General features: G+C 31.6%; 1 protein-coding gene across 1 annotated transcript; it reads left to right on the plus strand.

Moving 5' to 3' along the window:
* The first annotated feature begins 19,950 nt into the window (after positions 1-19,950).
* LOC128994487 (locomotion-related protein Hikaru genki) lies at positions 19,951-42,502 on the plus strand. Its single transcript, XM_054419073.1, has 10 exons — positions 19,951-20,204; positions 30,550-30,774; positions 31,492-31,592; positions 33,914-34,079; positions 35,034-35,207; positions 36,938-37,072; positions 37,498-37,647; positions 39,404-39,613; positions 40,182-40,361; positions 40,977-42,502. Exons 1-10 carry the CDS (start codon positions 20,126-20,128, stop codon positions 41,174-41,176), a joined length of 1,620 nt encoding a protein of 539 aa, XP_054275048.1. The 5' UTR covers positions 19,951-20,125; the 3' UTR covers positions 41,177-42,502.
* Positions 42,503-72,089: the final 29,587 nt, after the last annotated feature.

Genomic DNA, 72,089 nt, shown 5'->3' on the forward strand with positions numbered 1-72,089 from the left:
TAAACCAACAATTAATTTCGTTATTTTAAAATACACTCAATACAAATAAATCGCTACGATACGATAAAACTCGTCCATCCAGAGATATTCACTTGACTATCATATTCAATTATGTTTCAACCACATATTAGTTTTTACTACATTTCCTGTAAATTTGAAGTACCTTAGCAACCATAAATTCAGAACCCGTGGCAGATTATTGATGTGTGCTTTTTATTCGTTAACTTATTTTTTTTTGCTAAACAAGATGAGTGGTTCCCAATGGATTGACGTTTAGTATTTTTCTTTTCAAAATATAAACATGCATAGTGACTAGGAATAGGAATATCTTTGGAGAACATTTTTCGCTTCATCTCCTTATCTGAAAACAAGATCTGAAAAAAAACTCAAAAAATAACTTTCTCTCCCTATGTGAGATAATCTTCGACTCAGAATTTATTAGGATAGAAATTTTAGGAATAAATTGTATTACGTTGCAAGAATTATAAAATGCAGCTTAACATTTAAGGCGTATGATAATAATAATACATTTTTTCATTAAAATGGCCAAAAATTAAATCAATGATACTTAAGAATTAAAATTCGATGGAATTAAGGTTTTTTTATTACCATTTTATACTTTTTAACTAGTATGTTTGGGTTTCTGAAATGTTTCTTTGGGTTTGGATACACTACATATTTTCAGCTAACTAACAAGCTTGAGGCCATAATTAATAAACTAATTTAATAAAACATTTACATTTTAAAGAGCCAAATCACAAGGTATGTTTAATTAACTTATTCAACAAGTTGTGAAACTAATTTAATGAAACATTTACATTTTAAAGAGCCAAATCACAAGGTATGTTTAATTAACTTATTTAACAAGTTGTGAAACTAATTTAATGAAACATTTACGTTTTAAAGAGCCAAATCACAAGGTATGTTTAATTAACTTATTCAAAAAGTTGTAAAATAACTCTGTACCTTTCTATAAAAGAGCCAATCTTACGAGGAATTATTAACCCAGCCAAATGAGCTTCAGTCCGACCTTTGAGACTGCGGCTCGGCTCTTATTGGACGACCTTTGATAGAACCACAATGTTCTCTCTCTCCTACAGAGCTGCTGTAACTAAATATACTGTATCGACTTACAGTATTTAATATAGGTCAGATTATATTGTTGACTTTCTTACAATAAAAATGACTGAAACAGGTTACCATTTACCTTTTTAAAAGAGTAAGATGATTATTACTATGCTTTAACATGGAATAAGATAGTGGTGGGTTTGCATTTTCATTTCCCAGATATTTAACAATGGTTTTTATTTATCTAGTTGAAATAACACAGTTTTCCTTGGTAAAAGTTGTTTTACCTTATTTTATTAGCATTTCATTGAAAGTAATCTGATTTTCGTTGTAATAAGATACTAAAGAATGAAAATGCTATTTACCAATAAGAAATAATTATTGGTTTTATTATGTTTGTGATTATGTTTTCATAATTACAAAACACTACTAACTCTTTTTGGTGGGTTCCAAAACACACGCTTCAAATATAAAATAAAGAATAAGTTGTTAGACTCATTCTTAATTCGTTTATTATAACGTGACGTTAATATTTATATTTAGCTATACCGTTATTACAGGTATTTTTTTATAACATGTGACTTATAGTAACTTATTTTCAGTTTTCATTTCCTCAGTGATATTTTCACAACCTTTTTAATTTAATGACATGTTGTTTTTATTCTTCTGTTATGACAAAAGATGTATTATTGAATGAAGATGGAGCAAAAAAACTGAAGCCGTGTTGGGACTTTATTATTCTCATTCTTATGTTTTCAATGCAATAAAATTCTGCCATTAGTGTTTTGCAAATGTCAAGCTCACTTTTAACACGAAGTAACATTACGTGGAAAATAAACAATTGTTTCCTTACACTTTCTATGAAACATAAACCAGTTAATAATTTAGGCGTCCATCCCTACTCCCTGTAGAACATAACATTATTACAATCGAGCGTTGTCACTTGTTAATAAGATGCAACTCATAAATTTCGAATTAACAGGTTAAAAACTTTGTTTTGTTTTATTTAATAAATCAATTTACTATTCTACATAAAATTGTCCAAGGGATTAGGAAGGAATTATATGAGTAAACAGAAAAATATATAAGTGTGATTGAAGTTTTGTCCAAAATTGTTTATTTTTATAAATGTTACATACGGAAGCAAAAACAAATGCGATGATCTTACACGTGATCTTTTCTTCCGTTTGGGCTTTAAACATGAACACACTTTAAGAAAACAAATTCAAAGTATCGACAGTATTGCCCATAATTGTCTTAAAATTAAAATTTAAAACAAAATTATTGTTATGCTTGCAAATATAATTTATCCTCTGATAAAAAATAAAACTTAGATCAGTAGAGGGAAGGATATTTTATTATTGTCAGGAATTAAATTACACGAAATTAATCTTTCTAATTAACTTTACTAGTTCAATTAGGCACACTTGTTTTGATTTTTGTATGCTGACATTTGATTTAAATGATGCTCCTACAGTTTTCTCTTAAGTAGTTACCCTTAAATAATAAACCAAAAGATTATAAATCCTGATAGGGAGAGATCATTCATAATAATTTAACTAGCCATAACAAAATTTATTTTCTGGTGTCTCAGAGACAGGGTTTCATTATTATAAAAACACGGTCATCAACCAACATATATAAACCTATAAAACTAAAATATTTTCTACGAATAACAGAATCAACAGAAATACCTTTGTTTGTATTTAAACGTTGATAATATTATTACTTAACATAATAAATCCATAATGTAAACCAAAACAATTAAAGAGTAAACCAAAAGTCTCTACATCTAGTAAGGGATGCACATTTATTTGCTACAATCCTTTTTCTAATTTTTAGAGGCGTTGGCTTTAGTTGAACTGACTGTACTGCAGCGTTCTTCCTCTAAATTCTTTATTAGGCCTACATTAAGAGTCGAGCTCCCTGACGGATTTTGTATTACTTTTAACTCAACAGGTTCATAAATTATATGGAAAGCAGCTGTTTACCTAGACACACTTATTAATGAGAATCATTACAAAATAAATGACACCCATTTTCAAATAATGCCTTTTGCATTATTTGAAAATGGGTGTCATTTATTTTGTAATGAGGTTTAACTGGTGTAAAGTAAATGTACAGTGGCAAGCCAAGCTCGGTTTACTACCGTGGGACACGTAAATACTACCTAAAGTGACACTGAGCTCTATTGCATTTACTTACATACACACACACAAACACACACACACCCTTTGCTTTCGGTACATTGTAATTCAAACACAACCTTTGATGTTTCAAATAGTGGCAATTAATTACCCAGTATATTGCTCAACTGAGTTCTTGAGTTGTCGTTAAAACTGTTCTAACTTGACGAACTCATGAAATAGAGGCAACACATATAGTATATTAAAAGTCTAATAAAAATATGGTTTCAATGAGTCTTCTAATGCCAAAATTTTTAAATTATAAGACTTAAAAATCACTACAAATAAACTCACTACTAATATACATTAAGTTATAGTAATATAATAACAATAGCCACTTATATATTACTTTATTTGTATTCACATTCGATTTTATAGCACCAAAAACAAAGACTGCCTTACATAATACACAAATCGACTACTTTTAAGTTGTATGAATACTTCTCTTGTAAAAAAAAGTATGTAAAAACTTTTAAACTATTGACTTGATTAAGTCTGCTGCTACTCTCTTATTTTTCCTCCCAAAAAAGTGATAAAAAATTAATATTGTAATGAGATAAATGATTTTCCGACTTATTCTTGTACGGTATTAATATTTTTTTTTTATTTAGTAAATTTGTTTAATAACATTAAATATATATATATATATATAAGTGTACAAAATTAATAAAAAAAATCCTCTGATTCTAAACAGCAACAAAAGAAACTTCGTTTCCAAAAAAACTAGAACAGTTGTGCTTAACTCGCCGTCATAAAACCAAGGAGGTAAGCTTAAAAGCAAAACATTTTTAACAGCAAAAGCAAAAAAGTACAGTCTGGATGCACATGCGAAATCGACTACTCGCTTTATCGACATCAGGTCACTAGGAGTATGAATATTGGTTTATTTTAATATTATCATAAAATTCATAACCCCTACTTTATAAAATGTAGTAAAACCATTGTTTTTAATTTTGAAATAAACAGTATTTTAAGTAGGTATCTTAAAGTCCTTTATGTACATATTTACATCCTTATTCTTTAATAAAATTATGATACAAGTAAAAATCCTTAAAATAAATATCACAATTATTGTGATACTGTACTATCGATGTGACTACTTTTAGTAATGTTTCTCAGTAGATCTTACAACCTATATATTTTTTCTCGTCCCCCTATCACCAGTTTTAAAGTTAACTGTAAATACCACGTGGGAAATGTTTTTACATATATAAATAAATACATGTATTACCTTAAGATTATACATGTGTTAGAACTCACAGTTGTGACCATGAGTATTTATATTTATTCTTGAATACCATGTTAAAGTACGAGAGATTTTTTGTTGCATTAAATACATAAAATTAAATCTAGGTAAATTAAGTTGACTTTTTTACTTAATTACAAATCAACATAAGTTTCCACTAAGTATAAACCAATGCAATGGCTGCATTTTCAAACAAGTAGTGTGTGGTTTTAGAATTAATAAGAGTGCAAAGAACAAATGTATTTCCATTTCATTTACGCAAATATATATACGCATCACCAGCCGTGTTTTATCAAGCACACTGTTTCCATAGATCCAATATTTGAGACTAAAAGCATATTGGCTGGAATTGGACAATCGACGTACAAAACTTTATTTTTTTTACATACAAACCCTATCTAAGTCGTTACGTTTCCTATTAATGTGTCTATAATCAAAATACATTATGGTAAAATAAATTAATGTTTTCTTTATCTAAACATAAGTATACATATTGTGAATAATTTTTATATTACCTAATTTTTGTAACCTCAGTAAACAGACTGCTCATCTTCTGAAGTGTTTTTTTGTGGTATTTTTTTGTTTTGGGGTCTATTAAATGTTTACCTCGAACTATTAACTATAATTTACAATATTAGTTCTTGACTATAAAAAAACACCTCATAGACATACCTTTGATTATAATGCAAGGAGGCAAGGTATGCTTTAGAAATAGAATAATAGATTCAGTAAAAAAAAACTGTTATTAATAAATAAATGTCAAACGAAAATGGCTCCCTTTCTGGATCCAGTCCAAAGACTGCCTTGAACTTGGAAACAATGTAATTTTCTTAATAAAGTTGTATAATTTATTGTAGGCCTAATCATTACATCACCTAATATCACAGGATATCAATAAAACTACAAATTAATTTCTCTCTTAATACAAAACCGCCCAGGGACACATAAACTATCCTCGGTAAGGTAAAAATTGTTTTATTGAGTAGGGACTGATATTTCCTTCTTACATCGTAATTCTATTACTTTTATTAACTTTACTCTTAAAGATTTTTCCTTGTATATAATTTATGAAAGTAGACAATCTAACAGACTCAAATAGTAAATATTTATTTATTCATTACAATGGCCAAAAAACCAATACATACATATCTGACAAGACGTATTATCAGTTTAGAAAAGGGACGGTTTAAGAAAGCATTAAGCAGCCAATTTAAAGGCTGCTATAATATACTGCAAATATACTCTAATTAAAAAATAAATACAACAAGAAAACGATGTAATGTTGTTAAGGTTTATAAATCATACACATGTTGAATAAGCCAGTTGTAAAGTATGAACAAAAAAAACAGTACTTTATTAAATTGTATCATTCGTAATATAAACAACTATATCTGGAAAATAACGATGCTTAAAAGAGTATTTGGATTGACTGCTATAATTTAATATTGGAAATATTATTTAATACAACACCTTTCGACAAATTGGAATAAATTGAACATTTTGGACAATTAAAAATGTCCATAATCAAACTATCTACAGTAATTAGTTGACTATAATATCCTAAAACAGATGGTTAAGTAAAATGAACGAAAAGTTGTATATTCTTGCAAATAGCAAAAACATTTATTTTAATGTTTTTTGTTAAACTAAAGGAGTAATAAAATTATATCCTATACACATTTTTAAATTTAATATTTTTTATAGATAATGGAGTTTTAATAAAACGGCCACAGTTTGGTAGATGACATTTTTATCCTGTCTGTAATTTGCCAGTACGTCCTTTTTGAATTTTCAATAAAATCAAAATCGTACGTATAGCTACAAGTACTGTAGTAGTAGCAGTAGTAATAATTAATCAAATATGGATAGCATAACACAATACATATATCTAAAATAATGTAATTACAAATTAAAACAATAAGGATCAAAGTAAAATCTACAACTGAAAAGAGCATCTTGCATTATACATAACATCTCGAATCTTAACTTGAACTATTTGATATTAGAGACTAAATATTCTCAAACATGTTTAGCATACTATGTAAAACTTGACTCAAAGGAAGCATGCTAGCAGCGATGCATAGTTGGCAAGTGTTACATGACTGCGCTAGTGAACTTTATAACTAAGCGATTCCAGAAATTTCGAACGAAACGTTATTATTTCCTGTTTTTAAGGAAGAAATATTTTTAAATATCAAGAAAACTATTGATTGTATTTTAATTGTATTTTTTTGTATAATATAGTTTTATAATTAATACCATTTGAGATTGGAAGCAACCTATGTGCGTATTTTAATCCAAATATGAGTGTAGAATGGAGTTTGATGCCTTGTGTAGCTTTGTTTCTAGCTTAGACCAGATGTTTCATTAGTCAGGACCATTTATTGAAATACTAATAATCAAGGACAGCTGGGTCCAGTTTTGAACTATCAAAAAGCTACACACCTTTCTCACGATTGAACCTATTAACTATTATTGTATTTTAGTCTGAAGATACCACTGTAGTTTATCGACCAGGAGAGTAATATTCTGGGCTTTCAATTTGTTTAACTTGTTTTTCGTATATTATGAACAGTAACCGTTAAAGCGTATCCTTACAGTATCATTAATCGCACAAAAATTGTATTTATTGTTTGGAGGGTAACCAATTTAAATCAGTATCACCCTGTGGAGATCAATTAAGTTTCAAATATCGTTGAGTGAAATAACCAACAATTTAAAATCTTAAGCATTAAATGCATTTACATTTAAATTCATTTAGCCACAAACCACTTGTTAATCAAGATAATAGCAGTTCTGTAAACTGATTACTCAAATAGTCTTTACATGTTTATAAATTCAAGAGTCACTTGACAACAAGGAAGTACTACAAGTTTGATAATCGTCACGTTGTAGCACGCACGCTTTAAACACTCCCTCATTTCCCAACAACCCTTAGAGACTTGCACTCCCTTAATCTCCATTCGGGTAACAAGATCTCTGATGAGACTCCATTTATCTGGAGAGTCTCCTCACTTACCCTTGTGGCACGATAACTACGTTATAAAATATGCTATGAGATATGGCTGAAAATAGCCACTTTGGACCCCAGCTGCGTGTTTTGATCACTATACAATCCGTCGACAGATTATAATGAAGAAAATAATGCTAACTGATGTATACATTCGAGTATTAATAAAATAATGTTTCTATTTGTCATCATGTTAAGATGTAAATTTAATTAATAATATACTCTTTTGTCGACAACTTGACTAATGTATTTTATGAAAGTCTTTCTTCATAGTCTTTCTTCTCTGAAATCTCATGAGAATTTCGGCTTTAAATTGTAAGTGTTTTATTGTGTTGGCTGAGTAATACATAATGCACATGTAAATTAGTCACTCAGCTTTTGGTATGGTAGCAAAAGAAGAAGGGGACCTTTGTATGGTAACTATTAGGGTAGAACATTCATGAAATTCAGATTTTTGGAGTTATTTATTTAAAAATTCTAATAATAAACGTGGATGGGTAGCTTAAATCACGGGAAATAGTGACTTTTAGACCCTTCCTTATTTTCCGATCTCAATTTCGCATCGGTTGTTGAACTTTGCCTCAAGCTGAAATGAGCCACTTTTGGTCCTAAAGACGTAATTAGTTGAGCTTGATATGTTTTATCTGGAGGTAGCACTAATGTAAATTCTTTTTAGTCAAACCTAAATTGTTGGTTAGTTAATAGGGTCGAAGAGGTATTAGTGTGCTAGCCCAGAGTGTGTCATTACATTTTTCCAACATCTCTGCACTAATTGATATAGTTCAACGCATTTTATTGTTTACTAAAAAGTAGTAAAAGTATCATTATTGGCAAATCATGGGCATCATTATTGGCAAATCAATTGTTTGAAAAGTCAACGCATGCATTAAAAATTGGCTGGGTTTTACTTTAAACTTCGACATGCTCCGTTCCAGTACACTAAAAATGGTGCACAGAGGCAAGAAATACATTGAATAGAGCTACACTACATCCAAGTATTGTCTATAGCTCAGAGGGAATAATACTGTAACCTGCGGGTTACTATGTGATACGTAGGTCTACCTTCAAACAAACTAAACCTAAAAAAATAATAGAATAATACGTTTTTAAGTGATTTCATACTTAATAACAAAAGATTTTGGAGTTTCATATCGGCCTATGTAGGCTATTACTTGTATTACAAATAGCTGTTACCCACGGGCTACACCCAGTTTGACTTCATAAGTATTAATAAAACTATTGTTTGGTTAAGGCTGAAATAAACAAAACGGAATACAAACAAATAATCACACCTGATTTTAATAAGGTAATTAATTGAAAGAATAACTTACAAATAAGCTGAGGTATTTTTAACATTAGGTATATGGAAAGTCCCCTCTAGAATGTTATTACCTTAAAAGGCAATTTATGACACAATGGATAGTTTTGCGCTAGGATTCTCGTCATGACAAAAATTTTAAGTATATGGTTTATGGGAGGGGGGTGTGACTTGTAGTTTTCTCAAAAGTTCATGGGTACTTTGGAATTTATATGGATATTGTAGTATATTTACAATCAACAGCCAAAGGACCGTAACAAGATTAATACTATGCTAAAACTTACAAAATCATCTTCGGGTTATTGACTCAACAAGGTGTAACATAACTCTGTACACTTTCTATAAAACGAGCCAATCTTACGAGGAATTATTAACCCTGCCAAATAAGCTTCAGTCCGACCTTTGAGACTGCGGCTCGGCTCTTATTGGACGACCTTTGATAGAACCACAATGTTCTCTCTCCTACAAAGCTGCTGTAACTAAATACACTGTATCGACTTACAGCATTTAATATAGGTGATATTATCTTGCTGACTTTCTTATAGTAAAAACCAATGAAACAGGTTACATTTACCATTTCGAAGGCGAAAGAAAACTATTATTAGTTTTTAACGTTGAATAAGATAGTGGTTGGTTTTCATTTTTATTTCCTGTGTATTTTACAATGATTTACCAAATTTATCGGGGTGATTAGACCTTTAAATTTATGTATCCCACAACCTATGTTTACGTTAGAAAAGCACCCCTACCCCCCAAATTAGGCCCTTTTGGGGCATTTTTCAAAAATGAAGATGGTTTCATTGAACTTGGCTTGTCCATATTAGGGGGAAATGAAAACAAACAAATCTTAAAAGGCTTACCTTTGCACACAACAGATATGGAAAGTTTTCAAATGAACACCCTGTATTTTCTCTTATTGTATTAGCATTTCATTGTAAGTAGTCTGATTTTCGTTGTAATCAGATACTTAAGAATGAAAATGCTATTTACCATTAAGAAATAGTTAGGGGTTTTATTAAGTTTGTGATTATCTTTTCATAATTAAAAAAAAAACTACTAACTCTTTTGGGAGGGGTTTAAAACTCACGCTTAAAATATAAACTTAAGAATCAGTTGTTTGATACATTCTAAATTTCTTTATTATAACGTAAGGTTTATATTTATATTTAGCTATACCGTTAGTAGTTATCCATACCAAGTACTTTATAAACTTATTTTCAGTTTCAGCATTAATAATGAAACCAATATATATATATATTCAAAAATTTATTTGAAAAATAAATAAATATATATATTTCAAATTGAGTTATTTTATAGCGGTCAGTTATCATTGTCTAAGTTCTTCTTCTGCAAATAATATAATTTAATAAAAAACAGACCATACAAAAATAGATTGACGCCAGGATCACAGTAGACGATCATATTTCTTGCCATGAACATTGTAGTGTTGAAACTTTATTATTCTCCGAGTTCTGTTCTCAATGGCAGTGCAATTCTGCCTTTTGTGTTTCGCAAATGTCCCCATCTGTAAAATCACTATTTGTCAAAGACCTAGCATTACTTGGAAACTAAACATTTGTTTGTTTACACGTTCTTTAAATATCTTTGTTTTTAGTTATAGTTGTCAAAGAGATTTTAACGCATTTTAATCACATGTGATGCTTCATTTCACCAATTTAGTTAATATTTCATTGTTATTTCTGGATACAAACTATCAATGACTGACAGCAGAATCAAAACTGACGATGATATTTCTCGCCGATAACATTGTCGTGTTGCAACGTCATTGTTTCCCTTGTTCTATTCTCAATGGCAGGGCAATTCTGCCTTTTGTGTGTATCAAGGACACTGCCTTTTGTTGTGTTTTAAAAACAACAAAAATATTTTTACATTTTACGCCCAATTAATATGAGAGCCTTAATTTAATTCTGTGTTCTACTGGTAATTCAATTGACTAAATGGACTTTTAAAATTCCCTTTTACTGCGGTTACCTAACAATGTACATGTTCTCTCAATGATTTGAGAAAGCAAAGTGGCCAATTCGCTCATCAGTGAGACAATGTTAACATTGTTTCACTCTAATTACTTTGTCTCACTTTTTCCAGATTTGCAACGTGAAGGCACGAAATAGTGAGCGCGTAACATGCAGACAATGTCGTATGCGCGCGAAATACGTTGGCAGCACTGGCTAAATCAGCTGGTCAGCTGTTGTACCGTTGTATCATGATTTGTAATATTAAAAGTTCACTTCTCTGTATAAATATGTCACGTTTCTTTACCAATTTATTTGTTTTATGGTAACTGTAGGAAAAATATAATGTGCAACTCGAGTGCAAAGTGCAATAGCCTCACTCGAGAAACCATTCCTCACTTGCCAACGGCTAGTGAGTAAGTATTTCTCTCGAGTGAGTCAATTGCTCCCTTTGCTCACTAGTTGCACAAATAACTATTTCAGTATGAATTACATTTAATATTTACTATTTCTCACATAGTTTTATAATAAACCAGTTTTAATATTTTACTTTAAAATCACTTGGTTGCTGGGCTTATACAATTACAAACTTTGAATTCACAGTACTGTTTCTGTTTTATTTATATGAATTTTCATTCAACGAATAAAGAGAGGAAATGAAAACAAATAAACCTCAACAGCGGAACTTTGTTACAACCCCTTGTTGAGTCATGAACGTTAAGCCATGTTCAACAGTCAACAACTCGCTCATGTATATTCACGACAATAGTTACGAGTCACAATTAGTTGAACAATATTGCGGCTTTCATCTTGAAATATTGCTTCCCGCTGTGAATGGAACTGTATTTGTCGAATGTCTCTGAGAGTTTTTTCCGTGATGATTGGTAAATTTTATAGATTATGTGGTATAACAATGAAGGTAAAGACAATTAGGTAGTTAATGAAATAAAAAAACCTTTTTTTAGAGATTGACGGCCTCATTTCACATAACATGTGTCTGTTCACATGTGGTTCGAACATGTACTGAGATGTGCAAAATCCCCTTATAAATCAAAATAGGCTAAAAAATAAGCACAAAACATGAATTAAAATAAAAAAGAATTACATGAGCCATTACAAGATTAATTAATTACATTAATATGGGTGACGAAATAACAAGAAAGTAAAAACAGAAAATCTAAACAAATGGAAGAAATTCCAATCAAATATTTTATTTACAGCGTGGGGCGAAAATAAAAGAGTCTGCACATTACATATTTTTGGTCGAGTTTTCACCCACTAGACGACCTCTAGTATAAAAATAAAGATCTAGAAAATTAACTGGCTATAATAGTGTAAGCCCACCGGATTTGTAAAGGGATCATAAGTGACTCGTCTGACTACTTATAGCCTTGACCTTACCTTTAAATTTTGGACACAACTACAGGAGCTAATTGTGGTATTTAGTATCAACAACCGAAAAGATTAGCTTTTTTATATGGTCATGAAAATTAAATGCAATTATCATGTGCCTTAGATAACAAGATCGACGTATTTTAAACCTTTGTTATCAATTAAAAACTACATTGATTTGTCTTGTAAGTTTTACATACTTTATGATTATTTTAGTTGTTATCTGAATATCATTAATAGTTGTAATAGATCTCTTACAAAACTACGATTACAATAAAACGGAACTGTAATAATTTAGGAGGCAATCTGTGTAATTGCGAGTCATAGCAGTACTGCTGAACATAACACATTGACATGAATTCTCATTCTTAAGATATATTTCTCCAATAACTTATCTAACAAGATATACATTATAATATATTCAAACAAATTTTAGCAAATGACTAAATTACATAAACAAATACATGATGCAATTCAATACCACCTGAACAGCTTGTATAACGTTCGTTCCAAAAATGTACGGAAGAAAAGTCGTCCTAGAAAGAAGCAAATACTTCTTAAATATTTATTACTTTGACAAGAGTTTGAAATTTACCACTAAGAAAGTATGTCAGCAGTTTTATGACAGCAATGCAGGCAAGTGATAAACTATGAACCAACAAACTTCAAGTTCCTCTTTTTTGCAATTAAGAAAAATGTCGTAAAGTTTAGTAGTAAGTACTTTTATTTTAACTCAAACTCTTTCAGCAATCAGTCTGATTCATTATAAGCATTTTGTGATAATACTTTATGAAATGTACACCTACAATTAATTGCTGTCAACAATTTAGGCTTTTGATTACAAGCATATCTATATATATAATTCCGTAAGTCAAATCTTTGTAAAGAAATTGTGAGTGACTGGATGGCCATAGAAGGATGGGAGGGGTCTTATTTTAAAGGTCTTGACGTGAATTTTGAGGGAAAACTATTCATTTTTCTTATTTTTTTACCATAAATTCGCAACAGAATAAAACTTTTCCCATTAGAACAACATGGGGTTTAATTTGTTTACATCTTTTGAAATTAAAACAGCTGTGCCACAGATTTGTATTAGTTGTATTTCTGAAAATCTGTGTACTCATAGCCTTTGATATAGATACCAATACTAGAAAATCAGTGCTTATTTATAAATGACCAATGAAGGTTGATAAAAAATTTATGTATTTTGGTTTTTTAGGGGCTTTTGCCCCTACAAGCCCCTAGTATTTATGTATATAGCTGATATTACAGTAGAAATAACAGTATTTAAAAAGTACAATTTTAAAATTCTTTATTATTTTTAATTTTGCCCGTCTATATTCAGTTAGCAAATGTATAATATGTTTCACTCTTTAATAATATACAATCACCATATAACTTGTCAAAAAGAGATTCGGAATAAAAAAAAACCTGATCGTTGGATCGTTGGACTAATGTGGATTTCACAGTTTAGACACTCGCCGTAGATTAGCTCATGCAATAAGTAGTTACTATCGCATATTCGCAAATTATTATTAGATGAGAATTGCAGGTTATTGCTACAAAAAATACAGTACAAATTGGTTCTATAAAATTGGCAAAAGCCTTAACTACTCAAATAAAAATTAATACCTCATAATACAGTTTTTAAGTTTTCAAATATGTTTACAGAATTTTTTTAAAAGATATGCCTGTATATAAAATTGTATGTCTATTGTAGGATTGTTTTTTAGATTTTGCGTCCTCGTCACCTTCACAGCGACCATTTTTTATTAGTGAATCATTCAAAATTTAACTTAATCTATGCCCACAGATCAAGGACAAGAATTAAAATTGTATCATTTTAAAACTTGTATAGACAAAATTAAATTGTTACACCTTATAAGAACCACGCAGGCACAAGAGAATGTGCTACCTATATATTACCTTATGTACGAGTTTTGGTTGTGTTATGATAAGATAATGAAAATAAAGAGTACAAATACAATTTAACCATCCATAAATTGCCTGCTGTGTTAAATCGTACTAGAATATGTACACCTACTTATTAAAGCATTAAATGATTGTTAGGACAATTATAACTCATAATTTATAATGATAATTATTAAATAAGTAATTTGTAAAAAACCACAACAAAATGAGGTTCTGAGAGCTGCATAGCTTCATGTACCTCTATCAAAGGAAGCATGCGGGAATGCATAGCTTGAAATCCTCAGCACTTACACGAGAGGGGGTTAACAATGTTATTTTTTGGGGTGTTACGGGGAGGGGGAATTGTTGTTACAGCTAGTTAGGACAGGTTATGTGGTCTCAACTTGATCTCAAATATATATTTATGTTGGTTGCGACTTTATCACAAAGGTATAAGTTAAAGATTACAAAACAAAACACACTATTAGTAGGAATTAATTAGACACTACTTCTAGGATTCTAGATTCTAGTCATGCCCCAACTACTTGAGAAACATGTAATAGTACTTATTTAACCACACTACAAGTACAAAATAAAGCTTTAATAAACTTAACAATCGGTATCTGATTGTGACGAAAATATTGATATCGTCTTTTACGGTGTCACGTAATGTTTACAGTTCTTTTAAGCTTTAAAACTTTTTAAGTGAAACATTTTCGTGGTTTTGACATCAATGAATAACCTAAAGAACAATATGTTGAACGCGGATATCTCCTGTAGAAAATATAAGGCTCAGACAGACTGTTGATGGACTTATTTCCATACGTTTACCATGAATACATCTCCCGAAGAGCAGTTTATTTTTGCATACTATTTCTCCTGCTTTGAAAGTAAAATTTATTATATATCGATCTGGAGTCCTGTATCGTTTAAATTAACGAAAAGACGGAAAGAGAGAAGTCAATCTTTTATTGAACAAAGTTCTTGAGTAAATTTATGCTAAGATCTTAAAAATATTTTTTCATCATGTAAACATGATGGTGAATACTATAATCATGTTTTAGATTCTGTTCTCTAAATTTTAATAACACTAAATATATCAAAGACATCACAAATTTACCTGTGTTTTTTGGTGTTCAAAAGCCATAAGTTTTTTATGTAATATAAATATGACACTAAATCATTACAATATTTAAAAAGTACTAAAGCATCTATTTCACAATCAGGATGTTTATTTATTTATTTTAACAGCAATCTGTCAATTTACTAAGTACACAACTTGCTAGTATGGTTTGCAGACAAATATAACTAGGATTATAATGCATAGGCCTAAGATTACATTCTAAATATCCCCTAATTTATTGAATGTAATAAATCAAAGTTTTTATACTTACAGATTAATTACAAGTTAAAAATTAAGGATAATAATTAAGGAGTAAGCTTAAAATAAAATATTATTCAACGGTAAAACGCTGTGTCGATATACACAAAACAAATTAAAATTGAAGAAGCCCCTAAATTATAAAACTTTATAAAATAATCATAAAATCACTAAAACTTTGAAAACTGTTTTTTGTTAAGGATCTTCGAACTATGATGCTTACTATAGACCAAAAACACAATACTATATTTAACCTGAAACTTTAATTTGAATTTGTTTTGTTTTGTATTTTTTTTTAGTTATAATGGTAATCGTAGTAATTAATCGTAGTATATATTACCTAAGCAATTTAGTTACGATATAATTAACGTGTGCTCAAAGGCTAGTAATACGTTTACTGATTCAGTATTTAGAACTATCTAATTACAATGCATTTATTGCTGAACTGGTTAAGTGGCCAAACCATTAATCAGTTCTGTGATAATATGCAATGTTATGACAACGCGTTAAAATAATGCTTTTAAAGCGTGGAAATGGAATGTCAATGTTTGTGGGTCATTATTACCTTTGCCACTAATAACTAACTTAATATCAAAATACTTTGGCATCAGCAAACTGGCAGACAAAGCCAATTTTAATTTATCTAATTGAATTAAACTAAAATATTTCCATAAACAAGTAATTTTATTTGCATTCGATTGAATGAAAACTTAGGTTTGCTGCTTCAGGAAGGAGAAAAGTGTGTTTATTTGTCAATGATAATATTATGTGATGGAATTTAATAAACTAGCCCAATTTGAAAAAAATATATACCCACAAGCTAGCAAACTATAACTAGTTTTCTTTTTCTTAAGAATAACACAAACAATTTTAATATCCGGCTTTTTTGTAATCTCTTTGGCAATCTTTAATCGTACAAAAATGCTTCAATGTTCAAAACTTTTTGTTGTTAAGCTCTGCTCATTGGCTGTATTTCAAATAGGCCATTACATGTTTTAAGGTAAAAGTAGAAACAAAAACTCCATACAACCCGTTTAAATTTCCCGTTCTTGCTGGTTTGCAAACAGATTAAAGTATATCTAGCCCTATAACTCGTACGGAATTTCGAATAGTTGTTCCAAAATCACCCAATTTATGTAAAAATATATAAACAATAAAACTTGTGTCGTAGTTTTGGTCCCTGGTGACATAAAAATAACTAAACTAAATTGTCGTTGGGTCTAGGCCTAATGTAGCCTCTACAGTACTAGCGTCTTCTCTATGAGGACATTCCTTAACATTTTATGTATATTTTTTATTTGATACAGAGTTTTAGAAAGGTTCGTTTTACTTTGTATTTATGTATAAATTGTTTATACAGGATATCTGTTCATACAATTTATGTTAGTTTTAAAAATTTACAAATATTTGAAAATATTAATACTTTCAAATGAAAAGAAAGAAAGATCAAACATAAATTCAAACCAAACTTGGTATAAACTAAATACCTCACCTTTAATTTGAAAACATATCATTCATAATATTTTAACTAAAAACCCCCCTATATTCAGATTATAATTAAATTTTATGCAGCATAGAAAAATACCAATGATTTAAACATGGATAAAGCGAAAGAAATAAGGAAACAGAGCAAATTGCCACAATGTTAACACGGAGTTTGGAAGTAACACTCCAGAGCAAGTCGCGCTGAACATTGCCGAGCCTCAGTTATTGTCACCAACAAAGATGTCATTATTCTTTTCACGTCGCCTACAGCCATTTTCAATTTTCTGTTTGCCTTTTTGTTCCTCATAATTTTAACTCCGGTTTCTATTTTATAAAAATCTTTTCCGTTTTAAGTCTTTTTCTCACTTAGAAACAGGCAAATTATAAACGTCATGTATTGTTTGTAGCATCAATAAAACGAAAAGACGACTAGGTATCATAAAAATGCGAAACCCTTTAGTAAGTGAATTTTCGAGGAAAATTATGTTTATAAATTCACTTTACTATTACAATTGAGATTAATCTTGAGAAGAATATTATCCAAGAATATATTCCAGTTGTGTTTTGATAACCTTTTTGATTGTTTAAGTTTTTTACTTAAATGATAATTCTAAACACAAACAAATGCTTTGTAAATTAAAACATTCAACATAAGAACCATTTTGTAAATATGATCCTAATATTTTCTTAGACTATTAATACTAATTTTGTTAAAAAAAATCATAATTGTACAGGATTACGCCAATTCCCCTTTCCATTAACATTATCCAAAGCAATAGTTTATAAATAAACGTACTAGGGACTTTACTTATCTAATGCACTTTTAGCAACATCAAATTACTTTAATTTTCTCATTTACGTATAATTTTCTAAAAAAAAAAAATTGTGATTCAATATTGGGAATGCTGTTGCGTATCGTAAGATTCTTTTGTGGTTTTGAAGACGGTTGCTACGGTTATTTTACGAGGTAAAAGTATTATTTTTTAGACGAGAGCGAGATTGGCTTAACATTACTTTTTACATCACCAAAAAGTTACCAAGTTATCAAGTTACCAAAAACCTAAGCATATAAAGACATAATACCAAAATACTAAAAACTAAAACTTATGCAACGTACCAGAGTTCTTTTCATGTAAAAACTACACAGCTTCAGTTTCATAAAGATAACAATAAACAATTCATTAATAACGAATGCTGTAATTTAGAGTAGCTTTTAGGTAATACGATTCGTTTAATACAAAGCCATGATATTTATGGTCAACGTAGAGGTAATCATTTTACCGTTCAGCCAAGTCTGATTAATTTTCAGCTTTGTAACGATGCATTGATTTGCGGTGCAATTTGTAACTATAGAGCCCTTTCCAAGTATGATTTTACTGTTATATTGGTTGGATGTTTAACAAGAATCGCATTTTCCGTATTTATTTGTATTGGCGATTCTTTCATCCATGCTTTTTAATATATGCATATAAATCGATTTGGTTTGTCAACTTTTGAATAATTACTTTGTACATTTATAATATACTTTATACAATGCTCACCATTAAACTAATTGTTTAGAAGGAAACTAAACAGCTTTATATAAATTAAATTTACCATTAAGGTTTGTATTATCCAGAGCGTTCGTGTTAACAGAATGTAGATTACTTCTAGTATAAAATCAGCTGAGTCAATTAATAAAGTTAAATACTACATTTTAATTTAATGTTTAAAATACATTTTAAAAGATACCAAAAAATGATTGCAAAATAACACACAATGGTTTCTAAAATAATAAATTTTATTTTTTTCAACCACGTAAACAAAACAACAAATTATCTTTGTTGATTTAGCTGGTTATCGTTTGTTGCAAAAATTAAAGGGTATTTTAATTTTACAATTGCATAATGTTTTCCTATGCTTGTTTTTGGAAGATCTGTTTACTAGTATTTCTCTTATTTTTATTAACTACAAAATCATAATTTCAAAAATTAACCGATTTAATCTGTCACTGTTTTATATTTCATTGTGATTTATCTTTACTATATGAATTGAAATCTCATTACATTTGATTCAGTTGAATGAAACTAAGAGAATAACGAATTCTTTTTGAGAAAAATTTGTAGAACAGCAAATAAAACTAACAAAACGCTCATGATCAGAAAATCCGAGCTTCCAGATTCACTACAGGATACACACCATAAATATTTCAGATCCGATACGGCCCAATAAAACACGAAGGGCCGTGATAGAATGAAGATGAGATTGCAAATATCCATCTGCGATATTACTCCAGAACTCGATTCTTGACAATATTGCCCTCGCGTACCCATCAATTTTGTGACGTCTCTGGCGGGTTTCCAATCGGAAGCGACGCGCTACGTTAGTGTTAGCGGGCAGGTGACAAGTGTGGTGGGGGTGCTGCGAGGGGTTAGGGTCGAGTAGTCCTTGCGCAGGTCCACCGGCCAGTACACTCTGTGTCGTTCAGTTCTCTAATCAGTGCTGTTCAACACACTGTGTCGAGCGGGTGTTTTCACAGTTTTGGCGGGTGTTTCGAGTCTTTGGATACTAGGTTTTAAACGTGTCGTGTGGTTCTGAACCTTAATGACGACAAGTGTTACCGTATAGTGGATTAGGGATGAATGTAACAAAATGCAGTATGGCTAATTAAGTGGAGTGTATGCGTTCAATGGTAGCACCGTTTTTTGGATGAATATTGATTTCACAAACAGAAATGAAAATATTTTAATTTTTAAAAGGAATAATGTTTTACAACTGTCCAGTTTGAGAGAAATTACCTTAAATAAATTTCATAAATTTCCCTGTAAACTTACACATGTATAAGCGTACAAAAACATAAATGTTAACCTTTATCACAAACTACATAATTATATGAAATCATTCGTTTTATGTCAAAATCACAATTTATTAAAATAATTAACATTAAAATAACGAGTGTCTACATAGTTTACATATAATCACAAAACTCCTCCAATAGAAATTGGAATACACCAAGTGCTTCCATTGAAATTTACAACAATCCAAGAGACTGTCAACTGTTTTGTGTCACAAGGTACAAAAGTTGAAAAGAAACACGTGTCTCGACTTTGTTGACGTACCGGAAGTAATATCACACCGGATGTAACCCAGCATGTAACTCCCACCCCCCGCAGACCATGGCCACCGCATACATCACTTTTTTGTCCCTGAGTTGCCTTCTTTCAGGGACACTTCTGGCAAGAATCCACAGAAAAGGTAATTTTTCCTCTCGAGTATGAATAATGCCGTCGTTTATCATGTTTTATGAATAGCGTCGTCTTCAGCACCTTATATATGAGCCAGTCTTGGGACGTTTCCGAATAATTTTGAGTGCTAGATTTATTACACCCACCAACACCAATAGGTTGAGTTGGGGCTTGTTTGTAATGTAAAAACATACAAACAAAAAAACAGCATCGTTAATAATAATACATATAACTTATTACCTTGTAAAAGTATGAGATTTCAAAGTCCTTTTACGTAATGTTTGTTACAATGAATCGGTTTATATACTTTTTTGGTGTAGGCTATTATTTACTAACAATATATGTTATAACTCAAGATCAGTCATTGTACAAAAGCAAAATCTGAAATGTTGTGTAAGCCTATAAACTGACCATCCAATAAAAGGATTCCTTTATATCGTATAAAGAGTGCTCAAAAGACAACAACTTCCCCTTTGAACTGTTCCTTTGATAGTGTTGTTTCGCAGTATGATTCTGTTGGAGTATCTCGTTTATAGCTTAGTCAAACTGTGTTCACTTAAGTCCCTACTAATAATAAATATAAGAACTAGTTCCGTAAGACAACAAAATTTGAAACGTGATTTACAGAAGCATTATTATACTTTATGTATTTTCACAAAATAAAGCATTTGATAAAAAGATTGTAACTAAACAGTAACAGTAATATGTGTATGATCTCATGCTTACGCAATGATTGACTCAAGATTGATCAAATTCAAATAATCTTTGTATAATAATATAAAAGTGTGGATGTTACACCAGTAGAACTTCAGGAAAAGTATTTATTAAAACATAACGATCTTTATTGAATTAGTAGCTTTGTTTGACTCAACAAAACAAACAACTGCACTCACACACACTTACTACACTTGTTTTTGTTGGAGTTCATTGATCCAATAATCAATAGTAGACAGGCTACTTTTTGCTATAATACCTTCTATATACAACTCTGTCTTACCTTTGTTGTTTGGATTAAATTTAATTAATGTAAATCTCATTAAATATTTTGCAGTAGTTTAGTTTTAGTTGCATATTTTAATATGATTAGGAACATACAGTGCTTCTTTTAATTACAAAATATTGAATAGAAGTTCTCAAAAAGTGCAATTAGTGTTTTGTAATTAGTTGATCAGACTTAATTAATTAGTTCCGCTATAAAGTTGTTCAATACACGTGAATGGAAATTGCAATGGCTAGTTGTTTGTAGTGCAGACCAGTTACCAATTATATTGTTCTAATTAAACTACCAGACATGATTTCAGTAAAGCAATTTGTTCATATATTATTCCTGATTACACTAGGTGAAATTGTTTTATTCAATACTGATTGGTTTAGTTAAGATAAAGGTTTGTTAGCATGATTTAATATTTTAATTTGCTCATAGATTGTAATATTGCTCATTTTAATATTTGCATTAATCAAATGCAATCACGTAATGTAGCTTAGAAAATATTGACTTATTGATTATACAACGTTGAACATTACCACTATAATCCTTTTAATTTTAAAGTAGTTAAATAAACATGATGTTTAAATCTTGTGCGATCAATACTAGCGGAAAGTTTCCAGATTAAGACAGAAATGAGTTTTAGTTCTTAAAGAAAGAAAGCCTTCACTAAAGGTTTCTCAAGACTAATCTTACTGTGTTAGTCTGTTCATTGATTAATGTGTTATTAGTAAATATTAAACACTCATATTGATACAAAGGTCAAATGTTACGTTTAACACTTAGTTATCTTATTTTTAATTTAAGGTACAAATAAAACGTAATTAAATTTTATTTAACATATGCGTTAGTAAAAAAAAGAAAAAAACACATTAAGGGAATAAATGTGTCGTAGAAACGAGTTTTGTGGAAATAAAAATAACAATAAAACAACATAACACAAAGGACTCAGCGTGCAATAACAGGTTACGAAGAAAAATAACAGGTTGCAACGTGACCGGTGGAAGTGACAGGTTTGGGTTGTGCAACAACAGAAAACCCTCAAGCAACGAGTGTATGGACAACAATACAAACCTTATGGTTGTGACAGTTCTATTCTTTAACTGGAATAACGGAACAGTTTTATCTAAACAATATAGCTTGGTTTTACTAGAACCACACTCATAAACCATGTTAGTATACTTTAAGATAGTTAACCTAAAAGAGTGTTATGAATATTACTACGATTGCATTTTTTAAATTAACAAATTTATGATTTTTTTAGTACGAATATACAGTTCTAGGCGACTCTTTAGAGATGGATTGAATTTAAATATCAATAGTTTTGTATTCCTTTTGCAGCTAAAAGTAGCACTCTTACTTACATTTTATTAAAATAAACATTAAATAGAAAATATTTTGTATACAAAACTCATTCGATTCAATACCCTTGTTCAATTCATGAACATTAAAAATAGGTACACTTTAAAGACAGGTCAATTATCTATAGAGAAAAAAAAACTGTAGCGTTCTTTCCAATTTGCAGGCATTTATTCCTACGCTAATCACGATTCAATAACCAATGTCTCTAACATCAAACCTAAGTTCATAATAACTGTCAAAGTTAATTTTAATTTGTTTTATTCCGTTTTTTCAAAACCTCTTCAACTTCATAACTACAGAACCATTCGCCGGAAAGGAAAGTTTTTGCATTTCCAACTTTGTTTCGCAACTCCCAAAGAGCTCAGATAATGTTTCCTCCCTTGAACACTTCTTGGTCAACTTTCTTACTTCATTTCAAGACTCTTGTATACAATATTGTGTTTAATTTATTCACTCACTTTGGAATTCCTCTGAAAAATCTAATGTTTTCATTATTTTTGATTTGATTATAATTAAAGTTACATATGTACTTTACTTTCGTCAGTGTATTTTTTTAGGAAAGTAATCTAATTTCTAGAACTATCCAAACATTAAATTAATACCTCTTTTTAAATTTCATTATTTTTAATATTTTATAACACATTATAAATTATATATAATTGTTTGATTACAGGGTTGATTACTTTTTGTATTTTATTCGTAAATATTTGAAAACAAGTAACCTTTCCGTTATACGTTTGCCATCACGTATTATCGAGATTTAAAATTCATTGCTATTTAAAAATTCCTGTTAGTTATTTTAGTTTTGGCTAGGTAATCTGAATTTCTTCCTCGATTGGGTATTGTTACATTTAACTTATATACTTACTAATACTTTACTTACTTTACTTACTACTACTTTACTACTACTACTTTACTACTTTACTACTACTTTATTACTTTACTTTACTTATATTTAACTTTTTTGTTATTCATGTGGCAGCAAATATCCGAGACCTTTATCTACAGTAACCGATAATTCTATTTGGGGGAAAAAAATATTGAAAAATGATCGTAAAATGATAAACAAAACTTATCAACTGCATTGATTATTTTTCTTGTGCATACTACTAATATGTTAATATGTACTAGTGATACGTGAATTAATAAATACATATTTATTGAAACAACATACCCCTTGTTCGGTTTGTTTTGTGTATAGAGCGAATAATATCATAGAGCTTGGTTTTATTGCTGACTCATACTAGTTGGCTGTAATATAGCGTACGTTAAAATAGTGCTGTATTTTTTGTTGGTTAGTGTAGTTGAACTTGTTTGGTCAACAACACAATTCATTTTATCTTTAAAACCAAGTTAATAGTTTACACCCAATAACAAATAAATTATTTTAGATTTAAATGCAAGATTTATGATAGCCCATATAATAATAATGAAGAATGTCAAGGTTAAGTTTTAAATTTAGTTAACTATTTACTAAAAAAGTAGTAAGAATGTAGTAACAATATAGTTAAAAATATAATTCAATGTAGTTAACAATACTCAATTGTTAACTAGTTTGTATTTTACTCCTAGGCTAAATGTAAAAAAATATTACTAGGCCTATAACTTAAATTACCTGCATACGTATTCAAAATGAGCAACTAGGCCTTAAACTCTTAATACGTTATTGTGTATAATTTCAAACTAATTCATATATTAGCGAAAACAAACTTAAAAAGCCTATTCATGGTTTACCAATTAATCATGTATTTTGGATTGTGTAGATTGAGATTTAATATGCATTGTTGGTTCATAAATAGTAAAGCTCATGACATCACAGCAGATAAATAATCTACAGGGTGAATAAAAAGTCAAGACCCCCCCATCTAATATTTTTCAAAGTAAATATACAGAGATATCCTTTTGGGGGTCATACAATCTTAGCGACAAGTTTCTTTTTATGTTTTTAAAATTTTTGAGTGTCCCCCCAAAAGGGGAATTAGGGGGCAACTAAAAACTTTTCAATGTAAAACCCCATCAAGTGACACCTCATTTTGAAGTGTTTACAAAAACTTAAAGAATGGTGAAAACCAGAGTTTGCTATCTCTTCTCTATCCAAAATGGTAGCCAATATTACAATTACGAACCAATTTTACCATTGATTTTCCACAACATTTGACGGGCTACCATTTTGGACAGAAAAGAGATAGCAGCCTCTAGTTTTCACCATTATTTAAGTTTGTGTAAAAACTTTAAAATGAGGTGTCACTTGAAGGGGGTTTACATTTAAAATATTTGAGTTACCCCCCAAATCCCCCCTTTTGGGGGGACACTCAAAAATTGCAAAATCATAAAAAGAAACTTGTCGCTAAGATTGCATGACCCCCAAAAGGATATCTCTGTATATTTACTTGGAAAAATATTAGATGGGGGGGGGGTCTTGACTTTTTATTCACCCTGTATTACTACAATAAAAGATGTGAAAATATAAATGAGGTTTTATACAGGAATACGATAAAGAAATCCTCTTTACAAGAGAAAGACATGTTTTTCAAGCGTTGAATATAGTTAATGTTACAATAAATAGTGTATCCTTTTTTTACATATTTTTTCTATACAATATTGATATAAATAACTGTCAAATCTTTAATAATTGTATTACTATTATTTTTTTTTTATTCGCTAAAACAAAACAACATTGTGGAGATCCTTGTTTGAAAAGGATGCCTTTAAGCTGAAACCCGCGAGGTAATATCTTACATAATAAAAGAAATGGAAAGATGCGTTGGTGGCTTAGAGAGAATTTCGGGTTGAAGTGAATTAGAACCTCATATTTCTTAACAAAAGAATGAGAGAAACTAAATCCTTTCGCCTCCAGGTTACCTTTTCTGCGATATTTATTTTTAGGATCGATGATTTGCGAAGAAGATAAACCCGTTTAGATTATATACCAGAGGAGAATATTTCTACCAAATATATTTCTGTGGTTTGTTCAAAGATATATGTTTAAAAGGTGTGCAGGTAATATTTGATTATATTTAAATTTAATATCGATATAGTGTTGATACTATATTGACGGTACATTCATATAATATTTCCAAGAATAATAGATCAATTTATTTTCTGTCTAGGTTTGATATGAAACAGTATTCTCTGTCAAGTTATTGAAATTTGAAATATAGTGAGTGAACATTATTTTAAAGTATAATTGCTTATGGAAACAAGTGTTTATGGCATTGCAACAAGACAGCTGATATCATACCACAACTTTAAGGTATAATTAAGGTAAAAGTGTTTATAAATCAATAGTATCTTGCATTAATCGTAAGGAATGACAACTCTTTATTGATGGTACATTTCACAATGTAAAGACAACCTGAGAAGAAAGTTACAGTAATATAAAGTTTGGTTATAACAAAATGGGATAGAACAAACTCATTTTTTTCAATTAAAGAGGTAGGCGGCCTCTTTTAACATTGCATTTGCCCGTCCACATAGACTAACTGCCCGTGCGTAGATCGAATACAGCAAAGCAAGGTGTGACCCGATACAGTACGAAGAAGAACTGTCCTGATAAAATGTTTACACCACACTAAATTATTTCGAGGAACTTCCCACGCAAGGATTTAGTCCAGAAAACAGCTGTTTGCCACCAGCTTATTCAAATGGGGTTTCATTGCGTACTACTTACTGTATTGTAATGAGTTTTACCGGACACCAATCAGCTGATTATACTGTATTTAGGTTGCAATGAATGGTTATAAACAGAAACATCTACAGAAATCTAGAATCTAGAATTATAAACAGAAATCTAGTGATTTTTAGTCCTTTAGTTGGTGGTAATATGTAAGGATTTGTACAGATTTAGTAGTATGGCGTAAACTATCGTACATCACTCGTCCAAAATGTGTTTACCGGACTCGTATGGTAATCCCATACTCGACACCGGTAAACACCTATTTTCATGACTAGTAACGTAATATACTATTACGGTAGTGACCAGGATCCGAACCAACGACATCGCTGCCTTAAGGCCCGAAGTCCGTCACCTTACCGACTGAGCCACCGACTCACCTAAAACAATGCAACCTAAACAGTGACATGAACCAGGACTACAAACACGAACTCAAGTAAAACCCATCTTTTAATAACTAATTCAGATAAACCCCCTCATAGTTGGACAATTTATCTCTCTACTGAAGGTAATCAATTGTAAATCAAGAAGAGTGGACATAATTTTTATTTGTACTACCTATCTAAGGTGAATAACTATCAACAATCATTATAAAAATAAATCATCACCTAACTAAGAGTTGGTTCCTTGTATAAGCCAATGAAATCTTCAGTTTAAAGGTTGTTTTAGTCAAAGGTAGCTTCGTCTCTATCACCGTACCACAGTACTAATTTCTAAGATCTAATTTCGTTGTTATCCAGCTAGTTTTTTGGAAAAAATATGATTACTTTTAGTTTTTATACAACAAAATTAACAAGGTTAAAAAGTTAAATAATTAGGGCTTACCAATGCTATACTTTCCAATGTGGACATAGTTTATCACCATATATAGTTACATAACAATTTTACAGTAATCTTTGAAAACAACAAGCATTTTTATTTTATTTACAAATCGTATAGTAAAAAAGGTAATAAGAACCATAAAGTAGACCCTAGGTAAAATATTGTAAGAATCTAAAAAGCTAAAGTTTCCAATATCAAAGTGAAACCAATATTATGAGATTACTATTATCCATACCTTGATTAAAATTATGAGGAATATACATTCAACCGATCAAATATACCAGATTATACAAAAATAAATTTTGTATATGATTAGTTCTGCTCACGAATACTAGAAAAGACCTGGTATGGATCATAAACATAAACAAATGACGTTTTTGGCCCGAAAGTAAACAAAACCATGATGCTACTGTATTAGTATAGGGGATTGTTTGTTTAGGCGTATGTTTGTAAATTTTTATGATTCATACTGGTATTTTTCTAGTATTCGTGGTTCTGATTAAACTACTGTCATAATTTATTAGTTGATAGGAAGAAAATCGTTTATAAACTATATACAGTTACAAAATGCGCTTCTCTCAAAGTTAAGTCAAATCATAACTTTGAACTTGAATGAATATCGATGAATAGGAACTTTATGGAGCAGAAAGACAATGATCAGACATGGCTAAGAAACTATTGGGTTGGAATGGAAGTTTAGTTTAGAAGTTCTACGCTTCAATGGTTGACTACTTACCATTGTCCAACAAGCTCACTTCGCATTCGAAATAGAATCAAATTCCATTTAGAGATGAATGATTTTTCTCATTTAAAACTTTTAACATCTTTGGTTCAATGAAGTGTTTCAAATGTCAATCCAATGCTAATCAGTTATGCCCGAAGACTGGTTAAAATGAATTTATATGTTTTAATAATATCCCCATAGCTAAATATTATTACTAAGATGTAGCGAGTGGTTTTAATGTAAGGTAGTTATTATGTTGTGTACACTACCCGTAGTATTTCTGTTTCCCTAGGTTTGTAAATTTTTTTAAACAAGGAATTGCCTTTTTACCACCGTAGAAGATACGTGTTTTACTTTGTAAGCTACTTCAAGTAAAAAAAAAGTGTATAAAAGTATGTTCTACAAAAAAACATATCAACGTAATAATTGTTATATTAATAATATATTAAACAATTCAAACATTTGTAACTGCAGAAGACCAGTCCACTTTGGTAGGTTTATTTAATTTTATTAATTGAAAATATATATTTTCAAACGTAGTCACCCTGAAAAGGCTTGCACTTTTTGTAAATGAAGTATCCCTCTACGCCAACAACACCCCATCCTTTTGTGAACACCTTTAACCTTTTGTGAATGGCTAAATTTATTACTAAATTATTACTAAGATGTAGCGGGTGGTTTTTAATGTAAGGTAGTTATTATGTTGTGTACACTACCCATAGTATTTCTGTTTCCCTAGGTTTGTAAATTTTCTTAAACAAGGAATTGCCTTTTTACCACCGTAGAAGATACGTGTTTTACTTTGTAAGCTACTTCAAGTAAAAAAAGTGTATAAAAGTATGTTCTACAAAAAAACATATCAACGTAATAATTGTTACATTAATAATATATTAAACAAACAATTCAAACATTTGTAACTGCAGAAGACCACTCCACTTTGGTAGGTTTATTTAATTTTATTAATGGAAAATATATATTTTCAAACACAGTCACCCTGAAGAGGCTTGCACTTTTTGTAAATGAAGTATCCCTCTACGCCAACAACACCACATCCTTTTCTGAACACCTTTAACCTTTTGTGAATGGCTAAATTAATTAAAAGTGAATATGATTTAATGTCAGAAGTAGTAAGATTATCATCAAAATTTTGTTTACTAAAGGTATAAAATAAAACAAGAATATACACATAAAACACTTAAATAAATTCTTAGGGTCCAGATATCTATTGGGTCATATTAAGGTGAAATTCATGTATTCACAAATCTTTTTAAACTTGTACTTAATGTAAGGCAGTCATAAATTTGTAAATCAATTAGCTATATTAATTTCACTTCTTTGAGATAATCATAGCATTCTCGTATTTCGCCTTCATATTCATCAATGCATTCTTATATACATCAATATAATATTCCTTGACACAATTAGGAATTATTTACGTCCGCATAGGATTGTTATATAATTTTAACATATGTGAAGTTAAGTAAAAATTGTGTATTTATACTAATAAGTAGCTCGTTGGTATGATTGCTATTGCCCCTTGCTAAAAACTGTGTGAATTACCATAACCATTTTAATAGAAATTGATTGGATAATTGTAATAAAAGATACTTTTTTCACTTGACAAAAACAGATATAATTTCTTGTCTTTTAATCAGACGATCTTAATGGACAAGGAAATTACAAGGTCTGTACAACCATAAGGTTCGTAAATAACATATTCCGCTATTGAGGTACAAATTTTCTTTAATTTAGCAACAGAACATTAAACTCAAAAGAAAAATTACTAGAAAGTAGGGAAACTGAGCAAAGAACATGATGGTATAAAGAACGTAAGGCGAAAATGAGAAGACACTCATGTATTCTTGGAATGTTTACAGTTCAGCAGTGTTATGTACAGTTAATTGCCCATACGATTAACCTACGTGCTTTTTTTGTCACTCGTAACAACAGGTTTATTGCTTTTTTTATTTACTGAAAAGGTTCTTTGTAATTAGTTTTTATGAATGGAGTTTTCCTATCAATAGAATGTTTTCCTCTATACCAAAGACCAAAGTGTATGTTTATTTTATTTAAAATGTCTACACAACAGTCCCTGTTTCTGTTATATAGCAAATATCCATACGTAATTGGTGGAGATTGTACCTAGATCTCCAGGCTGGAAGTTTGCGCTCTTGGCCACCTATGCCAAGAGTGGCTGGGTCTTATAATCATTAAACATACTATAATTTTGCCATTAGAACGTATTTTTCTTACTATTGCAAGGAAATGATCACATATCTACACCTGTAAACAATACGAAAAATAGCCCATTTCCACTTTATTCGTTCCTGCTCGATAAAGCAGCAGATTTAACTGTTGTTGTTTCTATAAAACATTAATCCGTCAATGCATCTATGAATAGAGAAAAAGGCAAACACAACCTAAATTATATTTTATGTACAACTAAATAGTTAATATATGTGTAATGATAAGTCAATTATGGTGGTAGAAGGATCTTTTGTGTGTATTACAAGTACAAACAGTTATTGCCGCTCTCGAAATGGTCAACTGGATCTTTTTAGGGAATGACATAGTTTTCACTCATGATACACACATAGCTACTCTTATTTCGACTTTAAAATACTTAAGGGCCGGTTGCTGAGCTCCGGATCTATAAGTTCTGGACTTATAGTATACATATCTGACATCTGTACTTTATACCCTTTATCCCTACCACATACAATTTTCTTCATGCTACGGATGTTCTTCTCTCTTTTAATCCCCACTACATATATTTATCTCTGTTACAGTCCCCTCCGAGTGGAAGGGCAGTGGCTGTCCGCCCCCAGGTCTCACGCTCCACGGACGCCGAGTTACCGCCCGCGCCAGTGCCGCCCCCGACTATTCCACTGTGGGGGAAGTGCGCTTCTCCGCTGAGTTTCCCGCCCCCGTTCAGTTCGGGCCACTCAAGAGAGTATGCAAGATCAAGTGCATCGGTGGAGAGTGGGTTGGTCCCCTCTGTCAGCAGGACCAAGGTAATAAAAAAAAAATCTTTTGCATTAAGTAATACAACTCGATGACTTGCATGAGCCCCCGAGCAAAAAACAAGTCATAAGACTGCTATCTGGGATCGTGGCAGCTTTAGTTTATATGATAGGCCTCAACCTCAGCTACACGTAGCCATAGACTATTCGTCTTAACGGTGAACTAAAGACACTAAAGTGCCTCTACGACAGTAAGACCGTCACGTAGGCAATACACCAGTGACTTCAGTGGCGAGTCGAGGCAGGTGATTGGTCTCGAATCATCAAAGGCTAGCCAATCAGATCGAAAAGATACTTCTGAGTCACCCTGGTCCGTAACTGCTTAACGAGTTTATTGAACGGTGTTTGACTAAATGTTTAGATTATTTTCAATGTTAAAAAAAAAACTCTTTAACTCTTACAATCAACTCTTAAACATTATTAAATCACCTTAATGGTGATTTAAATCAAAGAATAGCACCTTTTTTACGAATTTGGAAAAGAAATTATGAATAGTTATGTTAACCTTATCACTATCATGAATGCGTTAGCTAAAGTATTTATTATTCGATTGGAAGGTTTAAATTTATCCGAGTAAAACTGTAGATGGCAGAAACAATTACAATTACTTTTTACTCTGCGTAGAGTTCTGAGAAATTTGGTTGAATATCAAAAAGTAAGACAACGTCATAATTTATTTACATGACAATATCTGTACGACTGTTCCAGATGCTGTTGGAGGAGCGAGGTTTCAACCTTTGCTGAGAAGCTGTACCATTATTACTAACCCACCCCACACAATAATATCATATCGAAATATTACTATAACGGTAAGTAGCTAAAAGTTAAGGGTTAAATATACAGTATGTTTATTTAGCAATATTTTTACTATTTACAGTATTTATTTAAGACAGTGCCATCTATATTTAAAAAAAAAATTGGTTGTATCAAAATTAATTAAGGCTTAGTAAACTTAGCTGTCATATTTTAAAATCAACTCTAATTTTATAGATATTTTGATTTAATTTACATTGCTATGTTCAGTGTTACACTTGCCTCACTCAGATAAATAGTAAAAAGTCGACGAAGTTGCTTCAAAGGGCTAAAGTGCTGCATGAGAGAAAACTCCTCTCAAACAGACGCATCGACGTAACAAGATTTTAGGTCAAAGGTCGGTGCACTACATCGATCAGCCCTTCGAATATTTAACAAAATTGTTCTGAAAAGAAATAATAATCCTTATTTATTTTTCAACGGTCATCTTATAATTTAAGATTGCCTTTTTTACACACAATGCATGTTTTACCGGAACACATAATGTCGATCAATAATTTAGATATTTTAAAACAAATCCGATTAATATTTTATAATTTTGGATGTAGAGGCATAATTTTATTTTTCACTAAACTCTTTCAAATTAAGAATGAAACTCAGTCAATTTTTAGTATTGATACGTTAAGAATGTGTAGGAATTAAAACTCCAATAGACTAAACAAGGTATGCTCATAGTAAAATATCATATACGCTTTTTACAGCTAACCCCTTATCAATTATCTATTCTATTACTTATTTAATACGCAAGCAGGATTTTTGTGACAATTACTCCTCCGAAACTACTGAACCGATTGACATGTTTTTGATGTCATTGGAAAGAGCGTAACGTGAAGTTGTGCAAGAAACTTCCTTTTTAGGTGAATAATTAGAGAGTGAGGCCCTGGGACCCTTTAAAGTTTCGTATTTCTCCATAAGATTAACATGGGAAACAAACATTGTTTTGAAACTCCAGCTGTTGTCAGGAATTAAATATTAATAATTAATTGCTCCCCATGGAAGCATGAGAGTTCTGTAGAGTTTAAAGTAGCCTACACCTTATTGTCTACAAATTGGCTAAATAACTTAGGTACAGTACATTATAAAAGCTGACAGACTTTTTATGTTGACTTAAATTGTAGGCCTAAGCTTACCATTTCCCGTCCATGGGCAGTTTGATAGTTAAAAAATAACCCTTTAAATAACCCTTTAATAGGACTGTTATGTAAATTGTGAGTATTTCCATTAGTTAATAATCTTTTAGTTGACTCTTTTAAAATAATCGGAAATTATGACTGTTATTAGTTTTTTAACAAGTCATTTGTTTATATGTAACTCCTGTACTTCTTTGCAATTGCTCGATTTCGAGCAACATGTACAATAGTTATTATTAAACCTTGGGAATCAATTATAATTCTTACTTAAAGTATAATTCTTAGCTTTATTTCACTGAAGAGTAATATTATTAGAAAACCATTTTAGTGGAAATAAGTTTGAAGATAGTCATGTAGTTGCATGCGGTACTGCAGAACTAGTGTACTTAAAGATAAGTTATTCAATAGCATACTAAATAATTGGATAATGTTATGCTGATGGGGTTGAGAACACGATTGGGTTGATGAGGCTTTTGTCTGCTTGGCACATTATCAAACAATACAACGCGGGCAGAACTCGCTCTATGTTCTCAAAGTCATATAACCCACAACGGATCTTAACACACATCTCTATTGCACTCTCAGTAAAGTGTATAAATGTACACTAAGCAAAATACGCCATCAGCATTGGAACGTTCTAGACTAAAGCATAACTTATATTCCTTTTCCAAAGTCAAAGACATTTATAATATAAGTTATATCGTAACCTCTCACGTCAAAGTCATAAGTTGTAAATTTAAATCTAAATACTTAAAGCTCTCTAATGGAAAATGTTTTCAAGCAGAATTGCTTTGATTTATGTAAAAAATAAATGTATGAATTTTAGTAGAGGAAGTTCTAGGACACAAATGCCTCTGCCTCTGAAAAAATATTTATTTTTGTATACATTTGTAGACCAAGGTACAGTAGGTTTTGAACCACCAAATATCGATGTTATTACTTATCTTAAAGCCTTTGGTGGTTTGCGGGGTTCGAACTACGAACTCAAACATCGAGGTCCCGGTTTACAACAACTAGACCAGCAAAAGCACAGCTAAACCAGATCACCTTTATTGTTACAGCAACAAAAATAATCTATCCATTCATCAAATAAATTATAGATTTGATAGAATGTTTCCAAACAGCATTACATTTTTTATTATATTCATTCCGAATTATCACTCTGATTAAATGTATTGATGTTTCAGCCGAAGAATGAGGTGTTTCCACACAACTCCGTGGCTCAGTTCCGCTGCAAGGAGCCTCTGGGGATGTACAAACTCCTGGGAGAGTCAGAACTGCAATGCAACAACGGCTTGTGGAACTACAGACTTCCTTCCTGTATACCCACTACACTCCTCACCAACTACACCGGTAGGTTACATTGTAAGGAGTAAATTTATAAGATTTTTTATGGTTCTTATATTTTTCGAAGATTTAATTCCTCTAAAAATAGTTGAAGTAGTAAACTTGTGGATTTGTATTGGCTAAACATATTGATAGTATCTTATTTTTATCATAATCTGGTTGATTTTGATTTAAATGGTATACAGACCAATGGGTATGCCCAAGTAATATTAGTTTTATTTTTATTTAGATTTCAAACTAATTTGCAGGATAATAGAAGGGGAAACGGCTATTCTTTTTATAAAAGCGAATACTAACGACAACATTGTTAACATACTCTATTTAGCATAAAATAGTACATGATATAAATATTTTTCGTGAATTATATTTTAACATAAATGACATACTATGTTTGATAAATTGTTAAATATACGCTAAAAATTGCCATTAAGATTAACTTGATAAGAATAAAGCTTTTGACAGCCGTTTACTTACTGTATGTAGTTTAATTTGATCCCGTGTTAAAACGAGTCACGTTAGTTATGTAAAATATACTGTTTTTTTATTCCTAAGAAATACCTAGGTTTCACTTTTCTTTGATTTAATCTGCAACAAATTAAACGTATTTTACGATATATACTATTTTACCAAGCTTTATTCATTTAAACAACATAATCACTGAAAAGTAGCATATTTCCCTTTTCATTTGCTTAATTGATCAGACAATACCTATTTTAAACTTTACTTATCTTGCCTAAGCCCTTTTTAGATATTTGTACATCCATGAATAATATGAAAAATATAGACCAAAATAGAGTATATTTTTACTTGAAAATCCAAGTAAAAATCTTAAATTCTGTATACAGATTGTGGAGTGCTAATCTATGATAAATGCCAATAATAGTTAGAAATAGTATTGTATTTAACTCTTAAGTGTTTCTTTTTTCACTTTGTTTACTAACCATCGTCCTTTACCAACAGAGGACTCTCCCCCAACCATCCTCATCAGGATACCCTCAGGCTCCGCCTCAGTAGAACCGTCCGGAGTGTTGGCGGTGTTTCCGGAGACAATCCTCCACCTGGACTGCCTGTTCTCTAGGAAGATTGGCAACCCTGAGTGGACTTGGACCTCCACCTACCGACAATATCTCACAGGTTTGTATATACAGTAAATTTTATTCATGAGCAATGTAATTTATGATTGTATACATTCTAGGAATCTATACAATCACATCAGTGTGAAAACTACCCTTAATATTTATCAGTAAAGTTCTTATTGTACCCCACTAATTAGTTGTATACGACCTTGGCAAAAACAATCAGTAGCAAACTAAATTTTACTTCAGGTAGACTAAGTGTAATTAAGAAAGTATTAGAAAGTTCAAACGATTTTATCCTTTCACCTAGTTAAATATTATAACATATTTACCTACTTACCTCGATCAAAGTTTATTAGTAAAGTTCATTTTGTATAACAATAACTGCCCTTCTGTTTTATACGTTCAAAGTAGCTTTTGATGTCCATAATGTTTGGCAAATGCAACATTTAAGGAGACCATCAACCTGTTAAAAAAGTGCATCAATCAAGATTTACACAAAATAAACACTCCCTTAAGGATTGTTAGATATGTGACGTGATAGTTAGCTTATTTTTTTAATTAATTGCAATAATTATATCCATAAATATGTATATCCATAGTACAAAGATAAGAACTGATTGAATCAACGAAAGAAAGAGGGGCTTGATTACTGCATTTTATTCTGATGAGAATATCAAGTGGATTCTGTATTCTATCCTGATTGAAAGATAAAGTCAAATGATGGCTTTGGCCAGTTTATTCCCCATAAAGTCCTCGGTGTCTTGCCATTCCAGGTTATTTGACACCGAAGTGACGCCGTATCTTGTAACCTAGATAGTTTTATGGCTTTCTGCATTTCCCTCATAAAACTCGACTGTGGTCATGCCTTTATTTCTGGATGAAATTGCTAAAGCCATGAATTCCTAAGTACAACAGTCTCGGTCCTGAATCCACTTAGCTTCCACATTGTTCATGAGTCTGTGATTTGCGCTTTTCTTATCACTTTACGCTCATATTAATGAAATACGTTTTAAAAATTTACATTTATAAATCTAGGGTAATGGATTAGAAAACGAAATGATAATGCTAATCTTTTTGACTTTGACTTACCTTTTTTATTTTATTATTTATTTACTATAACTAAAAGTAATTTGTTTGGAAAGTAGTGTAGATTAGTTAGGAGTTGCAGTGTAGTTACAATGTAGTCAAATAGACCAGACTCCACTATAGTATCGACTACACTGAGGTCGATGGTTAAGGTACATGCCATGATCATGCCCATCCATATTTTGTGGAGCCTAAATAGCAAAATAACCAATCGGTGAACTAGTAAGTTAGCTTAATAGTTGAAATGGATGTCATTAACCTTTTAGTGATAAATATTATTCATGTTAGAAACTATTAGTCTGCCCAAATGAAAGTTGATTGCAATGATCTACTATACGAAATATTTTACCAAAAACGAAACAAGTAGTAGGTCGTTTTCTTTACATTAGATTTCATAGTGAAATTATGAACTATTAACAAAACATAAATACAACTAAATAAAATGTATATTTTTTAAAATTAATTATGAACAATGGAAAATTAAGTATATAAGCTTGAATTTAAGTTGTATAAGCTGTAAAGACGAATTGAAAACCTCTGATGTACAAGACGTCAACTGACAGCCACTGAAGACTAAGAATAAGAAGGTGGTTGTTGTAGTGGTGGTAGTGGTGATGAGGCTTATGTTGGGTTTATAAAATGGAAGCGTATGGATTGTAGTCCTATTTGTAGTATAATATTGTAAGTTTTATTATGCAGGGTGGGCGATCGCAGCGGAGGAGAGAGAGTGGAAGTACAGACTGTCCATCTACTACACTAAGCCCCAAGACACGGGAGTCTTTACGTGCCAGACTCCAAGGGGTCTCACCAACAGCCTTAACGTCCAGGTCCTAGGTGAGACGAAGGGAAATAATATTTTAGTTAAGTTACAAACTTTGATCTTATACGGTATTTATTCTAGCATTATAAACTAATAAAAACGTATTTGTGCAAATTGATGGAAGGAACGAGGTTTAAACTTATGGTGATAGTAAATGTAATTTGACTGCTGGTTCTTTTTAGAAGAAATCGTTTCGATCTACGTCTTTTTCCAACTTTATTGACATTTTCAATGTTTATTTTTAGTTCTATAATGCAACAAATACACCCCTCAAAATTTAAGAGTAAATATCTGAACTCTTACAAAAGAAACTGTACATCTAAACATGAATTGAATCTTAAATTAGACCTATCCTATTTTCTTGGATTAGTCTAACAGGCTATTCTATGTTTTATTAACAATAATATGACAGTAATATAAGTTGTGTTTTTTGTTTTAGCGGTAGAGTGTGACCTGAGGGATGTCACGTCACCAGACCGCCATCTTAAATCAAGGATAGAGGGCAACAAGCTGGGTCAAAGGGCGTACTTCCAATGTCCTCTGGGGTTTCGGCTCAACGGCACCTCCAACCTAACTTGCCAGGCGTCAGGTATACATTGAACCATGCAGGATAGACATTGCACATGGTACTTCATTTCTCTAACCACCATCACTTTTGTTATTTCATCAATTCGTCAAAAAAATTGCAGTTGGATCTCATTTGTATTCACAATAGGGGAGGATTGTTAGGGCTTTTCTGTCTCTACCGCACTCGCCCCGTCACCATACCATCCTAATTGATGCGATCAATACCATCCCCACTCTATTGAACATGGCCAAAAGAAAATGTTACTCGATAAATTTACTTGAAGAATTGTGTGAATGAATTTATGAAACTAGAAAACTTAATTGAGGTCATTTAAAAGAGTACATAGCCTGACCAAGAAGATTGCAACACTTTCGTAGACAAAGTGCCGAGTGTAGTTGAAATTGTAAATTTAAAAGTCTCTGGACTGATTTTATATGTTAATATAATCTTTAATACTTTATAAATGTAACCTAGCGAGTAAATGTACTCTGGATCGTATTGTACCATAGACTAACAACTAACCTTGATAATATATAATTCTACAGATATAATCTAAAAAAATGACCACATATTTATGGTTACATTAAATATTGGAGCATACTTAAAACTAAAACAACTTTTCTTCAAACTAATGATGGAATAATAATTTTAATTTACTTACTAACTAGTCCAGTCAACCTGCGTTTTTAGGAAGTAAAAAATTTTAAAGGGCTGATTTTTTGTTGTCCATCGACTACTACCATTTAGACAAGTGTTCAGCCAAAAGTCCCTACCCCTACCCACCTTGCTTCCCCCCCTAAACATATAAAGTGTAAGGGTTTCGTAAATCACGTTTTTCTAGATTGTTGAACAACATATTGAATTGCAATTTGTTTTATTGACTTGGTTATAACATGTCCTACCTTGATGTTCAGCTAACGTTTATCGTAGCTGTTACCGTTTGTTCGTTATTTATGTAAACGTGAAATTATTAAATTTTTTTTATACACATAATTTTATTTTTGTCGCCCTAACATTTTTCTCTGACGTTTTATGAAACTATGTTTCGAACAAAAGTTGTAGCTGCTATCATTAGCAATAAAATTATGTATAATAGTACTTAATTTAATGGAGATCCTGCGAGATTCACCCGGTGTAATGTAGTATGTGTACTCAATCAGTGGGAAACCTCATGTGTTCATATTTAGTGCACAGTAAGTTCTGACTATTCTGGACCAATTGAGAATTCAAGGTGTCCAGGTTAAGGCAAGTCCTGATTAAACAGAATAAATTCTAGTCTATATGAAGCAATAAAAGTGAGAGCTTTCCCAGGACCATTTGAACCCCCTTTGCATATAAACATCTTACACAGACGCTTGGAAAGTGTACTCTCAATAAAAAAATAACTACTGATGCAAACAGTGCAAACAACTGCATGCTTCATTAGAGGAGCATTTATACCTTGGTTGTGTGAAATGTTTACAACCTCCTGTCAAGTGGTTGTGTAAAATAAGCAAGGTCAATATCAATGGGGTACATGTTAATGAGGGTTCACTAGTACTTAATTTCTACGAATCTCTCTTATATTTGTTACCTGAACCATCTCCGTAGACTAACACCATCATAGATTGGGTGGTGGTCAGGAGATAGTGAAGTCTAGTGTTAGTGTTTAGATTACCTAGGCTAAGCTGTGGTGACTACAGTGATGAAATGGTGCAGATGATGTTCTTGATACATAAATATAAGGCTTATTTTAACCTAATCTGCTTATTGTTCCTACTAACTCTCTCTTTATCAGGCCGGTGGTCCGCGCCGTTGCCCCGATGTGAGCCCATCGTCTGTCCAGAGCTCGCCACCCACGACCCCTACTTGCGACTGTCCGAGTACAACACCAGTTACGGAGGCCGCGCAGTCTTCACTTGCCCCTGGGGGTTCAAACTGGTGGGGCAGCCGGGGCTGGAGTGCGAACTGAACGGACAGTGGTCAGCGCCCATGCCCTCTTGTAAAGGTTCGTATTGTTATGGTCCTTTCAAGAGAATATTAGGCTACTGTTTTCTAAACATTTACTGGTAATCTTTTTTACTATTGTGGCTAATTTCGTTATGTCCCACCTTCACATACTAGGGTGCTAGGTTCTAGTCCGTAACTGTTTAGATTAGAACCTAGCGTCCTAGGATGTGAACGTGGGACATACAAAAAATTAGCCACTGTAGTGGCTACTAGATACGTACCTCAATGATTTAATTAATTTAATGAATTATTAATATTCTTAAGGTTTGGGACATTTAACAGCCTTAATAAATTCGGCTATGTATTTAAATAAATAAAAGAAATATTTTCGAGTAACATTTGTGATATTTTAGTAGTAAGTAAGTAAAATTACAGTGTGTTTAGCAATGCAATCTATCCTTTACTAGGGGTACTTAGTTTGGGTTTTGTAGAACCATCTTGTTTATAAAATAATAAAATGATATAGTCCAGCACCCAATTTATATAAAATTGGCTGTAAATCCCAGGATATTGCAATTTTGATTTTAAAATATAATATTATACCTCATATTCTTCTGTGGTTACAGCCATACGATGCCCAGCTCCAGTCGTGCCTCTCAACGGTCGGTTGGTGGAGGACGCTACCCCTGGCATCTACGGAGTAGGCGCTGTCATACAGTTCTCCTGCAATGAGAGACATCAGATTGTTGGTGAGGCCAGCATCGTCTGCATAGAAACTGGAGTTTGGTCGCATCCTCCGCCATTCTGTGAGTGCATAGCGGCAGTGAACAGTAGTTGTTTTTGTATATCCAACTTTGCCTTAATGTTTTTGAAGGTTAAAGTTACTGGATTAACATGTGGTTGAAATGACCATTACCTGACCGGAAAGCTCTGGAAGACGTGTGTTAATCAACTAGTGATTTTGACAAGAACCCTTTTAAATCGAGCTTAAATTATTCTTATCCTGGAATCAAAGTTCTCATCAATGTTTATATGAACGTTTTGTGACGCTTCACGCCTAGCGTTTCCATACAAAAAAAAAAAAAATTCAACCCCACTGTGACATTAACATTAATGAATTGGTGGTTGATTAAGTTAGCTTTTATTTAAGGATTAGGTGTGCATCATAGGACGTTTGGTTCTAGCCCAGAACTGTTTTACACATTACTTCAGGCTAGTCCTGGAGGGTCAGGGCGTTATCTGATAGATAGAATCCATAGGCCATTGGCGGTATTTGAACCCGGGGCCTCAGGCTTTAAAGCTCCGAGCCATACCACTAGACCCTTCCCTAGAGCTCTCTCCCTTTCCATTTCAACAATAATACCGAACTAACCTATCATTATGTTTGTTGGACCATATCTCTAACATGTTCTATGTTTTAGGCAAGCCAAAGTGTGACTACCCAGGGGAGCCAGCCAATGGAAGGATCGTTCCCCTCAAGTTTGCCTATGACCCCGGGGATCATCTGAAGGTCACGTGCCACGCTGGCTACGTGTCCCGTCTGGACGCACGTCCCTTATGTCAGCCTGACGGCACCTGGTCCCAACCTGTCCCGGAATGTACAAACTACAGAGATGTGTGACCTGAGGCCAACACTACTGAGGCTCAAGAAGAAACTACCCAGACTGAAGACGTCTATATAGGTCTCAGCGAAGATCAAAACTCTACAACACAAGATGAACAAAATATTGTTGTGGAGGAACCTCAGAGAATTTATCATGAAACAACTCTCAGTCCTTCTGATGAAGATGTAACGATTTCAAACACCACGGGTGTATATATTGAACAAACAAAACCAACTGAATGGGATTATTCAATTCCAATAACTTCCGAAGACGAAAGTCTCACAAACGAACCAGAAACTATATTCACGTCGGACGAAGTTGTTACTTCGTCAGAAGAGCCAAGTTTCACAAGTGAAACGTTTGGAACAAATTCTGTGTCAACTGTAGCCGAAGTTCGAGATGATTTAAGTACAGAAACTCAGGGCCAGACTAGTTCGACTTCCCAAACAAAGTCCTCAACTCACCCAAGCATATCATCCAACCTGACGACTTTACATTGGTCCGACGTAGACTATTGGTACTAGGTCCGACTGCCGAAATATCTTAGTGCAAGTTTAAAATATCGCTTAAATTTGTTAACGCTAAATGTTCTAAAGAGTGCACGTGGTAAAAAACTAATTATGTACAAACTATACATTTTTGTTGGAACTTGTTTATATTGTAGAGGGTAAAATGTCATGAAAATAAAAATTTTTAACTTAAAGGTTTGAAAGTATTTTTAAAGACTTTTAGCCTACATCCGGTATTAAAATGGTTGATAAACGCCTGAAAGCTCAAATGGAGTAGTCGATACAGTGCTGTATAACGTTATAGCCATGCAAAGTTTTCTATTTTATATTGTATGGTTATGTTAACACGAATGGGTTTGTTGATACTATCTGTAATTGCTGTTTAATAAGTGACAAAATCGTTGCAAAAAAGGGATTGAAAAAAACTTGTGCTTAGTTCGGCCAATTTGTTAACTTTTGACGCTAAGTTCTTTATTAGTTTTACTTAAAAGCGTCAAAAATTCCTTTTTTAACATTGAGCATTTCTTAACTTATAATTTTAACTGTAGGCCTATTAATAGCGTGTAATACTAGACTTGTTTTATATCATTGATATTGTTGTACAAAGTGTACAGTAAGGTACAATTTTACATACTAGATAATATTATATTTTATCACAATAATTGTGATGCGTTGTTGTATTATAAAGATAGTAGTGTATGTCTTGAATACAAATAACATATTTTGTTAACATGTGATATTATACTATGACAAATATATTATTATATTTTTTACCAAATGAAAAGTAAAGTACAATATATGCAATGTATTAAATTTATGACGTGAATAAACAAATAAAACCCCATATCTTAGTCGTTACTTTTAATCCTTGCGAAGAAAAATAATACTTGGGTGGCTGATTTGTTATATTGCTTACATCTCAAGGTTGCAAAGGTGCAAAAGTAGGTAAACTTAACTTTAAATGGCTAATAACTGAGCCTGCCTTTACTTAATGGCAATGATTTCAATAAAAGATCCTGATTAAGTAAATAATAAGTCTTAGTTACAATGAAGTAGCTTTAAGAATGTGACATTTAAAATAATCTTTTAACTCACATCAAACCCATCTTTAATTCGCATTAAGGATAAAATATATCTTAGCTTTGACGTCTTTAGATACATACGAGTATTTAAAATATTATTCTATAACACTATATTAAAACGCATTTTTTATTAAACGCAAAGGATAGTAAATTGTAAGGAGCATTTTAGCTTAAAAATTTGATTTAATCGGAAATAAGTTTAATTGTATAAATTTTGTTAATGTCTTTTACAAAAAATATTGAACGAAGAATGATTTCCTTACATTTCATTGTATTCAGGATACAATATCACACAAAGATATCAACTGTACGCCTACGCAATGTAAATAAAGCAATTTTAAGATTGTTACTCATATAATTATTACTTTAGTAACTGTACCACTGTATTAGGTTTTTCGTTATTAGGAAACAATACCGAGATATAAATTTTGTATGTGTTTGAATAAAAAAGTAAAAAAATAATTTGTCATAATTTAAACTTATTTGTTAATAACTATCATACATAATTATTATTCGGAAACTCTTTTCATAAAACATGCAACTATTAACCCAAAACTTATTAATCCAATTAAAATTGAATTAAAGGTAGCCTTTACAGAATCCTGTTACTAATTCAATTTAAAAATATATCTGCAAAGCTAATGCCTTACAAAACATTTCGCAGGGTACAAATAAACTTTACAGAGTGAAAATTTGCAACTTAAGTGTAAAAACTGAAGAGGTTGCGCAACACTTGTTTTGCTGTAAAACTACCTACATCAAAGACCAAAACTGTTGGGGAATTGCAGCAAGGTCTGCCCTAAACTGAAAAGCCTGACGGGTTATATTCGCTTTAGCGTACACTGTATCAGTGACTAATTAAAATACATTTCTATGTGGATGTATGACAGGAAGTTTATAACTTATTTTTTATGTTTATATACTAATCATGCAATAAACTAAAATCATTTTAGCGAATTTCCCTATGGAAGTAGCTATTACCGTAGGTCTCATGGTAAGACTTACGCCCGGGACCGATTTACTTTTTCATTTTGGTGTCCCAAGAGGCCAAAAACACCATTCGTTCATATTTATATATATGTATATATATATATTTATATATATACTGTATATATATATATATATATATTATTTTCTTGCATTTTTATAAAATAAAATAAAATAAAATAATTACTAAAAGGGTACTTTGTTATATATGTTTTAATTTTATATATATATATATATATGTGTGTCCGTGAATACGATAACTTGAGTAAGTTTGATCCGATTTTGATGAAATTTGGTTTGAAGGTGTAAGGCGGGATACACTTGAATGAGTTCGCGATCCAGCACAATCGGACCATGGGAACAGGGTTTTATGGGGAGTTTTATGGGGTAAAAATTGGGTTTTCTCACTTTTGACCCTCAAAAAACAAAATTTCCCAATTTTTCTCTAAACCTTCTTAAAGAGCTTCAAAAAACAAACAATTCAGTACATCAAAGTGTTTTTGTACGGTTATTGGTTATGGAGAAAACTAAAAAAAATGGTACATTTAAAATTCCCATGTTATTCTTATGGAGAATGTTGTAAAATGCTGTAGTTTGCTTGATTATGGAAATCTTTTGATCAAACCTGGCAAATATATTCATTTTATACTAACCAATAATTATTTTACTCAAAACACACACTTTATTAGTTTCCTTGTAGCAGCAAACCTAGGTACTCGTTAAACCTAATGTTATTTAAATAGATCAATTGAAAATCAATTCAGCCAAATGGAAATTCGCTTAGACGGCAGGTTTGCTGCGGCGGGGGTATTAAGAGTAATTCAACTCTGGCCCTTAATATATTACATCAATCAATGACGTATTGGAGCACAACCGTAACTGTATATACTTTAGTTTAATTATTTCCAAGTATATTTTTATAAACTATCATATTTCTTAAGGTAAATCATAACGACACTTATAAAAACATAAATAAAATCTATTTGGCATTAAGTTTATTATCGAGTACTTGTATGACTCATCAAACGTATTAAACGGTAATACTTAAATGCTGACATGTGAACCTATTAATTTCTGTTTTTATTAACAAAACGAAAATAGTGGTCTTGAAAACGGTATTTTAAGAATGCTTTATCAGTGTACTTTTAATCAATAGTACGCATATATTCATTCCACTTACTTCCAACTACTAAAGGTAAATGCTAATTTTCAGAAAGGCAAAGATCAAACAGGAAATTTAATTTAAATTCTTCGGTAACTCGCGCAACTCTGAATGTTTACCTTTAATTAAAGAACTGCCGCAGCAGCACACCAAGGTTTGGTAGATAATTGAGCTTGAGTGCTGTTTGTAGCTTAATACTTTAAAACGTTTCAGAAAATGAAACCAGTGCATGCTACTAAAGCCGTGTTTTTATTTACGACTGAGGAAAAAAAAACAAAGTTACTGTGATCAATATGGTACAAATTATGACACATTTTGAAGTTTGACGTTTTGTGAATCTTATAAGTGTATATTCATTGCAATAAAAATGTTATCATGTTTATTATCTAAAATATATTTTTAAGCAAAACTTGTTCAATGTCAAAGGGGTTCGGTTTGCACATATCTTTCCAAATTCAGCGTAGAGTAATAAAGCCCTAATGAACGGTTTATAAATCATAGAAGGTGATGAAAATGATAACTATGAATGATGTCTCGGCTTAAGAGCCCATAAAAGAGATATTGGACCATACAGTACCTTAATGGGCCTCACAATAGTCCAATATAGCAACACATCTGTACTTCTCCGTGGCTAATGTTTATACCTAAAGAACTTTTTTGTTGTAACACATGTGCTTATAGATCATTAACCTTCTGCCGCTTTACAAATTTAGAGTTTATTTATTCGGAATACTAATAAATTTAACATTTATTCTCAATATGTGGACATTGTTATTTTATTGTAAATTTTATTTCATAAATCGCTTGAATAATGTTGTGGTGGGAAAGTTTTGTATTGTTTTAATTACTATCTGTCTGTATTGTCTAAGAGAAATAGGATAGCAAATGGCTGAACACGTTTTGTAAGCAATTTGAAATTTATTGTTAGTAGTTTAAATGGACATAATTAATCCAATTCAAAATTAACTTAAAGTAGCCTTTTCACAAAATCCTCAACTCTTTAATTTAAATGTTTCTGCACTGGTGGTGCTTTACAATGTTATAACTGAGTGTTTAAATAAATTTTGGAGGGTAAAATTTAAAACTTAGGTGTAAGTCAAGGGGTTGCAGTAGACTTGTTTTTTATGACAACCTTCATCAAATATCAAAACTGTACCGAAATCACAGGAAAGTAAACCACGTCGTAAACAGCAAGGCCTGGTGTTTTATACCAACAATTTTACTGAAAACTTCATGATGAAACTACTGAATTATTTAAATGTTTTATAAAAGAATATTAGAGAAAATATCTGCCGAGCGATTTAAATTTAGTTCAAGAAATATTGCTTCCTCTTAGTTTTTCAGAGAGAACTTTAATCAATATTTTTAATTATTTAAAATGTTATTTTTCAACACCAAAAAATTAAATTTAAAACGTATTTTATGGCTTTTTGAAAATATAGATTTTTATTATAGATCTCCGGGCTTATCACATACAGTATATTGTGTTTGGATATTATGTAAACCTACAGTTTAAGATTGTTTTGAGCAACCAGGTTAGGTAAAATTACCATGAATAAATACATGTTTTGTAAATGAAAACTTACTAAATTATAAAAAAATTATGAAACTAAAACTAATCACAAATATACATCTTAGCCTACAATAAACGTCCTTGTTTTAGTTAAGGGATTATTTTGTTTTATTGTATTTTCGTATAATATTTTTAGGACATATGATGTATAAAGTGTAATCAAAGTGGGAAACACTTTAGGTTGTTTAGGTTCGATAGCGTAGTTAGGTAAATGTAGATACAAATTTAAAATTTATTAAATATAAAAATCGATTAGTCACTTGAAAACAGATTTGACAAACATCTCAGGATTTGCTAGATTAACTTCTCTGCAGTAGTCTCCTCCTAGCTGCATTCACACTTCAAACTCACGTTCACCATTCTAGTAACTATCTACATTGAATGCAGCAGTAATAGCTTCACTGATGTAGCGTTCTGAATGCAAAGATGCTAGTAAGCCAACAACGAGCCACGGCAGTAAGACTGGAGATAAATATAAACACAAGGACTCACATCAACATGGTCTACGTATTTGTAATGATTTGTTTCTAAAGGACATTGGTATACAAACCTGTTTTAGTAATAGATGAAGTAAGACATCTTTTATAAATGTCGTAACAAAATCTGTTTTCATTTCAACATTATATTTAATAAAAATAACAACTTGAGTCAAATAATTATAACGTATCTTATTTAGTATATATTTTTTTCCAAAAATTTTCTTGTAAGCACCATTGGCTATTTTTTAAATGGATCAAGTTACTTTGATTTAATATTTATCTTCACCAGCTGAGTAGGAAAGCTTGAGTGCGAGATTTCGTATAAAATTATCTAAAACATGTTGTATATATTTATTTTTATCTGTGATTCATATTCATATAAATAAAGTAGAGTTAATTTATACTAAGTTTTGTTCAATGTATTTGTTTAAGAATGCCTTTTCCAACTGTAACACTTCAATACCACACTGTGAATGGTAGTTATTTCGAAAGGCGAAAGAGGACATTGAATTAAAATTCTTCGGTAACCCAAGCTACTCTGAATGTTTACCTTTAATTAAAGAACTGCCGCAGCAGCCTACGTTTGGTGGAGAATATAGCTTGAGTGCTGTTTGTAACTTAACACTTTGAAACGTGTTAGGAGTGTAACGAGTGCATCCTACTAACAGCTATGCTTTTTCTATCGAAAACTTAGCAAAAACAATAAAACTGTTACTACTTAACACTTTTGTTAAGAGCTTTACTTATTAGGTAAAATGCATTACTGGTAACCATAAACTATTAACAATCAAACCTGTGTATATTTATTTATAAATAAATATTAGTACAGTATTTATATATATAGATGAATAAATTGTTTGTAAGATATTAATGCTTTTTACATTAAGTCAGATGTATTAACCTAAAGAAAGGTGAATGGATAAAAGAAGGTGATGAACATCACAACTATGAATCATATCTCGGCTTCAGAGTCCATAAAAGATATATTGGACTATACAGAACCTTTATGGGCTTCATGATAGTCCAATACAGAGACACGTCTGCACCACCCTGTAGTTAATGTTCAATGTTCATGTCCGGCGATCAAGTTTAAGTGACAATAAAATTTAACAAATCATCAACCATTAACACTTTAGCATAATAGAAGTGCTAATAATAATTTAATTTTTTTGAACTAGCAAACAGGAAAATATGAGGTATCACTTGTGGGTTGGCAAGGGTGATTTTTATAGAATGTCTAAAGAAAAGTTTTTCCTTAACTTCAAAGTAAGATAAAACACACTCTATAAAAGTGCGTGTGTGTGTGTGTGTGTGATTGTGTAGTAAATAAAATAGCTTATATTTTACCATTTTCAATCTTGGCTAATACTGAATAAAGTTCTAAAAGCATAACTTGGGAACTACGACAGAGCACATACTAAATTTTCTATAACCTGATAAATGTTGGCTAACCTACCACAACTTCCTGTTGTAGTATGGTGTATTTTACTCCGTTCATACAATACTTTAAGGAATAACTGCTATATATTTTGTACATCAACCTCAATATTGTATAATAAATATTACCAATACGGCATATATTTGAAGTCTTGGTGTTTGTCAATTAAATATATACTTTAGTAATCATGTAACAAAAGCCAATGTTTAGAATCTTTTTGACCTGTTGACAACTTGAACAGCCTGTCAAAGGTATATCAGGGAGAAAACTTGCGCTGTGTAATGTTTTTACACGAATGAAAATATCTTGTTTTTCTGTTCATTTAAGGGTTTTTTTAATTTAGTTTTTAACTTATATTTTGCTCTTTGTTTGAGTTTTCATCATGTATTTTGCGTACTTTGGTTCCACTGCGTGTATAGCACCTATGTCGAAAGGTTTAATTTTGGTGCCTGCATTTGACATCTATCTCTTAGGACCCTACGCTTTTAGCACCATCCCATACGATATATTAGAGTAGGCTTTAAGGGTCACGGTATGATCACATGGCCATAACCCACTAATGGTTGACAGAACCTTAACCCGGGACCTCCAGGACCTTAGCCCCTCGTTTCTCCACTAAACCAGCTCGCGAACATTTATCTGTTCCTTTTATTTTTATATATTGGCTCGCCCTTGTATTTACAAGATACGCAACGAAAAGTAAATAAGGTTCTCTTTATTTTTTTGGTCCCAATTAGAAAGAGCATACTAAAAGTCAAAAGAAGCTACCAACCATTTATAAATGTTATACCTTGTTATAATATTTTTTTTGAATAAGATGTAAATTAATCAACACCAACCAAATTTTAGTGTAATCCACCAAAAAAATTATTAATATAGGAATTATATTTGCAGATTCTATTTTTATTTTCTCTAACTAATTCTCTGAATACCAGTTGATTGTAACTGTTTTGCCGATAAAGTTGTTAAAAAAATACAGATTTTTACAAATGTATTAATAGGATTATGTATTATCTCTTTAAACAATGCTCGATATTTAAACTTCTGATTTTCAATTAGATTTTCTTCATTCATGTTCGTCAGTATTTAAATCTTCAGTAAGTAAGGTACAACGTTTCAGAGTATTTATTGGCTGAAGGATGGACACTGTATTGCCAGCTGACTGAGAGGCTAGCCAAAGTTTACCGCATCATTAACAACTAACTGATCCTGGTTCTCCAACTTTAGCGGCCGTAATTGTGTTTCTGGTAGAAAAACCTATGTTCATATTACGTTTCATCAAATTTATTCGCCAGGATACAGATAGTGTAATAATTAGGACGTTTATAGCACTTACATGTTATTGGATTTACTAGAATACTATACCTCTACGACCTGTGACATCAAGGAAAGTATTTTAGGGTAAAAATAAACGGTATCAGCATTCTGACACATACCTTAACCCATAAGTTTGTCAACAACCTTTATCATGTGTAAGCGGGGAGAGTAAATATACGGAAATGGGATTTGTACAATTTTTTCAGAATTTAAAGGACTATAACATACTAAATTTTTATCAAAATCGTTCGGGCCATTTTTGGGAAAATCCGATCTTTCCATTATTTTATGTGGGTTTTATGGGAAAATAACATAATTTACAATAACTTTTGAACCGTAATATTTACAGAAATGGGATTTGTAACATTTTGTTCAGAATATAAAGGACTATAACATACTAAGGGGATAAAGGGACAGGTTTGCTGTGGGGCTCTGTTGAGGTTGAATAAACAAAATTTGCTATACACAACTATTTCTCTATTTACTAATAATTAAAAAACAAATCCCAAAGATACATTTAACAGGAAGGTTTGTTGCAACCTTGCATTTGTCTGTTTACAATGTCCTCTTGCCTGTGCTTGAACCGTGTCGAAGGTGGGATGAGTCAGTACAATACAACAATAAACATTACCGATTCTACAACTTTTTCTATTGTATGTGACCCGACAACAACGCTGCTGAATATCCGTAGTGCGTTGGATTATCGTCTGAGCCGACGGAATCGGCATAGTATTTATTGTTCAACGTCGTACTATACTATTACATTATCTAGAATTATAACTGTGAGTGTTAAATAACAACTGTATTTTAAAGAGAGATCTAGTATTTTCAATGTCCAATTATTTATATCAAGGATGGAAGATCTTGGTCGACTATGTTCAAAGGCAATTATATCTATCCCTACTACAACCACTGGGGCATAGTGAGGTGTTCATAATCCTTGGTTTAGACATACACCTCGAAATCATCGGATTGGGCGAATCTTTTAACTAAGTGGTTGGCAGTGTATCCTATAAACATGCAGGTCACCATGTGGCCGTTTTGCTATTTTTTTTAAATAACCTTCCTCTCTATATCCCTTAGGGTTATAGAGTGTGGAATTCATATGAATTCAACATTTTTTTGTCACCTTATTTTCACTTTTTCGATATTTTTACCTAAAATTCACTATTTTTTTACCAAATTTTCACCTAGTGAAACAAGTAGTGTATCCTATAAACATGCAGATCACCAATGGCCGTTTTGCAATTTTTTTTTAAATAACCTTCCTCTCTTTATCCCTTAGGGTTATAGAGTGTGGAATTCATATGAATTCAACATTTTTTGTCACCTTATTTTCACATTTTCAATATTTTTACCTAAAATTCACTATTTTTTTTACCAAATTTTCACCTAGTGAAACTAGTCATCACCGACAATATAGGACTGATTTGCGACAGGTTAGTAACCTCATTTTAAGTCATTAAATCAATCCTGGAGGCAAATTATGTATAAAGGTATTTTAGTCGTTCTTTACAGATTAATTCCAATTTTTCATAATCTTAGAACATTACTCGTTGTTGTCATCATCTGACTGAGCGGAATATAAATTCAAATAGTTATGTTACGTTTTGGGAAAATGTATGCTAGATAATTGACTATAGTTAGACTAATAATTAGTGTTTAGTAGTTTGCGAATAAATACAGGCAGCCAAAGTATGATACAACAAAAATAGCAATCACTGGTTATTAATTTAGTAAATAAATTAACACACAATATAAGTTCATTCCACATGTGCTTTCTAAACACTAAATAAGGTATTACCCAGATAGCACAAAAACGTTATTTTCACGTGAAATTCAAGTTATCTTTTTTACGTCATTATCTTGTGAAAAAAAAAGAGAAAATCACGTTATTTTTACGCGATAATAATGTTAAAACCGCACAACATTTCACGTTAAAAAAACGTGACAAAAAACGCGAAATTCACGTTCCTCTGTCACCATATATACACATTTTCGATATTTTTACCTAAAATTCACTATTTTTTTACCAAATTTTCACCTTTTTCTTATATTTTTCACGTGGAATTCACATTTTTTTAACTTTATTTTGACCAAAAATTTGCTATTTTATAACCAAATATTCACCTTTTTATACACTGAACATTAAATTTACGATTTATTGTCACTGTATATTTTTATTTTATACCTCAAATTTTTTTTATAACACAAATTTCACTCTTATAGAGGTGTATAGTGGGCATAGTGAGGTGTTCATAATCCTTGGTTTAGACATACACCTCGAAATCATCGGATTGGGCGAATCTTTTAGCTAAGTGGTTGGTAGTGTATCCTATAAACATGCAGGTCACCATGTGGCCGTTTTGCTATTTTTTTTTATTAATTAGGCTAATTTTAAATAATAATAACACAATAAGAAAATATATAAGAAAGATAAATCCCGGTATTTGTAGTAAACATCAAATAAAACTTAGCTTTTGTTGTAATTTTCCTGGTTTTCCTATACATTTTTATGTTCTGATAGCATTATTTGAAACCGAAATCTCACAAAATCAAAAGACATATAGTTTACAATGTAATATTGAATTTAACCCTGATTTAGTTGGACGAGGTTATTGTAATATATTGTAATGGGTAATGTTTTGACATGAATGAAAATATCTTGTTTATCAGTTTATTTAAGTTTTTAAAATTTAGTTTTTAACATATATTTTGTTCTTTGTTTGAGTTTTCATCATGTATTTTGCGTACTTTGGTTCCGCTGCGTGTATAACACCTATGTCGAAAGGTTGAATTTTGGTGCCATCATTTAAAATTTATCTCTTAGGACCCTACGCTTTCAGCACCATCCCATACAATACATTAGAGTAGGCTTTAAGAGTCACGGTATGATTGCATGGCTATAACCCACTGATGGTTGACAGAACTTTAACCCGGAACCTCCTAGACCTTAGCCCCTCATTTCTCCACTAAACCAGCTCGCGCTCTAACATTTATCTAGAGCGTTCCTTTGATTTTTATGTATTGGCTCGCCCTTGTATTTTCAAGATACGCACCGAAAAGTAAATAAAGTTCTCTTAATTTTTTTGGTCTTAATTAGAAAGTGCATACTAAAAGTCAACAATACAGACTTTTACAAATGCATTAAAATGCTTATGTATTTTCCCTTTAAACAATGCTCGATATTTAAACTTCTGATTTTCAATTAGATTTTCTTCATTCACGTTCGTCAGTATTTAAATCTTCAGTAATAAGGTACAACGTTCCAGAGTATTTATTGGCTGAAGGATGGACACTGTATTGCCAGCTGACTGAGAGGCTAGCCAAAGTTTACCGCATCATTAACAACTAACTGATCCTGGTTCTCCAACTTTAGCGGCCGTAATTGTGTTTCTGGTAGGAAAACCCATGTTCATATTACGTTTCATCAAATTTATTCGCCAGGATACAGATAGTGTAATAATTAGGACGTTTATAGCACTTACATGTTATTGGATTTACTAGAATACTATACCTCTACGACCTGTGACATCAAGGAAAGTATTTTAGGGTAAAAATAAACGGTATCAGCATTCTGACACATACTTTAACCCATAAGTTTGTCAACAACCTTTATCATGTGTAAGCGGGGAGAGTAAATATACGGAAATGGGATTTGTACAATTTTTTCAGAATTTAAAGGACTATAACATACTAAATTTTTATCAAAATCGTTCGGGCCATTTTTGGGAAAATCCGATCTTTCCATTATTTTATGTGGGTTTTATGGGAAAATGACATAATTTACAATAACTTTTGAACCGTAATATTTAAAGAAATGGGATTTGTAACATTTTGTTCAGAATATAAAGGACTATAACATACTAAGGGGATAAAGGGACAGGTTTGCTGTGGGGCTCTGTTGAGGTTGAATAAACAAAATTTGCTATACACAACTATTTCTCTATTTACTAATTATTCCAAAACAAATCCCAAAGATACATTTAACAGGAAAGTTTGTTGTAACCTTGCATTTGTCTGTTTACAATGTCCTCTTGCCTGTGCTTGAACCGTGTCGAAGGTGGGATGAGTCAGTACAATACAACAATAAACATTACCGATTCTACAACTTTTTCTATGGTATGTGACCCGACAACAACGCTGCTGAATATCCGTAGTGCGTTGGATTATCGTCTGAGCCGACGGAATCGGCATAGTATTTATTGCTCAACGTCGTACTATACTATTACATTATCTAGAATTATAACTGTGAGTGTTAAATAACAACTGTATTTTAAAGAGAGATCTAGTATTTTCAATGTCCAATGATTTATATCAAGGATGGAAGATCTTGGTCGACTATGCTCAAAGGCAATTGTATCTATCCCTACTACAACCACTGGGGCATAGTGAGGTGTTCATAATCCTTGGTTTAGACATACACCTAGAAATCATCGGATTGGGCGAATCTTTTAGCTAAGTGGTTGGCAGTGTATCCTATAAACATGCAGGTCACCATGTGGCCGTTTTGCTATTTTTTTTTAAATAACCTTCCTCTCTATATCCCTTAGGGTTATAGAGTGTGGAATTCATATGAATTCAACATTTTTTTTTCACCTTATTTTCACTTTTTCGATATTTTTACCTAAAATTCACTATTTTTTTACCAAATTTTCACCTAGTGAAACAAGTAGTGTATCCTAATAACCTTCCTCTCTTTATCCCTTAGGGTTATAGAGTGTGGAATTCATATGAATTCAACATTTTTTGTCACCTTATTTTCACATTTTCAATATTTTTACCTAAAATTCACTATTTTTTTTACCAAATTTTCACCTAGTGAAACTAGTCATCACCGACAATATAGGACTGATTTGCGACAGGTTAGTAACCTCATTTTAAGTCATTAAATCAATCCTGGAGGCAAATTATGTATAAAGGTATTTTAGTCGTTCTTTACAGATTAATTCCAATTTTACATAATCTTAGAACATTGCTCGTTGTTGTCATCATCTGACTGAGCGGAATATAAATTCAAATAGTTATGTTACGTTTTGGGAAAATGTATGCTAGATAATTGACTATAGTTAGACTAATAATTAGTGTTTAGTAGTTTGCGAATAAATACAGGTAGCCAAAGTATGATACAACAAAAATAGCAATCACTGGTTATTAATTTATAATTAAATTAACACACAATATAAGTTCATTCCACATGTGCTTTCTAAACACTAAATAAGGTATTACCCAGATAGCACAAAAACGTTATTTTCATGTGAAATTCAAGTTATCTTTTTTACGTCATTATCTTGTGAAAAAAAAGAGAAAATCAAGTTATTTTTACGCGATAATAATGTTAAAACCGCACAACATTTCACGTTAAAAAAAAACGTGGCAATAAACGCGAAATTCACGTTCCTCTGTCACCATATATACACATTTTCGATATTTTTACCTAAAATTCACTATTTTTTTACCAAATTTTCACCTTTTTCTTATATTTTTCACGTGGAATTCACTTTTTTTTTAACTTTATTTTGACCAAACCTACATTTTTTGTCACCTTATTTTCACATTTTCGAAATTTTTACCTAAAATTCACTATTTTTTTAACAAATTTTCACCTAGTGAAACTAGTTATCACCGACAATATAGGACTGATTGACGACAGGTCTTCATTAAGGATGGAAGATCTTGGTCGACTATGCTCAAAGGCAATTATATCTATCCCTACTACAACCACTGGGGCATAGTGAGGTGTTCATAATCCTTGGTTTAGACATACACCTCGAAATCATCGGATTGGGCGAATCTTTTAGCTAAGTGGTTGGCAGTGTATCCTATAAACATGCAGGTCACCATGTGGCCGTTTTGCTATTTTTTTTTAAATAACCTTCCTCTCTATATCCCTTAGGGTTATAGAGTGTGGAATTCATATGAATTCAACATTTTTTTGTCACTTTATTTTCACATTTTCGATATTTTTAACCTAAAATTCACTATTTTTTTTACCAAATGTTCACCTAGTGAAACTAGTAGTGTATCCTATAAACATGCAGGTCACCAATGGCTGTTTTGCTATTTTTTTAAAATAACCTTCCTCTCTATATCCCTTAGGGTTATAGAGTGTGGAATTCATATGAATTCAACATTTTTTGTCACCTTATTTTCACATTTTCAATATTTTTACCTAAAATTCACTATTTTTTTTACCAAATTTTCACCTAGTGAAACTAGTCATCACCGACAATATAGGACTGATTTGCGACAGGTTAGTAACCTCATTTTAAGTCATTAAATCAATCCTGGAGGCAAATTATGTATAAAGGTATTTTAGTCGTTCTTTACAGATTAATTCCAATTTTTCATAATCTTAGAACATTACTCGTTGTTGTCATCATCTGACTGAGCGGATTATAAATTCAAATAGTTATGTTACGTTTTGGGAAAATGTATGCTAGATAATTGACTATAGTTAGACTAATAATTAGTGTTTAGTAGTTTGCGAATAAATACAGGCAGCCAAAGTATGATACAACAAAAATAGCAATCACTGGTTATTAATTTAGTAATTAAATTAACACACAATATAAGTTCATTCCACATGTGCTTTCTAAACACTAAATAAGGTATTACCCAGATAGCACAAAAACGTTATTTTCACGTGAAATTCAAGTTATCTTTTTTACGTCATTATCTTGTGAAAAAAAAGAGAAAATCACGTTATTTTTACGCGATAATAATGTTAAAACCGCACAACATTTCACGTAAAAAAAAACGTGACAAAAAACGCGAAATTCACGTTCCTCTGTCACCATATATACACATTTTCGATATTTTTACCTAAAATTCACTATTTTTTTTACCAAATTTTCACCTTTTTCTTATATTTTTCACGTGGAATTCACTTTTTTTGAACTTTATTTTGACCAAACCTACATTTTTTGTCACCTTATTTTCACATTTTCGATATTTTTACCTAAAATTCACTATTTTTTTACCAAATTTTCACCTAGTGAAACTAGTTATCACCGACAATATAGGACTGATTGACGACAGGTCTTCATTAAGGATGGAAGATCTTGGTCGACTATGCTCAAAGGCAATTATATCTATCCCTACTACAACCACTGGGGCATAGTGAGGTGTTCATAATCCTTGGTTTAGACATACAACTCGAAATCATCGGATTGGGCGAATCTTTTAGCTAAGTGGTTGGCAGTGTATCATATAAACATGCAGGTCACCATGTGGCCGTTTTGCTATTTTTTTTAAATAACCTTCCTCTCTATATCCCTTAGGGTTATAGAGTGTGGAATTCATATGAATTCAACTTTTTTTTGTCACTTTATTTTCACATTTTCGATATTTTTACCTAAAATTCACTATTTTTTTTACCAAATTTTCACCTAGTGAAACTAGTAGTGTATCCTATAAACATGCAGGTCACCAATGGCTGTTTTGCTATTTTTTTTAAATAACCTTCCTCTCTATATCCCTTAGGGTTATAGAGTGTGGAATTCATATGAATTCAACATTTTTTGTCACCTTATTTTCACATTTTCAATATTTTTACCTAAAATTCACTAGTTTTTTTTACCAAATTTTCACCTAGTGAAACTAGTCATCACCGACAATATAGGACTGATTTGCGACAGGTTAGTAACCTCATTTTAAGTCATTAAATCAATCCTGGAGGCAAATTATGTATAAAGGTATTTTAGTCGTTCTTTACAGATTAATTCCAATTTTTCATAATCTTAGAACATTACTCGTTGTTGTCATCATCTGACTGAGCGGAATATAAATTCAAATAGTTATGTTACGTTTTTGGAAAATGTATGCTAGATAATTGACTATAGTTAGACTAATAATTAGTGTTTAGTAGTTTGCGAATAAATACAGGCAGCCAAAGTATGATACAACAAAAATAGCAATCACTGGTTATTAATTTAGTAAATAAATTAACACACAAAATAAGTTCATTCCACATGTGCTTTCTAAACACTAAATAAGGTATTACCCAGATAGCACAAAAACGTTATTTTCACGTGAAATTCAAGTTATCTTTTTTACGTCATTATCTTGTGAAAAAAAAGAGAAAATCACGTTATTTTTACGCGATAATAATGGTAAAACCGCACAACATTTCACGTTAAAAAAACGTGACAAAAAACGCGAAATTCACGTTCCTCTGTCACCATATATACACATTTTCCTTGGTTTAGACATACACCTCGAAATCATCGGATTGGGCGAATCTTTTAGCTAAGTGGTTGGCAGTGTATCCTATAAACATGCAGGTCACCATGTGGCCGTTTTGCTATTTTTTTTAAATAACCTTCCTCTCTATATCCCTTAGGGTTATAGAGTGTGGAATTCATATGAATTCAACATTTTTTTGTCACTTTATTTTCACATTTTCGATATTTTTACCTAAAATTCACTATTTTTTTACCAAATTTTCACCTAGTGAAACTAGTAGTGTATCCTATAAACATGCAGGTCACCAATGGCTGTTTTGCTATTTTTTTTAAATAACCTTCCTCTCTATATCCCTTAGGGTTATAGAGTGTGGAATTCATATGAATTCAACATTTTTTGTCACCTTATTTTCACATTTTCAATATTTTTACCTAAAATTCACTATTTTTTTTACCAAATTTTCACCTAGTGAAACTAGTCATCACCGACAATATAGGACTGATTTGCGACAGGTTAGTAACCTCATTTTAAGTCATTAAATCAATCCTGGAGGCAAATTATGTATAAAGGTATTTTAGTCGTTCTTTACAAATTAATTCCAATTTTTCATAATCTTAGAACATTACTCGTTGTTGTCATCATCTGACTGAGCGGAATATAAATTCAAATAGTTATGTTACGTTTCGGGAAAATGTATGCTAGATAATTGACTATAGTTAGACTAATAATTAGTGTTTAGTAGTTTGCGAATAAATACAGGCAGCCAAAGTATGATACAACAAAAATAGCAATCACTGGTTATTAATTTAGTAAATAAATTAACACACAATATAAGTTCATTCCACATGTGCTTTCTAAACACTAAATAAGGTATTACCCAGATAGCACAAAAACGTTATTTTCATGTGAAATTCAAGTTATCTTTTTTACGTCATTATCTTGTGAAAAAAAAGAGAAAATCACGTTATTTTTACGCGATAATAATGTTAAAACCGCACAACATTTCACGTTAAAAAAACGTGACAAAAAACGCGAAATTCACGTTCCTCTGTCACCATATATACACATTTTCGATATTTTTACCTAAAATTCACTATTTTTTTTACCAAATTTTCACCTTTTTCTTATATTTTTCACGTGGAATTCACATTTTTTAAACTTTATTTTGACCAAAAATTTGCTATTTTATAACCAAATATTCACCTTTTTATACACTGAACATTAAATTTACGATTTATTGTCACTGTATATTTCTATTTTATACCTCAAATTTTTTTTATAACACAAATTTCACTCTTATAGAGGTGTATAGTGGGCATAGTGAGGTGTTCATAATCCTTGGTTTAGACATACACCTCGAAATCATCGGATTGGGCGAATCTTTTAGCTAAGTGGTTGGTAGTGTATCCTATAAACATGCAGGTCACCATGTGGCCGTTTTGCTATTTTTTTTTATTAATTAGGCTAATTTTAAATAATAATAACACAATAAGAAAATATATAAGAAAGATAAATCCCGGTATTTGTAGTAAACATCAAATAAAACTTAGCTTTTGTTGTAATTTTCCTGGTTTTCCTATACATTTTTATGTTCTGATAGCATTATTTGAAACCGAAATCTCACAAAATCAAAAGACATATAGTTTACAATTTAATATTGAATTTAACCCTGATTTAGTTGGACGAGGTTATTGTAATATATTGTAATGGGTAATGTTTTGACATGAATGAAAATATCTTGTTTATCAGTTTATTTAAGTTTTTAAAATTTAGTTTTTAACATATATTTTGTTCTTTGTTTGAGTTTTCATCATGTATTTTGCGTACTTTGGTTCCGCTGCGTGTATAACACCTATGTCGAAAGGTTGAATTTTGGTGCCATCATTTAAAATTTATCTCTTAGGACCCTACGCTTTCAGCACCATCCCATACAATACATTAGAGTAGGCTTTAAGAGTCACGGTATGATTGCATGGCTATAACCCACTGATGGTTGACAGAACTTTAACCCGGAACCTCCTAGACCTTAGCCCCTCATTTCTCCACTAAACCAGCTCGCGCTCTAACATTTATCTAGAGCGTTCCTTTGATTTTTATGTATTGGCTCGCCCTTGTATTTTCAAGATACGCACCGAAAAGTAAATAAAGTTCTCTTAATTTTTTTGGTCCCAATTAGAAAGTGCATACTAAAAGTCAACAATACAGACTTTTACAAATGCATTAAAATGCTTATGTATTTTCCCTTTAAACAATGCTCGATATTTAAACTTCTGATTTTCAATTAGATTTTCTTCATTCACGTTCGTCAGTATTTAAATCTTCAGTAATAAGGTACAACGTTCCAGAGTATTTATTGGCTGAAGGATGGACACTGTATTGCCAGCTGACTGAGAGGCTAGCCAAAGTTTACCGCATCATTAACAACTAACTGATCCTGGTTCTCCAACTTTAGCGGCCGTAATTGTGTTTCTGGTAGGAAAACCCATGTTCATATTACGTTTCATCAAATTTATTCGCCAGGATACAGATAGTGTAATAATTAGGACGTTTATAGCACTTACATGTTATTGGATTTACTAGAATACTATACCTCTACGACCTGTGACATCAAGGAAAGTATTTTAGGGTAAAAATAAACGGTATCAGCATTCTGACACATACTTTAACCCATAAGTTTGTCAACAACCTTTATCATGTGTAAGCGGGGAGAGTAAATATACGGAAATGGGATTTGTACAATTTTTTCAGAATTTAAAGGACTATAACATACTAAATTTTTATCAAAATCGTTCGGGCCATTTTTGGGAAAATCCGATCTTTCCATTATTTTATGTGGGTTTTATGGGAAAATGACATAATTTACAATAACTTTTGAACCGTAATATTTAAAGAAATGGGATTTGTAACATTTTGTTCAGAATATAAAGGACTATAACATACTAAGGGGATAAAGGGACAGGTTTGCTGTGGGGCTCTGTTGAGGTTGAATAAACAAAATTTGCTATACACAACTATTTCTCTATTTACTAATTATTCCAAAACAAATCCCAAAGATACATTTAACAGGAAAGTTTGTTGTAACCTTGCATTTGTCTGTTTACAATGTCCTCTTGCCTGTGCTTGAACCGTATCGAAGGTGGGATGAGTCAGTACAATACAACAATAAACCGTACCGATTCTACTACTTTTTTCTTTGGGACGTGAACCCACAACAATGCTGCTAAATATCCGCAATGCGTCGAATTATAGTCTGAGCCAACGGAATCGCCATATTATTTATTTTTCAACGTCGTACAATACTATTACCTTAACTAACATTATCACTATGAGTGGGAAATGACAAAGGTATTTCAAAGAGAGATCTAGTATTTTCAATGTCCACTAATTTATGTCAAGGATGGAAGATCTTGGTTGACTATGCTCAAAGGCAATTGTATCTATCCCTACTATCCTTAGTAAAGGTTGATGAGGGTAGCAAAGCTCTTTGTCTCAGACGTGCTCTAACGGCTGAAACATAAGAGTATTATACAGACATGCATTTCACATTACACTTATATCTTTTCGAGATCTCGAGTCTCATTAGAGATTTCCATTTCCCATGATTTAGCATTTATCTAGGCCTATAGTAAGCATAAATGAAAAATGTTTGCTTTGCTATTGCTATGTCATTAGCCGCAAAGAAGACACTGTCTGGTAGTATCCCACGAAAAAATTTTATAGTTTCTAGGTTTTATTTCCATCGCACATTATGCATCTTTAGACAATTGTGCTGGTTTAAAACGGACCACTTTAGCTAGTCAGTTTGGAATAATCTTAATGAAGTCCACCATTAATCCTCAAAACAATGTTATGTTATAATCTAAGTCAAGTTATTCTTTAAAAACACGAACTTTTATTTAATACAAACTAGCTGTTGGCCCATCCTACGTACGGGAATAAAATAGTCGATTTAAATTTAATATAATTCACAACAGCTAATTTACACGCATGTCTCGAGCTCTCTGTAGTATAAGGTCCTATTGCCGTTGTTCCTAAGCCTCTTGAACGGTTGCATGTTGCCAGTACAGTGAATAAATATTTCCATAGAAACCAACAATTTTATTCATTCGTCAGTTCAATAAATCAGTGCAAGACAACATTTTTCCTTATGTCAAAATTATGTTGAGGAAGAGTTCAGACTCAAGAAAGTTAAGTGTCTTGACTCCATTCCAGAGGGTACTGCATTAAGTAGATTAGTTCTGGAAGATCGGTGAAAACTTGCCATGATTCGTCTATTATTGCTGTCAGTACTGATTCATACGACCTAACTTGCGGGATCACTATAGGAAACAACCGAAATAGGGACTTCTAAGGAAAATAGAAGTTTATAAAGCAATAAGAATCCACGTAGTTGGAAGGATTGCTCAAAGTGCCAAAGGATCTGCTATAGGAAAATGATTGAAGAACATGATGGAATATGGGAGATGAATGCAGATAGGATGAGGAGCTGGACTATCATAGTGGAACTCTGCAGCAACTCCATGAGCCGATTGAAGACCATTTGCGATGGAAAAGAAGGAAGAAGATTAAAATAATAGTTATAACTAACTTGTTAGTATTAAGTATGGTACGTATCTAATATTAAGTATCTTTTGTACCTAGTGTTAGTTTTATGTATCTGTTAATAAAGTATCCGTGCGCTTTCCTACTTCAGCGTATACGGAGCGTCCCCTGGGTGGCGGATAGGGGGAAGGTCGGTGGATCTGCTTGTCAGTCCTCCCGGCTAGGTCCGATGGACCCGCTGACCAGAAGTAGGTCCTCCATTAATATTGGGGGTTGTGGCGATGGGCTAACCACCCTCCCATGTAAAAAAACCCCTTGAGCACGTTGTGAATTAAGTTTAAGTATTTCATATGTATCTGGCTGTATTATTTTATTTGTATTTAGGGTTAAGATCGTATGTATCTAGTATTAAAGAATTTCTTGAACTCAGGATTTATTTCATTCTTAATTATTGAGAAATAGTTTCGTCAATATTCACAAATCTATTACGTATAAAAGGTACCCTTCTCAATTTAAACATACTAGTTAAAGGATACTAGCACGATTACTAGAAAAAACCCGGTATGGATCATAAACATCAACAAATGACGTTTTTGGCCCGAAAATAAACATGATTTAACATTGGTTAAATGGAACTGCTAAAACATATGTTCAATGCTATTAGTATAGGATTCGAGCCAACAACGTCATTTTGTTTATGTTTATGATCCATACCGGGTTTTTTCTAGTAATCGTGGATACTAGAGAAGAAGCCGACCTTAAAATTGTATTCTGATTAGGAAGCTCACCATGACGACCAATGCGAAAGTAATTCCTAAAACATCAATGAGTTTCCACTCTTGACCTACCACGTTGACTTTCAAAGCTGACTCACCACTTTAAAAAAATCATCGTATGCCAACGTGCTATGATCTTTCATCTACAGCGGCATGATTTGAAAATTCAAAATTCTTTATTAAGTGCTCTTATACAGCTTGCATCTTATGATGGCTACTGAATTGCATTTGGTGGGGAGCTAAATGTTCTTAAAATCGAGTTTCTCACTCCAACAGTCACCGAGAAATGCGCGGTTCAAAAGTGTCTGTTTCCCGTGGACCACTCTATATTTAAGTTGACTGATTTGAGTCAAATGAATGAACAACAAAAATTAAATAATCAAAACACTAAGCACACAGCTAAATTGAGACCTTTCTGGTCTAGAATACTTGTCTTTCAAACTGGTATGTAATCTTCTGTGAAGTGGTAGAAGAATTTCCCCAGAGTTTAGTAATACGACAGGTCTCTAAATTTCTTTCCTCAATGTATGATCAACTATTTGAACTTGATGGTTCCTTTAGTATACAAAGTAAATTTTAAATACGATGTAATTGTATCGACATCATTTTATACATAATATTGTGGCAAACCCCTTGAAACGTCATTCTTTATAAAGGTTTTTTATATTCTTTTATACATTTAAAATTAATCATTCTTGTGTTTTTTGTGATGTATTTGTAGTAAATTCCAATAGGTTTTGGTATATAGAAGAATGGCTTTATGTTAACAGGTCTGAAAAATATTAGTTCAAAATCCTAAATTATTCTAATGCAAAATTTTACCATTTATTTCTTTATTTACAGGCAATATTGATTTATTAGTCTGTACGAACTAAATTACTACTAAATGTAAACTCTTAAGGCATTCTCCTTCTCTGCATTATTAAATATGTAAATACATCATATATGTGTATACTGTGATCATAAATGTTTGGGATTGAGGAACGTTATTGATATTTTACAGTACCTCCCCAGGAAAATCTTATTGAATTTAAACGAACTACTTGGGTGGAATATGGCCTGTTAAAAAGGGATAAATATAATAGTCTTATAATTAGTAAATATAAAATAATATAAGTTTTAGGACTGAGGAACCTTTATTGAGATTTAACAGTGAATAATGGCTCCCCAAAAAATCTGACAAACTTTTAAACGAATTACTTGAGTGGAATATAGCTTGTAAATGGGGTTACAAAAGTTAAATTAGAAGGTTAACACGAAAAACAACTTTAAATGAGAATTAATGTTATTATCTCCGTGTCGCTGGAAAGACACTCCACGAGTATCTAGGTTTTTCTCGTTTGACTGCAACATCCAATATTTGTTATCCTATAAAATGTCCTATGTATATATGTATATAAAAACAATCCAGAACCAGGAAACTTTCAAGATGAATACAAAGTCAGCTTGTGATTTTTTTATATAATTAAGTTTCACAATTATATTGAAAATTATTACGTTTGAAATTTAAGAAATTCTAAATATTAGTGAATCATTATACATCATACTAGGTACCGATTTAAATAACTAGTAGAGCTCATAGACTTACAACTACATGTACTGCACGTTCTTATGAATTCAAATAATGGTATCCTAAATCAAATCAAATCAAAATAACATTTATTTCCCTAAAATTATTTTACTATTTACTTAACTTAAACTCTGTACAAAAATGTGTACAATATTGTTTAGATGTATAATAGAGACAAATCTTTCTAAATTAGACTTATCTATAAAGAAGTGTAAATGGAAGACTAACTAGGCCTATCTTAAGAGCTTAGAGAAGTAATAGTTAAGTAATTGGACGAAAAATATATAGCTTTAAAGTAACAAGAACACTAAACATAAAAATTTAATATGGTTTGTCCCGTGAAATAATTATGTAAGTCACTCATTTTTTCAGATTTATTTAGGAGATATTCTATCTAATAACGACATTCCTAAAATGTTTGCATCTTAAAATTTTAAAGTGCTTGAATACGGATAGTACTATTAATACTGAAGTTGACCTGATTGTAATAAATACAATGCAATACAATTAAGTCACAGCGACGAGAATTAACGATAAGCATGAACTCCACTTCAAACAGATCAGATCAGTTTCCTCCTGCTCATGAAGCTACACTGTGAAAGACAGTCTCGATTAGAAAATCTATGTTAAATGTAGGGAATTGTATTAACAACCTTTGCTGATTAATTTACTGACTAAATTTAATTGTTACCCTATTTGATAATGCAGAGATTTGTTTTATGTAGTGATGTTTTTTGTTATTTGATATGTCATGTAATAAGCACCTTACTTGTGTAATCATGGGGTACAAATCGTTTGTTGCAAAAGACAATAATAGGTTAGAAGATTTTTTAATATTAAAAATAAATATGTGTCCAATTTTGTGAATTCTTAAATGTATTGCATCAAGCAGAAAAATGTTAAATGTATTGATCCTATATGAGGATCAAATTAAAACAACATCAAATCAAAGTGTAATTGCTTGCGAAAAATATTATTTTTCTTTTAATATAATACCAATTTCTGCTTTGCAAAAATTTTATTACCTGGAGACCAGCCAATGTGGCCTGGGAACGGCATTTGACAGTGTAAACAAATAGCAGTTGATAATGACATACATGTATGGCATAGTATCTAATAACGGGGTGGTTTTACAGTATATGCCTACCGTCATATTTTCTTTATTTATTGGTAAAAGTCTAGAAGTAATAAATCAAAATGAGCAATTAATGAAATATATTATAATGTATTTCAATGAAGATTTGCCTTCCTTCATTAAGTTAATCTCTTAAATTGAATTGTAGTGAATCCGGTATCAACAGTTCTTTTCTCCTCATACTTTCTTTCTGGCACAACTTAGTATCAGATAAACCACCTTAAAACCACTCATTTGCATTACAGTAGTTATTAAATAGTTAAAATATTTTGTTAGAGCTTGTTGCTGCCAATATAACAATAACAAGATGGCGTTTTAAGATTCAGCATAAATGTACTGTGAGAAACTTAAGACTTTAAAACAAAAATATATCATGTGAAGAAGTTAATGCATAACAATCAAATGACGTATTCGCATATACGTAACAGTATAGCCTAAGGTCCGTGAAGTTGGCGTACCCATATTAGCGTATCCACTTTTGATCATACCAATCGTTAGTTCATCGTTAGTTCTCGATAGTTCCCAAATTTTTTCGTTAGTTCTCAAAAAATAAAAAAGTTATAGCCGATTATAAGTGGGTACGCTAACTTCACACTTCCGGGTTCTAGCACGGGCCGTATTCTGAGGAGAAATGTTTACATCTATATACCAATCGTTAGTTCTTCATTAGTCCTCGATAGTTCCCAAATTCTTTTGTTAGTTCTCAAAAAATAAAAAAGTTATGAGGCATACAAAGTGGGTACGCTAACTTCACAATTGTACAATTTCCAGCGGGAACAGTTTTTTTTACTATAAATGCCTATATCTGTATACCAATCGTTAGTTCTTCGTTAGTTCTCGATAGTTCTCCAATATTTACCTTAGTTATCAAAAAATAAAAAAGTTACGAGGCATAAAAAGTGGGTACGCTAACTTCACAACTATAGAATTTCCAGCGGGCACCGTTTTATGACTATAAATGCTTATATCTATACACCAATCGTTAGTTCTTCGTTAGTTCTCGATAGTTCTCCAATATTTACGTTAGTTCTCAAAAAACCAAAAAGTTACGAGGCATACAAAGTGGGTACGCTAACTTCACAATTATACAATTTCCAGCGGGCACCGTTTTCTGACTATAAATGCCTATATATATATACCAATCGTTAGTTCTTCGTTAGTTCTCGATAGTTCTCCAATATTTACGTTAGTTCTCAAAAAACCAAAAAGTTACGAGGCATACAAAGTGGGTACGCTAACTTCACAATTATACAATTTCCAGCGGGCACCGTTTTCTGACTATAAATGTCTATATCTATATACCAATCGGTAGTTCTTTGTTAGTTCTCGATAGTTCTCCAATATTTGCGTTAGTTCTCAAAAAATGAAAAAGTTACGAAGCATAAAATGTGGGTACGTCAACTTCACAATGATAGAATTTCCAGCGGGCACATTTTTCTAAATAAAAATGCTTATATTTATATACCAATCGTTAGTTCTTCGTTACTTATCGATAGTTCTCAAATATTTACGTTAGTTGTAAAAAAAAAAATTACGAGGCATACAAAGTGGGTTTGCTAACTTCACGATTATACAATTTCCATCGGGCACCGATTTCTGACTATAAATGATTATATCTATATACCAATCGTTAGTTCTTTGTTAGTTTTCGATAGTTCTCCAATATTTACGTTAGTTCTAAAAAAAATAAAAAAGTTACGAGGCATACAAAGTGAGTACGCTGACTTCAAAATTATAAAATTTTCAGCGGGCACCGTTTTCCGACTAAAAACGCTTATATCTTTATACCAATTTTTAGTTCCATGCACTGTAATTTGATTCAACTTCACACAATGAAAATCAAAGTAACACTGACATTAGAATAACTATCACATTATGATTCTCTCGAAGAGAAAGGATTGCTTATCAGTTCCAGGAGAGCGCTTATCTGTGATATCCGCAATAGTAGTTGCAGGTGTCACTCGGTTAGATTATTTTTTAGGAGTGATAATTATTTTGATTACGGTATCAAAATGATTAACAGTAGAATATGTTCAGTTAATTAGATCATCCAAAAAAGACAACGCTTCCAAAAATTGGTTTTAGATAAGCAATGAATTCATTTTTATACCTACTTAGTTGTGTGAAAAAGTGCATTTTATAAAAAGTCCATCATGGAAACAAAATAAACTATCCATCAAAATGAAAACCAGAGTCTGCTAAGTAAAATGGTATAAAGTAATTTATAAGCAGTGATTATTTGAATTGGACTAAGCAGATAAAATATGTACGATCAAAGAACTTCTGTTTGGTTAATTGAACTAATCGTTTGTATTGTTTGTATTTGTTTATGTTCGGTATTAGTATTATAAAATTACATGATTAAACGTAACACGTAACGAGTGACAGTTGCACGGATCAAAACTGGAAGGTCATACGGACTTGAACAAACTGGAGACTGGAGTGGTGGATGGAATAAATGTGTACAACACATTACTAGCATGTTGATTGGGTATGGCGGGGTCGAGACAATATTTATTTAGTTGTATAGTAGTATACTGTAAGCATTTTTTGTTGAATGAAGGTGCGCGCTAGAAATCAGAAGTATTAAATAAGTTTATCTATTCATTACTGGCTATACGTCTAGTTATTTAATTTTTTTAGAACTAACAAAAAAATCGGTGAGCTATCAAGATCTTACGATTAATATTAGGATATAGGCACTTTTAGTCAGACAAGGGTGCACGCTAGGAATGATTTGGGTGTGAGGTTGGCATTATTTTTTAAGAACTAGTAATAATATTGGGGAACTATCAAGTAATAACGAAGAACTAAAAATTGGCAAATAGATATAAGCGTTTTTAGTCAGAAAACGGTGCCCGCTAGAAATTTTATAATTTTGAAGTCAGCGTACTCACTTTGTACGCCTCGTAACTTTTTTATTGTTTTGAGAACTAACGTAAATATTACAGAACTATCGAGAACTAATGAAGAACTAACGATTGGTATATAGATATAAGCATTTATAGTCAGAAAACTGTGCCCACTGGAAATTCTACAATTGTGAAGTTGGCGTACCCACTTTTTTATGCTTCGTAACTTTTTTTTTTGAGAACTAACGCAAATATTGGAGAACTATCGAGAACTAACGAAGAACTAACAATTGGTGTATAGATATAAGCATTTATAGTCAGAAAACGGTGCCCGCTGGAAATTGTATGGTTGTAAAGTTAGCGTACCCACTTTGTATGCCTCGTAACTTTTTTATTTTTTGAGAACTAACGTAAATATTGGGGAACTATCGAGAACTAACGAAGAACTAACTATTGGTATATAGATATAGGCATTTATAGTCAGAAAACGGTGCCCGCTGGAAATCGTATAGTTGTGAAGTTAGCGTACCCACTTTGTATGCCTCGTAACTTTTTCATTTTTTGAGAACTAACGTAAATATTGGAGAACTATCGAGAACTAACGAAGAACTAACGATTGGTATATAGATATAGGCATTTATAGTAAAAAACTGTTCCCGCTGGAAATTGTACAATTGTGAAGTTAGCGTACCCACTTTGTATGCCTCATAACTTTTTTATTTTTTGAGAACTAACGAAAAAAATTGGGAACTATCGAGGACTAACGAAGAACTAACTATTGGTATATAGATGTAAACATTTCTCCTCAGAATACGGCCCGTGCTAGAACCTGGAAGTGTGAAGTTAGCGTACCCACTTATAATCGGCTATAACTTTTTTTATTTTTTGAGAACTAACGAAAAAATTTGGGAACTATCGAGAACTAACGATGAACTAACGATTGGTATGATCAAAAGTGGATACGCTAATATGGGTACGCCAACTTCACGGACCTTATAGCCTGGTATTCTTATTGTTTTGTCTCAATGTTTCATTTTTATAGACTTGCCAACTTGATTACTTATGTAAACAATGTTAGACTAATACAATTTATCCTCAAGTATTATCAGATTTGTGAAGAAAAGCATGTCGAACAAATTTAAAAGCAGAAAATCCTCAATACATTTTTAAGTACAATTTCGCTAACTGCTTTAAAATATGCATTATATTATCTATACTGCAAATACTTCAAAGATATTTTTGTTACACTTATATAAAGTTAAAATAAAACTATAAGTAAAACACAGACAAGTTTTAATGGTGGTTTAAATGGCGGATGTCGGATGTGTTCCTAGCCCAGTAACTAGCGTCTAGGACTTCGATGCGAGAGGGACAGGTTCAATTCCCGGCTCATCAACAAAACTTTAAAATGGGTTTCGACAGGATTACCCAAAAAGCATTTGAACTAATGTCTACTTTAATTAAAAATGTCCCTGTTGTATACGCGAGCATAAAATATGGAGATATTCTTAAAATGTTACAGTAATTATGCAAAGTAACAAAGAGTAGACAGGATGTAAGCTTGTTACGTTGTTGGAGAGCGGAAGTAGAATTATGTCCTTTGTGCGACCTCGCATTTGTATTTCTGTGAAGTTGTCAACACTTACATGTCACATGTTGTTTGAAGATAAAATACGTTAACAAGATTTACAAAACTTTAAAAGATTATTAGTATAACCAGTTAATTACTTGAATTCGAAACATTAAAAAATAAAATATGTCAATAGACCAATACTATTTGGTGCATGGTTCTCAATGCAGTTTTCTTCCATAAAATCTTAATATTATTTCATATTTCAACATACAATACATACTTTAGTTCTTAAAAAAAAAATAGAGGTAAAATAGTATTTAACACCCGTCGAGTTTTACAGTTGTTTAAAAAACGTCTCGTTGCTAGTATGGCTTTAGGAAATACCAATATGGAGTTTCAAAATAAGTACATTTTCGCAGTAAATTACGTTTTACAGCTTATCGTAATACATCGTTGCTAAGCCACACTAATGGGAATGGATTTGAACGTGGATATATTGCTCGTCATGCATCTCACACGAGCGTTATTCAGTGCTAGGTTGATGTAAATATAAAAAAAAACAAACTTAGGAGTGTGTTATAGATTGATGTACTCGATTAAAAATTATAATAATTGATCCTTAATTTATGTTTTTCCTGTCACAAAAACGTGATACATAAAATAAGCCAATATTTTAAAACTTTACATAGCTTTGTTGCTATAACTGATTTAATTTTGTAATAAGGATTGAAGAAAATAGTTTCGTATTTGAAACTCATTTCCAATTTAATCAATAAATATCCATGTGTTAGCTGTATTGTTAGGGATACCATGATTACCAAATTATAATGGTATTATTGAAACTTGGATGTAAGGTCAGTAATTGAAACACGTGAAAAGAAGTTTGGCCTAGATATAATTTGTACAAAACTCAATGGATGTTGAGTCAACTGGCTTATTTAAGAAAAGTCTAAATAATTGGCATTTACTAAGATGATATGCAATTATAATATACTAGAGGTCGTCCAGTGTTGAATGGTGTCCAATGTTGTTGTGTCCGGAAACTTGACCAAAAATATGTAATCTACAGACTTATTTATTTTCACTACACACTATAATATAAAACATGTGATTGGAATTTATTCCATTTGTTTTGATTTTATGTTTATATTTTGATGTTATTTCGTCACCAGCATGGCAACCCATAAGCCCCATATTATTAGTTTTTATATTTTTATTCATTTTTGTGTTTATTTTTTAGCTTATTTTAATTTATAAAGGGATTCTGCGCATCTACAGGTAAATATCTTTCAAACATTATGCGTAGATTTTCCCTGCAATGTACACGAGCTGAGAAAAAAATATTTTTAAGAAACCTGCTTGCCTATTAATATATGGATAAAAATGAAAACATTAGTAAACGACAGGACCGTAGCAAATAAATGCGTTCTAACTTTCTGTGTAATACTTTGATCGGTGTAAGCAATAGACGTTTAAATAAATATAAAAGAATACATTGATAAAATAGCTATTTTTAATAACACTAATTTTAATGTTTGAAAGGAGCCAATTAATGAAAATCATTTATTTTTAAATATCCTACAATACACGGAAAGCTTTTCATTTCATATTCGTGGGAATAGTTTGTTGTACAAAGAGACATTACTTACTGATTATATTCGAATTGTTTATAATAATTGAGTCTAAGAATACGTCGGAATAGAACACACGCTTCTGTGTTAGCACATGATGTCGTATATTTTTTGGGA

This window comes from Macrosteles quadrilineatus, unplaced genomic scaffold (assembly GCF_028750875.1).
Source record: "Macrosteles quadrilineatus isolate MER2022 unplaced genomic scaffold, UCM_ALF_1.0 Scaffold_5__1_contigs__length_97177068, whole genome shotgun sequence".
Taxonomy (NCBI): domain Eukaryota; kingdom Metazoa; phylum Arthropoda; class Insecta; order Hemiptera; family Cicadellidae; genus Macrosteles; species Macrosteles quadrilineatus.

Excerpts from the sequence above, each read along its gene's own strand:
- LOC128994487 (XM_054419073.1), top strand. The coding sequence starts at position 20,126 with ATGGCCACCGCATACATCACTTTTTTGTCCCTGAGTTGCCTTCTTTCA. Across the intron at positions 35,208-36,937 it reads CTACCGACAATATCTCACAG|GGTGGGCGATCGCAGCGGAG; the intron begins GTTTGTATATAC and ends TTTATTATGCAG. Across the intron at positions 37,648-39,403 it reads CCTAACTTGCCAGGCGTCAG|GCCGGTGGTCCGCGCCGTTG; the intron begins GTATACATTGAA and ends TCTCTTTATCAG.